This window comes from Bidens hawaiensis, unplaced genomic scaffold, assembly GCF_021521415.1.
Source record: "Bidens hawaiensis isolate Kalapana, Puna unplaced genomic scaffold, B.hawaiensis_p1.1 tig00012189_1, whole genome shotgun sequence".
In the NCBI taxonomy this organism is placed as follows: Eukaryota; Viridiplantae; Streptophyta; class Magnoliopsida; order Asterales; family Asteraceae; genus Bidens; species Bidens hawaiensis.
In genome coordinates, this window is record NW_027491984.1 from 6693 (window position 1) to 78781 (window position 72089).

Sequence of the window (72089 nt, forward strand, 5' to 3'; positions counted from 1 at the left end):
CGTATTTGGCGTACCGGAAAACTGTTAAATCGGTTAAAAATACCCAAATCATCCGGATTATTTTCGGATGATTCATTTTTACTTGTTTAACTCAATTATATGAAAATAGTTCATTTTTAGGGTTTTTATACACCAGTCAGCTCGCTTAAGCGAACTTCACCGGTTTACGCGTTTTAACTTTAAAAGTTTGATAATTAGCACAAATAATTATCCGTTTAATCTCGGATCTTGAAATTTTGGACAAAAGACTTTTTGACAGTGGGGAATTTTATAAAAATATTTCCAGAATTAATTTTTATATTTAAAATTTATTTATCTATTTTTAAACACCATTTAAACACTAAATATGTCGTAAATACCAAACGATCTTAGAAAAATCCCAAATTTCTCCTGGATGTCCCCTGCCATCCACATAGTCCCCTGTAATTTTTCCAGAACCAAAATCTTCTTTTACATGCCATTTTCACTAAAACCGAGCTAGAAAACCCTAGAACTCGTTTAACCGAAAAGCCTACTTAGACCTCTCCAACTGACCTCAAATTTTGTGTGTGACTTATAAATGATATAAAAAGCTTATCTGAAATTTTCCAGAATTTTTCATGATATTTAACTATTTTTCACCATTTTTGGCCAAAACCGAGCATTAAATTCACCAAATATTCATCCTTTGTCCAAAAATTACCAAAAATTCACAGAACTCTTATTTTCATGTGTAGAACATCCTTGTAAAATTTCATGACCTAACTCTAAACCATCAACAATCTGTCCCAAAACACATACACCGAACATAAACCGAATATACCTTTCGTTTTCCGCCACTACAAGCTACAAACTCGTCTTTCCGCCTTATCTACCACTAAACACAGAGCCTACAAACAACATACCACAATACCAAGCAAGTTACACTCACGATCAAGCCATTTCTTTCATGGTTTCGGTTATGATTCCAAAAACAAAGATTTAACCGTAAAAATTCGTTTTTGATTCGTTTAACTCCTTTCTTGGACCAAGATCCCTTGTATAACCCGTATACATCACTTGATCATGCAAGAATCGGTTTTCATCATTGAAACCTCATTTTCTTGCAAACAAACTCAAGAAACGAAGATGAACACGTGCATAACTCGATCATTACCTCGTTTTTCTTGCTAGAACTCTTGGTTTTTGAATCATACTTTGGAGAGGATTGATGAACTTGGGAGTGTTTGTGTAAAAAAAAGAAATGAAGTGTGGTTTGAGGGGTGGTGGTCCGATCGGACTATGTGGGGGGTGGGGTGGGACCCACCTCTCCATTTTAGGCCACATGTTTGGATATCCGCAATCCGGATAATGTTTTGGATAATCTGGTTCAGTTCGTTTTTCGGTTAAATGTTTAATTCGGCTTAAAACGAGGCTAAAACGGTCGTTTTTCGGCTTAAAAATGAAATTTATATAAAACCGATAAAAACTTCAAAAACTTAAGCCATGACATTTATTAACTTAAAACATCATATCATTAATTATCGCGCATCTTTTTCGGCTTGATCGATCATCTCTTGCTCGGTTTGGTATTAAAGGTTTCGTTTAATGTACCGACGTACCATTAAATCGAAATTCTTTTTCTGTGCCGTACTTTACTTATCCCGAAGCATTAATGCTTCGTAACATCACTAAATATTATAGATATCGTCTATAATTGAACCCTCGATTCGTTCGGGTTTCAATAATTATCGATCGATTAATCGCATATTCAATGCGGTGAATTATATATTCACGTACAATCAATACAATGAACCATGTATTCTCGTATAATTACCATTGTAACTCATGTACCCGACATTAAATATGACGTAACTATCGTCTACTGGTTAGGGTATCCCTGGTTTCGTCGGAATCGTTACAACAACCGCCCAGTCTTGTAGGCCGTGGTTTGGACATAACGCAAGTAGATTTTTGAACCTTTCCCACGCCTCGTAGAAGCTCTCGGTGTCCTCCATTTGGAAAGAATGAATCTTGTTACGCAAACGAGTGGCCTTAGCCAGAGGATCGTATTTCTCAAGAAATTGGGTCTGCATGGCAGCCCAAGTAGCAATGGACCCCTGTGGGAGGGACTCAAGCCACAGACTCGCATGATCAACGAGTGAGAACGGAAAGATTCGGAGTTTTATGGCGTCTTCGGATACGCCGGCAAGATGAAACGTGTCGCAGATACGTGTAATACGAGTGAGATGAGAATGCGGGTTCTCGTGGAGCAACCCGTGAAATTGAGCAGAATGAGCAATCGTGTTCAGAACATTAGATGGAATCTGCCAAGTCGTTTGAACTCCTATAGCTGGTGGAGCAATGCTGGATCTCGCGCCAGCATCGACCGGACGGGCCCGGTCTGCAATTGTCCTCCTAGGTAGTGGATTCGCGTCGCCCATAATCCTATCCCTAATGACGGGTTCAGAAAAAGTAGGAGAAGAAAACGTATTACCGACGGATGTAGATGAACTGGAAGATGGTTTTGTACGATGTCTCTCAAGAAGCTCTCTCTCTGGTTCGGGAAATCCTTCAACTTCTAGTGGTCCTAGAGATCGAGTACGTCGCATACAACTATTAAAATAAATAAAAGAAATATTAATTAGCTAAACTATTTTAAACTAACAAACAAAACAAATAAGAAAGACAAGTAGTAAACAAGGCAAGTCCTAACTCGAGTCGTTCTTAATACGCCTCAAACCGTGTCCCCGGCAACGGCGCCAAAAACTTTATGTGCGAAAATATATATATAAATATAAAACACAAATCACAACTAAGCTTTAAAAACCAAACAATCTATCCTAGTTCACACAAACGGCAAGTGTACCGGTCGCGTATAGCACAGATGAGGAAAGTCCGGATATCAAACTCGAAGACATGTGAAAACGTTTATAATTACTAAACTCTGACTAAGACTCACCAAAATAATATTTAAATGATTTTTAATATTTAGAATTAATTAAACTACTTAACTTAATTAAATGAAAACTTTTAACAAAACTTTGAAAACTTTGGTTTAAATTCAATATATAAAAACGTCTACCTAGGAATGAATCATGTTGATAAAAATAACAAGACAATGGTTTGAAAATATTCACGACACCGGTTATAAAAGATGACCCAACTAAAACTTGTTTAAGAAAGTCAAACTACCTCTCAGTTTCTCTAACAAACTCTAACTTATTTTAATTGATTTTAAAGAATAAACCGGAAAAACAATTATTAACGTGTTCAAATGACGACTCACCTCTCGGTCTCATCGACACACTATCCTAATGGAAACGAATACTACGCAACCAAGGATAGAGGAACAATTTAATTTAACCCAAATTAAACCAACTAATTGCACATAAACACTCAAACTTGACAAGACAAAAACCCGCTCTCGCGCGGTCTTAATTCTAACAAGTAAAAGCAATGAGAGAATATTACTTCTTATCACCTCTCGGTCTCAAAGAATGTGTATTTTAACTGATTTTAGATGATTTATATTACCCACTTATCCCTACGGTTGTACACCCCGCAAATAAACCCGAAACACCAAGTTAAGAGTCTAACAAGCAATCAATTAATCAAAACCAATTCAATTAACTAATGCAAGAGGATTATAAGTACTAACAAATAAAACACAGCCATCACACACAATCTAATTTATGGTTTAGTTAAACTTTACATCAATAATTTAAGTCTTGAACATTAACAATCCATTATACAAGTCAAAACTACTCAACAATCATCTATCCTAGGTAGAACAAACACGTTTAGCTACTCATTACTTTTGGACAGCCATGCATACTCAAGAAAAACATCACAAACATCAACTTAAACATGATTATATTCATTCAAGATCCAAACAATATCAATCACAAGACAAACAATCAATCAATTGCAAAACAATTCAAAACAAAAGACCAAATCAATAGAGTTAGGGTTCTTGAACAATAAGTAAAGTTTATGAGTGTTTTACTATCAAGTATGGCTGAGATTTATGATTGTTAATGACCCCTAGCTGCTGCCCCGATATTCCTCTTTCTTTTCCAGCTGCCAACAGCCTCAGCCGCCGGTTTTCTTCTCTTTTTTTCTTTTTTTCCTTTGCCGGCTGCCTTGCGATCGGACTGTTAGGGTTTTAGGGTTCTTTTGTGTGATTTCGGGATTCTTGGATGATAATCGCTGGAAACAAGTGTTATTAACTTAATATAATATTATAAAAGGCTTTTAAGATGTGGGCTTGGGTCGGGCCTTGACTTATAAGTTTGAAAGTTGCACAATTAAGCCCCTAAACTCTTCAATTTAACTCTTTTTTTCACCAAACTTCATCACCTGCAAGAAAACAATCATCTTTGTAATATCAAGCATAAACCAACCATAAAACTTAATAATTAAACTAAAAAGTAATTAAAACATGATAAAAATGATACGGAAAGTAAGTGTGTTTCACTACACATCACTAAGCCAAGATGGGCCGAGGCTTACGTGGTCTCGAGGGGTAATTAAGTAAAGAAAATATTTGTGCGTCAGCATATTCACCAGCATGCGTTGCTGATGTATTTTATTTAACATTGTGCAGGTAATCAAGATTAGAGCTTGAGAGAACGAAGAAGCTCAAGTATCCGATGGCTCGGATATTTTTATGTAAATATTAAAACTTGGTGGTTTTGTAAAACATATAAACAAGTAAAACCAAACGAGACTTTTGTCTCGTCTTTTATATCGTAAATATTTATAATATCGATCCTTATATTTTAAAGTCTTCCGCTAATAACCATAACTCTGATTTATTTACAAATATGGTACCAACTATGGTTCATACTCCTAGGCCTAGATTGGGGGTGTGACAGTTTTAGTTCGTTAGTTTTTGTTAGTTTCTTAATTATTAGTTTGTTATCAAGTTTCTTTACCCGCGCGCGACGCGCAGGGAGTCATAGGTGTTAGATAGTGCACCGGGTAATCTAGTCATACCAAGAGCTCTTTTACCCGTACCACAAGTTGTAGATAATGCAATGGAAGTATTAGAAAAAATATACTTATGTTGAAAAGCCTAGTCACATTAGGACCTATAGTTTGGTAGATGTTGACAATCATCATCAAGCCTTGAACCTGCAAGTGCTCTCTTCCCTTACTTTTACAATATCCATATAATGCATCATCATCAAAGTTCCAAGTAATATGTAAACATTCTGTTGAGATATTTTAAAAACATGCCAGATTTAAAAGTTATGTTGATGGAATAGACTAATTCACCAGCAAATGGAGCAATAATATTATTAATCAAATATATAAATTCATGGTGTATGAAATCATTTCAAATTATCCATGAATTTCAATTAAATTTAGCCCACTAAAAGTATAATGAGATGACAGAGATGAACTTTAATGATGATGTCCCTTTTATTATTTTATCGTATTTTTATTACGTAATGAACTTGCCCGATCCATCGAATCGACCCGAACCTCAAACCGACCCCGATTTTTTTATACCCGATTATATGAAATTGAGGAATTTAAAAGTAGTGCACCACCTGAAAAAAATTCCTGGATCCGTCACTGACGTGTGCAATAAACAAAAACTAGTGAGATAAAAAAAGAAAAAAAAAATGTAAAACATGATGTGTTTAATGGATGATGTAACGAAAGTACGAAACCCTTAAAAACATTTCAAACTTAGACTAAGGGGTGTGGGGGCTTTAGTGGTGGCAAGAACCAATAATATTATGACGTGTGGCAGAGAGAGAAACTGGATAAGGGGGTGTTGGAGCCCCTGGTGGAGCCCCTAGCCCCTGGTGTGGAGGGGCTCCAGCAGGGGCTCCAGCGAATTTTTTTTTATTTTTTTATAAATATATTCAAACAACGTATTATTAAAAAAACTCATAAATTATTAAAAAAAACACACATTAATAAAAAAACACATTAATATCTAAAAATAAAATAAAAATTAAAGTACTAAAAAGAAACATTCTTCTTATTCTTCGGCTTGGTCTTTTTCGATCAACCTCTTTCGGATACGTTCCTTTTGCTTTTCCATTAGCATTTGATCGACCGGATTTAGGTTACTGAAGTCTCTAGTAAGAAAGTCCAAATCTCTCATTCGAGTTTTTTCCTTTTTGTCATAAGAGACCACCTCCATGTTTTTGTTGAATTTATTGAGGGATTCAACAAGATTGGCGATGTTTACGGCTTCCCCCCCAGCCGGTTTTTTCCCCTTGGCGTCCCTTCCCAATGGCTGCCTCCTCGGTGGTGAAGACGTTTCCTCCTCCGCAATGTTTAGGTCGAATCTAACGCGGCAATCCGACCCGGTTGAAGTGCTATACGCTACAGACGAATTAGTTTTAGTCCGTTTCGGCCCTACTTCCGCATCAAAGTCCGGCGCCACCAGCTCAACCCACTTGGAACACCTTTTCAACCTGTCCCACAGCTTTAAATCGTCCCACGTCTTCACCATCCCATACCTCCGCAAACACTCCTGCTTCCACTCTTCGACCGTGAAATTGTAAACCGCCAAATCATTACTGCCACTTGGTCTCATACGACCGCTGTTCCTGTTGAAAAGATTAGTAAACAAGCCGACAAATTTTCTGATTTCGGACCACCGACCCGAAATCATATCAGCGTTCCGCTCTGTACTTCCAACGAGCATGTAGAACGTCTCCATAACCTTTGTCCAAAAAATCTTTCTCTGTTGGTAGTCGGCTGCAAAATGAATAAATAAATTAGATTTCCATTTAACTTTATTATTTAACTTTTTTATTAAAAATCTTTTTTAAAAACGTTAAAACAATTACCGCAACGCCGATCCTCAGAAATGACTATCCAAGCCCGAAACAAGGCTTCCTTCTCATCCGATGAGCACGGAGTGGCTTTCCGTTTCGTCCTCGGAGTCGAAACCGGTCCCGACCCGTCCGTTGCAACTGGTTTTTTCCGGTGGACGCGTCTTTTTGGTCCCGTAGCTTCACCTTGTGATTCTTGTGTCTCCGGAACAACAAAGTTAGGAGACGGTTGTGTGTTGGATGGTTGAAAGCCGGATGATTCTTGCGGCTCCGAATAAAACATCGGTTGGTGCGGTGACGACCATAAATCGTCGTCAAGATAATCTGAATCAAGGTTTGGGAACCAATTTCCAGCCATTTTTTTTAAAAAAAGTTGAGAAGATGAATTGATTTTGGGTGAAGGTTTGAAGTTTTTGTATAAAAATGGGTGAAATGGAGTATAATTATATAGAAAAAATATTTTTTTTTTGTTTTTTTCGGCTCCCCAACGGTCCAAAAAACATCAAAAGGTGTGCCTCCTCTCTCTCTTCTCCCGCTAACCAGCTCACGCCTGCCTTGTTTTTCCCGCTAGCGCCCCTGGTGATGTGGTGTTAGCGCCTGGGGACGCGAGCGGAGGGGCTCTAGCGCCCCCGTTGAAGCCCCTCAAGTCTTAGTATTCGAACACCACACCACGCCTCAAAGCAAAGCGAGTACAATAACACTAGGCGGCTACGGGCCAGGATATATAAATAATAATAGGAGGCTTTCAGTCAATCACATCGTACGCCGATAAACTCAAGTTGCAAGCCCTAACAGATCACATCCTTTCCTATCCTTTTCTTTCACACATAATAATAATAATCACAGAGATCTGAAATTTAAGCAGAAGAGGATGGCGGATTACGAAGAAGACAGGTACGAAGGCAACGGTCAAGATGTTCTTCAACCCTTTACCGGCTCACCGCCTCAGCCTGCAGCTAACAACCACGGCGAAGAAGACCTCATTGATTCTAAGTCACAGGTTTTTATTTCATCTTATTAGCAGATTGAGGACTAATTTAGGCCAATTTTCATAACTTGGTTTGTGATAGTTGTAAGATTGTAATTAGGGTTGTCAGTTAGTTTAATGTTGAAGCGTTAACCGTGAGTGGCTTTTCTTTTGTAGTCAGTGGTTGAAACAGTTAATCACTGAAAATACCATGTGACTATGTAAATTGAAACTTTACTTGAAATGGATAAATACACATCAATCCGATGTTCAATCCTTTTCTGGTCATTTAGATAGTAAGATTCATGTATTCTTACATGAAAGAGTTTCGTTAAACTAAAGTACCAACGTGAAAGGCTTGCAAATAGTTTTCGAAGTAACACGGATTAAAGTATTGTTGGCATATATATATATATTTTTTAATCTTATGTTGGAATTTTTGTGTGTGTATTGCTGTTTTCAGCGCAGTTCTCGTGACTATGAAAGAGAGTCCTCGAAAAGCAGGTCAAAGGACAGGGAGAGAGGGCGGGATAAGGACCGTGATAGGGACAGAGACAGAGACAGGGAAAAAAGCCGAGATAGGAACAGGGAAAGGGAAAAAAGCAGAGACCGGGACAGAGATCGTGATCGCCATAGGGACCGTTACAGGGAACGAAGTGAGAGACGGGAACGGGACAGAGGTAGAGACGATGATGACTACCATAGGAGTCGAGATTATGATAGGTAATATGGTTCAGTTCTTCCTATGGCTTGATTTACTAGATTTCTTCAGGATACCTTCTTCAGTACTTTATTCAACACTATACGTATATGGACTAAAATTTGTTCCAACACTGTGTTTGTCTACAGGCGTAGAGATTATGACAGAGATAGAGATGATAGGCGTAGTAGACGTCGGTCTCGATCTCGCTCAAGAGGCAAATCTGAACATAGATCAAGGTCACGGTCTCGTTCACGCTCCAAAAGGTAATTGTTAGGCGTTCCCTTAATCTTGTTGCTAGGAGTATCACTTTTTCTTATATATAGAAAATCCTTGTGGATTTGGGGTTCGCTTTTCATCTGTTAGGTTTTCAAAACAAACAAACAAACAAATTTTATCCAGTAAATTACTAGTCATAGTAGAAGCTATTGATATGAACTGGGGAGGTTGCGATGAAGGCAAAGCTTTCATCTTTAGCTGTTCATATTACTTGATATGTGAATGTCATGTTACTTCATTGTCCAGAAATATTACTTCATAAATAGTAGTGTGGAAGATTAAGAATTTCACATGAATTTTTATTGTTAACATCTATTTTGGAACTCTTTTATTTTTAGTTTTAAGAATTGCACTGTGTAAGTGTGTATATTTTGAAGTGCTTGTAAATAGTAACTGTTGGCTTAATATTTCATGAGAAGCCATTTTACAATCCGTGTTTTTTTTGTGGCTTACATGTACCTTTGAAAAAGCCTCCATCAACTTAATGTGATTTTTGAGTTTTATCTTCATAAACAAGATTTATAAAATAGATGTTACTTATCATTCGGGTCATTGAGGAACAAGCTAAATGGTTATTGTTCAATATTTTGCTAGTTGCTGGATATGGAACTTGTGGACCACGTTTTCTAATTGCTAAAATTAGCTGGACATATTCACCTATAGTCATAGTAGCATACACATATTTATGATTAAGAAGTTTATACTTACTCTTTGCGTTCACAGCAGCAAAAGAGTTAGTGGTTTTGACATGGCCCCTCCAGCCTCTGCACTCTTGGCTGGCGCTGCTGCTGTTACTCCAGGTACATATCCCACCATTTGTAACCGATTTAACTATCATGATAACTTTTATTTCTCTTTGATATAGAGTGGAAAAGTCTTTTACTAAAATGCATGGTATTATGTTGGTAAGCAAGTTAGTGTCATAATATTCATCACTAAAATGGGTGTTTTAGAATTCTTTATGTTTTACTTAGTGACATAATTCTGATCTGAGAGGGTTTTTGTTTTTGTCTTGTGTTTGGTGTTTTTGTTTGTTTTATGTTTTTGTTGGGCTACTAGCCCCACTGTGCTGAGAATGGGTGTGAGCCGACTTCTGTAGCTTATTTGTACAACGAGGAATCAGGGCAATGGTATGATAGGTTTACAGATTTTTTATCTGCTGCATGAATGTGGATTTAAAATAAAATTCCATTTATTGATACAAGGTTCTAGAAATTTCCTTAAACTTCTGGATTTTCAAACTGTGGTGGTTCTTAGTTGTTACTCATTATTACATAGTTAAGCGTTTTCAAAACTTTTATACTTCTTTAGAGATGTGATTTTTTAAGCTTTACAGGTCAGGTCCCTGGGGCCACACCAGCTGTTCCTGGAATGTTCTCGAACATGTTTCCTTTAGCATCTGGCCAGGTAATACATGAAGTTATTGACCTATGTAATATGATCGATATATGTATCTTAGTTTTGATTACATTTTCCATCCTTGTGTTATTTGCAGTTTGGAGCTCTTCCTGTTATGCCAGTTCAAGCAATGACTCAGCAGGTTGTATAATATAGTCGTTTTCACATTTTTGTTTCTTTATTTGTTTCAAGTATGGAATTCTAACAAAATGCTGCAATACAGGCTACTAGACACGCAAGGAGGGTTTATGTTGGTGGTCTTTCTCCAAGTGCCAATGAACAGGTCTCTTTTAATCCTGATGTAAATTTCAAAAGTAAATTTGACATATGTTTCTGATTATTTTATTGTTTACAGACTGTCTCTTTTAATCCTGATGTAAATTTCAAAAGTAAATTTGACATATGTTTCTGATTATTTTATTGTTTACAGACTGTGGCAACCTTTTTTAGTCATGTAATGGCTGCCATTGGTGGTAATACTGCTGGTCCAGGTTAGTACATTACATCTTCGTTTTAGGTTTTGAACAAATCTTTAACTCTCTTAACTTAACATTTGCATATGATCTCAGGTGATGCTGTTGTAAATGTTTACATCAATCATGAAAAGAAGTTTGCTTTTGTTGAGATGAGATCTGTTGAGGAAGCCAGTAATGCAATGTCTTTGGATGGCATTATATTTGAGGTAATTATAACTATGGTTTTCTAGATATTTATAATCTTTTTTATTTTGATTAAAGGTATTTTATAAAAATGTAAAATTTCAGGGAGCACCTGTGAAGGTCAGAAGACCTAGTGATTACAATCCATCATTAGCCGCTGCCCTTGGTCCAAGTCAACCTAACCCCAACCTGAACCTAGCTGCTGTTGGGCTGACACCTGGTTCAGCCGGTGGGCTTGAGGGTCCTGACCGCATATTTGTGGGTGGGCTTCCTTACTATTTCACAGAGGCTCAGGTTAGGGAGCTACTTGAGTCTTTTGGGGCTCTTAAGGGTTTTGATCTCGTGAAAGACAGAGAAACTGGCAACTCAAAAGGATATGCATTCTGTGTGTATCAAGATTTATCTGTCACAGATATTGCGTGTGCGGCTCTTAATGGTATTAAAATGGGTGACAAAACCCTTACGGTTAGACGGGCTAACCAAGGTCAAATTCAACCAAATCCGGGACAGGAAAGCGTACTCTTACACGCACAACAACAAATCGCAATGCAGGTAAGAAGTACTTTGTTTTGAGTCGCACAGATTCACATATTTCATTTTAATTTTCTAAGTATAATTAATATTATTGCATTTGCAGAGAATGATGTTGCAACCCGGGGCGATTGGTATTGGCACACCTCCCACGAAAGTTTTATCGTTGACACAAGTGGTGACTGAAGAGGAGCTCATAAACGATGAGGATTATGAAGACATATTGGAAGACATGAAAGTTGAATGTGGAAAATTTGGTAAGATGGTATTTGTATATTGACTTTTTGGCAAGTAAGTTTTCAGTCTATTGATTGTAGTTGTTTTTGTATCTTTCTGTTTTACAGCCTTGTGCTATAAAGAATCATCTCTAACATTCAGACAGAAGCCCCTCTTATCACCTCTTTATATCTGATATGCATCACTAAGTTATTATCTCTAATTTAAAACTAATTTTGCAGGTAGTTTAGTCAATGTGGTCATCCCACGTCCAAATCCTAACGGTCAACCAGTCGCAGGGGTTGGAAAGGTTAGTTCACACTCGTCTAAGATTTGAGTTTGGCTTGCTTTGAGCCCAATGTCTAAAGAGCTCGTTTGTTATTTATTTGTTTTACCTATGTACATGTATAAATATAAATAATTTTATATACATGCACACAAGCCTAGTCAAACCTAGCATTTGAAACTTGGGCTCGTTAACAACTTTATCGAAAACAAACTCAAACTCACAAGTAGTGGTTTACATGATTGGTTATTTTTCTCTTTCTATTTGTGCAGGTTTTCTTGGAGTATGCAGATACAGAAAGTTCCACAAAAGCTCGGGCGGGGTTAAACGGGAGGAAGTTTGGGGGGAATCAAGTCGTGGCGATCTTTTACCCAGAGAATAAGTTTAATGAAGGCGAATACGATGGATAGTTCTATAACCACTATTTATCGTAGCTTCTGCCTGGAAACTGTTTTAAGATTACTAGTTTGTCCTTGGCTTTTCTAATATTTTGTTTGTTTTTCTTTATCATAAGATTTTGATAAATGCAAATGTAGGGTACTTAATCGAATCAGTGTTTATTTTCTTTTGTCATGAGCTGTATGAAACGAACAAAACATTGCCATTTTCATTATTTTACTAAAACTCATGTTTCGACGTTAAGGTCCATCCTTTTCATTAAGAAAAAGAGAAGCCACAAAATGCAAGCTATTATTTTTATTTTCAAGCTGCAACATATTGGTCTTCAGTTATTAGACACCGGGAAGTGTTAAATGCTAACCCGATAACCTGACTAACGAAAGTGCTCATCAACCGATACAATAGAACATGTTACAATTTGATATCAAGTGTTAGGGGTTGTTTGGTTTATTCAAATCTGAATGAGCCTCTGTTCCATTAGCAATAACAATAAGTCTGAATGATTCATACCTAATTTTAACCATTTAGATGTTTTTCTATTTGGAACCAAACAGTCTGAAGTCTGAATGAATCAGAACCATTCAGATGTAAACAAACAACCCCTAAGTTTGGGACCAATTAGGTGTTTTTGAAGATGAAATGATTAGAAACCGATTGTTTTTAATAATGTTAACGTTAGTAATGATATTTTGGCTGTTTTCTAACGGCTGTACTACCGTTGAAAACAGATTTGTGATCATTTTAACCATGTAGGTTAGTATAAGTATAAACAGGTATTCAATGTCAGTCTTTGATCATACCACTTCTCTAGCTTTCAAAAACGTGGAACTGCTCAAAAACAAAATCTCAATCTTCAAAGGCTAATGGCAAATGAAACAAACATGGCGCTGATACTAGAAACAAAGAGAAACTCTAAACGCAGTGAAAACACAACCTAGTATCGTTTCCTACCTCCGGTGTAAGGATGAAAGATATGGTTAAGGGATTGGATATATTTTCTTTTTAAGATGGAAATATCTATAAGAATTAACATTCAAAGTTTCACATGGAAAATAAAGTTTTTATTTCTTCACCCTATTACATGAAAAGAAAAATTACACAGGTTAAATAAAAAACAACACACACTTTTATCTGTTAGTACAATTCTTTTTTTTTTTCAAGACTCTCCAAAGTTGATGCTTTCTTCCTGTGCCTTATTAACTTATTTTATATCTTCATTGAAGCATATCACTAGATTGTATTTTTCCATGTCAAGTTTTTTCTTCTGTTCCTTTTCTTTGTTAGATTTCTGGTGTTGAAGTTCTTTATCTTTATCTTTTGTAGATATGTAGACATCTTTTGTTCTATATAATAGGTCTTTTACCATGTCTTATATTGTCTTTTTTTTATCAATTCCCATGTCAGTAAACATTATTTTTTATAAAAATTTATAGGAATATGTCTTAATCTATATCTATGCCTTTAAAAATTTAATTAGTTTTTCAATCACTATATTTATTAGTATCTTCTTGTGAGTCAATACTTATCTTTTTTACGAGAACACGCAAGACATAATTCTCCTTCATGACCTATGGCTTTACAAATTTTATATTGCGTCTGAGGGCTTGATTCTAATTCTCCCACATCTATCATATCTATCTTGTTTTTTAGAAATTTAATTTAATGAAGCATAGTCATCAATCGAAGCCTTTGGTGCCTGCAGTTAAAAACTAATCGAAGATGAAGACGATAACAACAATGATTATGGGGGTGTTTGGGTAAGCTTTTAAATTTGTTTATTTGTTTATTTGCTTTTAAATTTGTTTATTTGCTTTTTGAAAAACAAAATCCACTTTTAAAAAGTCCCAATTTGAAGCTTTTTTTGAGGTAGCTCTACCAAACACATTTCGCTTTTCAACAAGCAAATAAACAAGCTTTATAAGGTCACTCTAACACCCCCTATATATCATCCAATAATATGTTTTGACGCTTTTTACTTGATCAGTGCATGTCGTTTTATTCTCTTTATATTCTAAAAAGTAAGGTTTTTAAATTTTATTAGTCAATTTAATTTAATAAAAAAACCTGGGTCTGAGTCTGAGTCCGAGCTCGAACGTTTGAAAAAGAGCTCGAAACAAACCGAGCTCTTATACTTGGACTTGACTCGTCTGTCCTGGGTTCCGGGTTAGCGGTTTGTTAATTCCATCGTTGGTCACATTTAAAAAAACGAAACCCGCGAAACTCTGATTGTCTGTTACAACAATCTTCTTGCGGTTTCCATAATCGATTTATCTAACAAACTCACACTTTCTTCTTCATTACGAACATCACAACTACAACTGCTCTACAATCTCATTCAGTATCAACATCGTTAATCATCACGTTCAATTCATCATCTAACATCAGGTTCAATTCCTTCATCCTCAACTTACAGTTATTGTATTGTATTGTATTGTATTGTATTGTATTGTATTGTGTCTCATTAGTTATTAGCTTTTTGGTTTATCTAATGCTACTTCTGTTTCTTAGGGTTTGTTTTGGATTGAATAAAATAATTATTGTTAATAATATAAATTTATCATTCAATAGATAGTTAGTTATTTAATTGATTAAAAACAATTAAACTGTGAATCAACATCTAATCTTGCTGTTTGAATATATGTTACGAGTTAATCATAATTGTGGCTCACATGTGAAGTGCTCGGTACTGACCGTGAATTTGAGTATTAAGAGTTACTTAGAATTTTATTTGGTTCACTTCTTTGTAATCGTTTTGGAAGATAATATATAAATACGAAAGTATTCAACTGATAGTTTTTTTTATTGATTTAAAACAATAAAACTGTGTATCAACATCTAATTCATTGCTGCGACTTCCGTTTGTTACGTTTATTCCTAGTTGTTAGGAGTTAGGAATGTTTAGTTATGTCTAGTATAAAAAAGGTTAATATATATTGTTGCTAACATAATATTATTGTATTTGCAGAGACTGATGTTGCTACCTGGGGCGGTTGAGGGTCCTGCCCTCATATATGTGAATGGGCTTCCTTTTTATTTCACGGAGGCTCAGGTTAGGGGGCTACTGGAGTCTTTTGGGGCTGTTAGGGATTTTGCTCTTGTGGAAGATGGAGAAACTGGCAACTCAAATGGATATGGGCTTTGTGTATATCAAGATTCATCTGTCACAGATATTGCGTGTGCAGCTCTCAATGGTTTGAAAATGGGTGACAAGACCCTTATTGTTAGACGGGCTAACCAAGGTCAAACTCATCCGAACCCTCAACAACAATTTACATTTCCTCAGTTTGGAGCTTTTCCTTTAATGCCAGTTCAAGCAATGGCTCATCAGCAGGTTGTATAATGTAGTTATTTTCACTCTCTCTTTATTCATTATTATTTTTTATTTGTTTCATGTATGGAATTCTTACAAATGCTGCAATTCAGGCTACTAGACAGGCAAGGCGGGTTTATGTTGGTGGTCTTCCTCCAAGTGCCAATGAACAGGTCTCCTTTAATCCTTCATGTTCTATGATATTATATGTAAATTTGACTTATAACATATGTTTCTGATTATATAAAGTTGTTTGCAGACTCTGGCAACCTTTTTTAGTCATGCAATGGCGGTCATTGGTGACAATACTGCCGGTCCAGGTTAGTACATTACATTACATTTTGGTTTGTAAGTTTTAACAAATTATGAACTCTTTTAACTTAACATGTGCATTTGATCTCAGGGGATGCTGTTTTGAATGTTTACATTAATCATGAAAAGAAGTTTGCTTTTGTTGAGATGAGATCTGTCGAGGAGGCCAGTAATGCAATTTCATTAGACGGAATTGTGTTTGAGGTATTCATCAATATCAATTTCTAAAAATTAATGGTCTTTTCATTATGATCAAACATATGTTAAAAGTTAAAACATTTATTTTCAGGGAGTACGTGTGAAGGTTAGGAGACCTAGTGATTATAACCCGTCATTAGCTGCTGCTCTTGGTCCAAGTCAACCTAACCCCAACTTAAACCGAGCTGCCGTTGGGCTAACACCCGGTTCAGCTGGTGGGCTTGAGGGTCCTGACCGCATATTTGTGTGTGGGCTTCCCTACTATTTCACAGAGGCTCAGGTTAGGGAGCTACTTGAGTCTTTTGGGGCTCTTAAGGTTTTTGATCTTGTGAAAGACAGAGAAACTGGCAACGCAAAAGGATATGCGTTCTGTGCGTATCAAGATTTATCTGTCACAGATATCGCGTGTGCGGCTCTCAATGGTATTAAAATGGGTGACAAAACCCTTACGGTTAGACGGGCTAACCAAGGTCAGATTCAACCAAATCCGGGACAGGAAAGCGTACTCTTACACGCACAACAACAAATCGCAATGCAGGTGTCAAAACGGGTCGAGTTGGCCCACATACTTTTTCTTTCCATTTAATTTGCTTAAGTAGCAATACAGTTAATAATATATTATTGCATTTGCAGAGACTGACGTTGGAACCCGTGGCGACTGGCACACCTCTCACCTAGATTTTATCTTTGACGCAAATGGTAACTGAAGAGGAGCTCATAGACGATGTAGAATATGAAGACATATTGGAAGACATAAAAATAGAATGTGGAAAATTTGGTAAGATGGTTTTTGCATTTGGACTTGCTTTTTATATAATAATAAACTTGCTAGTAATTTTTCAGTCTATGCATTTTGTAATATATTGTCTCTAATTTTAAACTACTTTTGCAGGTAGTTTAGTCAGCGTGGTCATCCCACGCCCAAATCCTAACGGTGGGCTAGTAACAGGGGTTGGCAAGGTTAGTTCACTCTCGTTTTTTAAATTATGTATATATCAATCAATCAATCATACCCAGTAAAATCCCACCGACAGCAGAGCTATAGGTAGGGTCTGGGGAGGGTGGGATGTAGGCACACCGTACCTCTATCCAAAGAAATAAAGAGGTGGCTTCCAGAGAGACCCTCGGCTCTAAGAACATGTGTATGAAGCAAAAAAAGGAAATTAAAGTTTAACAGTTATATAAAAAACTACTACTAACAGTTTTTTAAATTATGTAATTACCATAAATACTAGGGGGTGTAAACATGCTGAGCTCGATCTCCTCTTAAGACTAGGGGGTGGAAACGAACAGAGCCAAGTCTGAGCTTGCCTCGGAAATGCATGAGAGCTTAAGTTTGCTCATATTAGCTCTGTTTCTATAACACAATTTGTGTACGTGTGTGTGTGTGTGTGTGCATGTTTTTGTATATTTCTAAATGTAGTTTATGTATAACATAACATATTTTTGGGCAAATACCATTAGAAAACAACACAGTTTCTGTTTTCTCGCATCAAAGCCACTCAACAGTTATTTACAAATTAACGTCTCTCTGCTTGTTAAATCTGGACATAGTTGTGAATTTTAGAAAACAATTTGGTACATCCATTTTTTTAGAAAACTAGGACCAAATAAAGATAAGCTGAATAAGAAAAAAAAAATTGACACATTCGCAAAAACAACCGGATGTATCGGTTCCAAGTTGGTTTAGAAAACTTCGCACAATTTTTGTTCAAATGTAACAAAAATGTTGAAAGGGACTTTTCTAAGAAAAAAAATAATAAATATGTTGATTTTAATGCCCTATATTTTATTTCTTATTTATATCATATTATGTACACGTATATGATGCTCAGGCTCGGTTCAGTTTAACTTGTTTACACCCCTATCATAATAACGTAAAAAAGCTCCCAGCTAACATATTACTCTATCTATGCAGGTTTTCTTGGAGTATGCAGATACAGTAAGTTCAAGAAAAGCGTGGGCGGGGTTAAACGGGAGGAGGTTTGGTGGGAACCAAGTGGTGGTAAGCTTCTACCCGGAGAATAAGTTCAGCGAGGGCGAGTATGATGGATAGTTCTATAACCGTCTTTTCTTGTAACTTCTACTTGCAGACTGTTTAAGATTTTACTAGTTGCTTTTTCAAATATTATGTTTTGTTTATGTTTTTTCTTTCCAGGTTTTTGATAAATGCAACTGTATGGAACTTAAACTAGGTAGTGTTTATCTTTTTTGCCATGAGCTTTGTGAAACAAATTAACAAATTGTAACAATTAGTAATTGATGAAAATGATAATGTTCGCTTGCTCACAAATCATTTTCATCAGTTACTAATCTTTGAAGTCACATTTATTTTTTCAAAAAAGGAAGGAAAAAAAGTGATATAAATGCAAGCTTTTATATATATATTTAAATTTAAATTGTAACTAAATTCCTTGAAAATATCTTTAGAAAGTGGGATCACTTTATCTTTATAGCGTTCTATTGTAGTGTTCAAAAAGACTTGAAAGAAAACAAAAAACTAAAAGCAAAAAAAAAAAATGACAAAAAGTTTTATCAACCACTATTTCACAAAATGTAATCATATATATATATTGCTAGGGTGTAAAATGTCCAAACAATACGAATCTAAAATGAAAGCTTGGGTTAGTTATGGGTTAAATCATCAACACCTAAGCGGATTGTATATGAGTAAATTAGGTCATTAATTAAATTTATAACATTATAGTAACATAAAGAATAACAAATCATGTTAGAACAAAAATTGGTTCATGTTTCTAACCAACCTACAATCACCACTATATAAGACCTCTACTCCCAAACCACAAGTCCACAACTCCCCAGTTATATATCATTCTTAGGGGTGTTTACGGTTTGGTTTGAAACCGTGAAACCGCCCAAACCGGTCATCGGTTTGGTTTCACGGTTGGTTTTTTTTGTTAACTTTTGGTCGGTCGGTTTCAAAAGTTTTAAGCCGTAGTGAACGGTTTGGTTTGTGGTTTATATCGCAAACCGGCAAAAAAAACCGGACCGGATCGTAATAGATAACTATCTATGTTTATGTTCATACAGTGAACTAGGATGATCATATATTCATATTTGATTAACTAAATGCAAATGGGTTTAATTGAAGTGCTAAGGAGGCTGCTCATTTAAACCGATGAGTAAATATTACGTGCCTATGAGTCATTCGAAGTCCCTGTTAAATATTTTTTGATACAAAAAAGCCTTTTTAGCATAATTAGTTATAACTTATAATGTTTTTCATGTTTCGAAAGAACATATTCAAATCAGATAATGTCTTTTGGTTATAATTACTACTAGTTTTGACGAAACACATCAACCTTTTTAAGTCTTATTCACAAGCAAATGAGAGATTAGAAAAACCGTGAAACCAAACTTAACGGTTCGGTTTTGGTTTTTGATAACCAAAAACCGTTACTAACAGTTTGGTTATAGTTTGACCTAAAAACCGTAAAAACCGGACCGTGAACACCCCTAATCATTCTGGCGCCAAACATGCTTTTCTTCTCTAGCGCTTTTGGTGGGTAGGGTCCACTTCAAACTCACTAATCACACATTTACTTAATTATTTTTTATTTTTCTTCTTTTTATTTAATATTAGTTAAACTAAGTTAACCACAACGCGCTAGTTAAGAATGAGCTAGTTAAAACTCCACTACCCATTTAATAGTGACGTGACACTTTAACTAGCATTTGTTAATTAAACCACAACATACAACATTATGTGATCCAATATTTTCTTAAAATAATGAATATGGTTCTAGGCTTCCAGCTTATTAATTTAATATGTAAATTGAGGCGATCTATATATTTCTTAAATATGATTTGAAAGTTTATTAATATAATAATAATTTTTTGTCAATGATAAATTTATATAATATAAGCACTTGTGTTTCTCGAAAGTGTGATGCAGAATATTTGTAATGTTCAATCATGGTGCGTAAGTGATCATGCCTTTGAATAACTATTTGAGATCGTACACGCAAGTGTATTGGTAAAGTTTAGATTTGGAGGCTCTAAAATGAATGTATCATAGATAACCTTTAAAATAAATGTTACACATAGTATGGTATCAAAATTTAATTACTAATTGCAATAAATATCTAACACACATCCCAAATTATATTTTGAATATAAAAAAATTTAACTTTTAGAATTATCTAACACACATCCTAAATTATTTTTCTGAATATACAACGATTTAACTTATATTTGAGTTATTTTATAATCATCAACATCAACGTACTCAGTAAATCCCACCAATAGTAAAATTATGGTAGGGTCTGAGAAGGGTAAGTGTAGATAGCCTTACCTCTACCCCATAGGAAAAGAGATGTTGCTTCCGGTGATAACCCTGGCTTGATAGTAGTTTTGCATCAAGTCGTGGACATAAGGCACATAACACTCAACCATCGGCACACCAGTCGATTGGTGCATGTGCCCTTGTCTTTCGGCTATCAACGCCACCACATGATGCCTGATTAACCTTCCAACATTTTTAACGTTATTTTCACGAGATTAGTCTAATAACGTTAAAATTAGTGCAATTTCAATTTTGCCCACCCGAGGTTCACACATTTGAGTTATTTGACATCATTATAAAAAGGAAAATTGATTTTTATTGATCCAATCTATTTTATTTTTGCCGACGCTAGTCCCAGCTATCATTTTGGCTGGCAACGGTCCCAACTTTCACATACGTTGATTCCACCAGTCAGCGACGTTAGGTAAAAGCTGACGTGTCGTCATAGTTGTCAAAATCAGATGACATGGGCATCCTACATGGACCGGCTGTGTATTATACATACTCCCCAAATCCCCAAAGTTCGAATACATCAAAATCCCCAAATTACACTAAAGCCCTAATTGAATCAATTTCACTCTCAAGTCTTAATCACTAAAGCCCTAACTGAACCGAAGAGGGAGTATTGTGCGAGAATATTGCTGATTTGGAGAAGAAGTATGCTGCAAGTTTGCATAATGAAGCGAAGATGAAGAGTAGAATTGATGATTTGGTTGAAGAGAAGAAGGAAACATAGAGGCAAATTGAGTGCTTAGTTAATGAAAAGAGTTTGGTTTCGAAAGATTTACAGGATGCAATGAACGAGTTGCAGCAGCAGAAGCTTGCGTTTGAGCAGATTGTTGAACAGAAAACCGAATTAGAGAATGTTAAGACACATGCGGATAGTGAAATTGTCAAGAAAGACGAACAATTGAGTGCGTGTAAAGACACGATTTTGTCACTGGAACAGTCAAATTCCAAACAAATTGAGAAAGTTAAGGAGTTAGAGATCGAATCAGGAAGCTACAAATGTTCACTTGATCAAGCTGCAGTTGAGAAAGATGAAGTTATCAAACAACTTGATGATCAAAAAGCCGTAACAGATGATTTAAACCAGACGATTTCATCAATGAAAATGGAAATTCAAGATTTGAACCTAAAGTTATCAGCAATTTGAGGATTTTGATGTATTCGAACGTTGGGGATTTTGATGTATTCGAACGTTGGGGATTTGGGGAGTATGTATAATACACAGCCGGTCCACGTAGGATGCCCATGTCGTCTGATTTTGACAACTATGACGACACATCAGCTTTTACCTAATGGAGTTAGTACTCTGTTAGTCGCGGACTGGTGGAATCAACGTATGTGAAAGTTGAGACCGTTGCCAGCCAAAATGATAGTTGAGACCAGCGCTGGCAAAAATAAAATAGTTAAGACCAATAAAAACCAATTTTTCTTATAAAAAAGGTCCTTTCAAGTTTATTGTAATTTTAATGATTATCTAGTAAAAAAGATATTTGAAATGTTTTTGTTGTTTTTTTTAAATCTTGTAAGAAGTAAAGTTACATAGAGCTTGTGGCTAAAACTTTTGTTAAGGGACAAATCAACAACATATTTGCGGAGACGTCTATAGCGTAAATGAGCCGAGTCTTGAATGAGCTATTGGAAATAGTTTATTAATAAATTGAAATAGAATTTGAGTCTGAAAATCTATTAACATTCCGAGAGTTCGATCCTTGGACTATGTATCTTATAAATCCGCTAGTAAATTGTAATAGTAATAGTTTTACTAGATTTTAATTGGTAAAAAATAAAGTTAGCTTTATAAAAAAGTTAAAAAAACATTTCTTTATTTAGATTTGTATATTATAACACAATAAACTTTATTTACTTGGCGGTGACGGAAGAATATATTCGTCCTTCCAACTTTTATAAACTTGTGGACTACTTTTGTTTTCTCTTTTTTCTTCTTTTCTTTAGGCACACAAAGGCGACTTATGGGTCCCCATGTTGGTTAACTGTCGATATTTCATTTTGTTGGCCACACTAAATTAAAGCTGGTATTAACAATGATTATTAGTTAGTCTTGGTATGTTAGGAATTTGATCATACACTAATATCGAATAATAACCAATTAATTTTGATTTCATATCAAATTGGAAAACCCGAATTCTATTTTGGTTCTAAAATCAAAATATGTATTTGAGTATTGACATATTTAATTCGATTACTTCATTAATGGACATAAGATCTTTTTTCACTATTCAAAAAACTTGATTAAACGATGTCATATGATTAGTGTCGTATTGTAATTACATGTAAAAAAACAAGCATCATATTCTAACATCGTATGTTACGGGCGTTAAACTAACCGGCACCGATGCCAGATCATCACCCTTAGGCGCCATATCTGCAAAACAAGCATGTTAAAGGTAGGCGTCAAAATGGGTAACACCTACCCATTAACGCTTGTAAGAAAGTAGAAACTAGTGGGATGAGGTCCACCCTAAATCAACCAATCACACTATTTTTTTAATATAAGTGTTACAATTCACAAAATTTTTTAGTTTAATTCTTTACTATGTCATGTTACATCAATACCGTCAATGTGCGCAGACCTTCTAGAGATTAACATACGTCTACAAATGTTATAACATACGTCTCTTTATTGCCTTTTCTACTCAATAGCTTACAATATCAACAAATTCTCAAGTATATATTATTATAGCTTAATATTTATCCCTCTGTAAATTTTGATCACACGGTTTAGACTTTTAAATATACATTAGAAATTATTCATATCACTGCTTTTTCAAAACTTTTATCCAGATTGTTTTAACATATTACGGAGTATAATTTAATATAATTAACACTGTATTAACTATCTTAGTAATAACTACAAAGAAAACTTAGATCCAAATATAGCTTATATTAAAACAAAGAGGGATTAACATAAATAAATTGAAGTATATAAAATTGTAAACATCGTATACACATATGCATACTGTTTTAAACATATTAAGTCAGTTTTACCACCTTCATGTACGATTTTCCTAAAAGTAAACGTCAAATGCCTTACTTTTCCCGTCGCAACACACGCTAGCTTTCAAACACGTAATGCATTTGATTCAACCCGCAACATCACGACGCATGAGTAAAAATACTTTGTCAAAAATAGTAAGTAAAAATCTTAGAATTTTATTAATTTCTTCAAGCAGAAGCTCTTCATGCAAGTCATTGCATGAATTACTAGTGTAACTCCTTTCATCAGCTGTCTTGTCCACTCAATGTGTTTCATGCATATCTCAATCCATGGCCATTGGAGCCATAACGTACATAACTTCACTTTAAAATCATTCAAAACTCTGCATTCATCTCCATACCCAGTCACCCTAATAACATAACAATATTATTATTATTATCAACCTTCAATACTAATGAAATTGCCCCAAAACAGCCTCTCTTCAACCGGTGGTGAACCCAAATCAGTTCTTGATATTCGCCGCAGTCCTGTAAACAGTACTGGTAATTTATTATCATCAAAACTGCCTGTGGAGAATTTAAAGTTTGAACATGGAGTGATGATGAATCAGGTTGAAGAATGGGATTCTGATTCTCTAATGAGAGAATTAGGGCTTTACGATGATTCCAACAAATCTTCTCTTGATTTACCCCAACTTCCTTTTCTTTATTCCGATTTCAATCCCAACCAAAATATATTTGACTTGATCAACATGAATCAAGACTACACTCCAAACGACTTTGATTTTAGGGACGACCTGACTCGCCTAGCCGAGTGCTTCGAAACGCAGTCGTTTCAGCTCGCGCAAGCAATACTTGCGCGGCTCAATCAACGACTGCGTTCACCCAACGGAAAACCGCTCCAGCGAGCCGCGTTTTATTTCAAAGAAGCGCTTCAGGAGCGGTTCAACGGCTCGACTCGAAGCTATAAGACTTGCACGTCGTATGAAATTATACAGACGATTAAAGCGTACCGGACGTTCTCCACCGTCTCTCCGATTCCGTTGTTTTCTAGCTTTACTGCTAATCAAGCGATCCTTGATGCGGTGGACGGTGCGATGATCGTCCACGTCATCGATTTCGACGTCGGTCTAGGCGGTCAATGGGCGTCGTTCATGAAAGCGGTTGCGGAGAAGGCGGAAGCTCAGAAGATTACCTCGCCCGCGGTGAGAATCACCGCGGTGGTACCGGAAGCGTATGAGCTGGAATCCAGATTGATCCGAGACAATCTGTACCAATTCGCTAGCGAATTGAAGTTACGCTTCACTATCGAGTTCGTGTCAGTTCGTGAATTCGAATTCGCTTCGTTTAACACTATCAAGTTAATGAGCGGAGAGAAAACTGCTGTACTTCTTTCGCCTTCGGTTTTCAGACGAATAGGTTCAGGTTTTGTTAACGATATCTATCGAGTGTCGCCTAACATTGTAGTATATATCGATGGCGAATTGAACGGATGCGGAGCTTCGTTTTTTAGTAAAGAGGTGATCGACGGTTTGGAATTGTACACGACGATACTGGAATCGTTAGAGGTGGCGAACATTGGTGGTGGAGGTGACTGGATCAGGAGTATTGAGATGTTCGTGTTGCTGCCGAAGATAATGGCGATGGTGGAGGACGGCGGGCTGCGTGTGAGTCCGTGGCGGGAGGCGTTCGGTAGGGCGGGGCTGCGGCCGGTGGGGATGAGCCAGTTTGCTGACTTCCAGGCGGAGTGTTTGGTCCGGCGAGTACAGGTCAGGGGGTTTCATGTTGTGAAGCAACATGCAGAGATGATGCTTTGTTGGCATGATAGGCCACTTGTTGCCACGTCAGTGTGGAGGTTTTAACTAATTGGTAATTATCAGTAATTTAGTATAGGTGTATGTCGACGTAGGTAATAATATTGGTACGTATTCGGTATTCATGTCATTTTGGTATAGAGAGGTTTGAGGGGGTTGGAATAATACTTGCCACTTTTGGATAATTGATCATGTTTATCGATTTAGAACCCTGTTTAAGTAAACGTTTATGCGTGTTTGATTCATAAAATTTGTTACAGACAGTGATATATCAAGATTACATTTTTTCCTCGTGTTACCGTCATTACCACTGAAGATAACATTTCTAAACAATAAACATAAATGTCAATCTTTGGAACACTACATAAGATAGTTGAAAGCTTGAAACCTATGAATACGTCAAGCTTGAAATCAGCTAATGCGCGCCTTTGTGTCTTGTGCTAGATATGAATTTGTTCAGGACCTTTACAATTAACTTATGGCACTTGTAAGCATCCCTTAATTCTTCTAACGACTATAATTTTACAGTTGGTTTATCTGTTTTTTTATTCCAGAGTTTGAATCAGTTTAGCAAAATTTGGAAGTAGATGAATAACTCTAAGGAAGTCGTTGAATCTATTTTTGATTCTGATCATCAAACCTACGAAGATGCTTCTAGTTTAGTTTGGGTAAAAATCAATAGATCCTCACCATAGTGGGGCAAAAGTGAACAGAAAGAAACGTCATCGTAAGATTAACATAAAGGGTTGTTGAATTTCGATTTCAATTGTCCAACGAGCGAAAATCAAAATACAGATGATTAGTTTTGGAAAAAAAGGTATTTGATTTAGAGGTATGATCAACTGTAAGTTCCTATAGAGAAAATAGAGTGTTAGAATCTTTGAATTACCTGTAACGTACAAAAAATGATGCCCTGAGTTTACCACCATTTTGATGTTTTAAACAAGTTCATTTGATCTCAAAAGGCAAAATTCAAACACGTATACAATGAAAATTTAATCAATTGACAACCAAATTTCAAGTTGCATTTGCGCCAGATATGCTCTTTCGTTACACAAAGTATTTCTATCGAAAACGGAACTTTACGCTAGATCAATAGACCAGCATAGCATGAAAAGATTCACAGGATTGCATTAGCTCCCTCATGGCATAAAATTTTAATTATATCGAATGGACAGAAGCGGCAAGTCTTTGCACAAAAATTATCAGCTTTTGAATCGATTAATACAGGTTAACCCAAAACAAGATTCGTTTAATAAATGGGAACACATTCTGTTTATATAAACCCAAGTTTATTAACTGAGAATTATAGACTACAAAATGCAATTAAAAGAACAAAATAGATCTAGGTTAGTGTAATTATTTTTTAACTATTACTAAATCCCGTATTCATATCCGCAAATGAACATTAACACAAATGGAACAGGATTGAGTTTGAAAAATGCTTATTGGCTTATGTGCTTTATCAAAAAGCCATTTTGAAAAGCCAGGATTTGGGACTTTTAGAAGATTGCTTTTTAACCATTTCGAAAAGTTAAAATAAGAAAGTTTTTTGTGATTGCCAAATACATTTAAATTTTTTGGTTGTTTGAAAACACCAATTAATCAATAAGCATTTTCCAAACTCAATCCCCAACATGCTCTAATTGTGTCCAACTTTTTTTTTTGAACGGCCAATTTATTAGATAACAAGGACTAACAAGTAGCTAGCCCTCAAAAAAGTGAACACCAAAATTACATCACCACAAAATTTAGACCTAGATACAACATTAATCAAAACTAAACTTACACCAATCTTCCCATTCGAGCCCCACCATTTCCCCCCTATTCTTCACCCATAAGAAACGAATTACGCTTGATGTCTTCTTTTAGCCTTCTTATTGATACTTGCGTCTTGTTGAACAATGTTTCGTTTCTCGTCTTCCACAAGCACCAACATGCCGTTAAGATGATCGATTGAATTGCTTTCCTCCTTCTATCACGGGCTCGTACATTTGCGTGCTCCTTTAGGAGGTCTCTAACTGAAAAAGCATAAACTGGTGGTATCCCACACCAACTACTTATGAATTGCCAAACAACCGAGGCTACATAGCATGATATGAGTACATGTTCCACCGATTCCAATACGTCCTCGCATAAAGGGCAAATATTTGTACTTTCTAGAAACGCTCTTTTATGTAGCTCGTCTGATGTAGGTAGTCTCTCCATTTCTGCTTTCCACCCAAAAAGATTTACCTTTAGAGGTACCCATGTATTCCATTCCATGACAAATACATTGGTTATGTTGCTGCCATTTTTGACCATTGACCTGCAAGACTCGGTAGAAAAAATACCATCATCATCATGGCACCAGTTCCATTCATCTTCTCCCTGCCCAAGGACCATACCCGGAAGTATGTCTAGGCAGCCCCAAAGTTCTTGTACCTCTTCATATGTTGACGGTTCTCTAGCATCCATCTCCAACCTTCTAAGGATGAACCACCATGCGTTTTTTCCCATAAAGAACACCGTTTGAACTTTTCTAACTTAAATAAAGCTGGGAATTTTAAACACAGAGGCATGTCTCCATTCCATCTATCCAACCAAAAAATCGTGTTCTTTCCATTTCCCGGTTTTACTTTAATACTTGCATTTAATGATTCATTTCGGTTGATGAACACTCCATTAATCTTGACTATATTACTCCACACACTTGATGAAATGGACAAGCTCGGAATAGGATTGGTACTACGTGAGTTAAAATGTATACCGTTTATTACACGCCGCCATAACCTCTCCGGTTGTGTTTTAAACTTCCTCCACCATTTAGCAAAGAGGCTCAAGTTTATATCTCGTAACAATCCAATCCCGAATTTTTAACAAAAATAAATATATAGGTCGTATGTATGCTCTCTTATTCAACCTGCCAACCAAACATGATTGACACCCCTAAAACTGAACAGAGCACAAATTTTTCAATAAAAATATGAAACAATGCAAAGCAAGGCAACGCAAGTCATGGCATGGAGAAGAAATCTGGCCTACCAAGAAATGATTAGACAAATACTCATGATATGGCTATAATATTAATTGAACAAATAATATGAGCACATAATTCTGACCTAATTCCTAGTATAACTTTAATTTGTATAACATCATCAGAACCAGAGATTCTACATATTAAAGATTTAGAGCTGTTACAGTTAACTTTGTAAACGACTTCCTCGATCAATCCTAAAAACAAAATCCCTTTGAAAATCATTGTTGACCTAATTGTATAACTAACTTTCTCGTCAACTCTCACCTTCATTAATTTGAGATTCAAGATGTGCATCCAGTTTTGACACAGCTTCAAATCCAATAAACCTGGTTAACTCATCCTGTCCAGCAAACATAAACCATGAAAAAAATCACGTGACACGATGCGAAATGCTAAATAAATTTAACTCGCGAAAGTGACAGAAACCTTTACTGAATCATTTTCAGTTGTAAGTTTCCCACATTCCTCAGAAAGCCTCCGCAACTCATCCCTAAGTGAGTGATTCTCATTATTCAATGTCTCTACTCTTGCTTGTAGCTCTTCACACTCAGCCTGAATAAAGAAAAAACATATTATTAAAACACGGTCAGATCATATATGTTTATATATGTTCACTTTACATCATTTCCTATGTTATTATAGAATACGCATTTATTTTTGTAGCAGTAAGTATATATTTACATTACCTGCTTGCGCAGCCTAGATCTTCTAGCTGACTCCCGGTTGGATTGCTTCCTTTTTTGCCTTTTCAATTCACGTTCGTCCTGTTATAAAGTGGTAACCATTGATTTTGAGGTTTATAGGTAATAAATCAGCAAACAATTGAGTTTTTGTATACCTGCATCCACTGATCAGCCATTATTGGTGGTGGGCCCACTGGTTGTGACACACCAGAATGATTTGGCTGCATTTTCATAGACCCCGATCCGGTAGGTGGGCTCCACAGGTCCATCCCCATATTAAGATTGGTAGCAGGCATTGATGTCGGAACATTGGGTCCAGAGTTGTTTCGCGCATTCGCTGCATAAATGAAATTTTAAAATACGGTAAATTATTAAGTATGCACATAAATAATAAAACTAAGGTAAAAGTCTGTTGAATTACCATCTGCAAGCATCTGATGGAAGCTTCCCTTTTTGCCTCCAGAATAATCCTGTTGGTTATCCTGATCGCTTGCATCAGATGAACCGTTATTTCCACTTTCAGCACTGTTTATGTGATGAGTTAAACAACCAGCATGATAAAATCTACGATAACTAATTAAATGAATATGAATTTTAAGGTTTAAAACCTTTGTGTGCCGCCGTCATTCCCTGAACTTGAAGCTGTCTTCGCACTCTCTCCAGTCCTGGCACCAACCGAATTGCCATTCCCTCGAGTTCCCTTTGACTTTTTGTTGACCGTGTCCTTCCCATTGGAGGCCTTTGTTTCCATTTCTGTGTTTGGCTGCACAGTGCCAGGTGGCATACTAGGATGACCATAAACTCCTGCTGGTGGGTATACAGAAGGGTACGGAACGTGGGCCCCGTAAGGTGGCATCATAGGATGCTGAAATAATATTACATAAAATAAACTATTTAGTAATATGCCAGTTGTTGCACACCATACGCATGATGCATATTAATATTTTGCATGTTTAACGATAAAAAAAACCTGGCCTCCCCATATATACGGATGAGGAGCTGAAGATGTAACGGTTGAAGCATAGAAAGGCGGAGCAGCTCCAGAGCCATAATAAGCCTGAACAAAAAAATGTAACTAATTGTTATAATAATCTATTTCAGCAAAAATTTATTAAGTCATGGTTATAACTTATAACATGCACCTGCATAGCGGCTGACCAATCTGGATATGCGGGTGGTGGGGGTGTATCCTGTAGTTAAAGAGAGTGAGATAACTTTGTATGATACACACAGAAGGGTTATTATGATTTTACGCAAGGAATAAGCAAACCTGAGTTGAAGTTGATTTGGTATGTTTGGCAGGTGAGCTTTCTTCTCCAGTCCCCATGAAGCTTCAGGATGAGATATTAATATGCAGCCGATATTTATTAAAAATCTAAAGGCTTTTTATGTCTTTGTAATATAACCAAGAAGCACCTGCATAAATCAAGTATAATGAAGATTTCATTGTCATCACATAAGTGACGCAATAGGTAAAAGAAAGTGGATAAAGTACGAACAGCTAAATAATGAAGGTAAAGTATTAGCCAGTGTAGTAATGAGAACTTGTAGTACTGTTACATGTACCAAAATTAAGATTCTTAGCTTAGTATGAATAATAAAATGAAGAATATGCTATAACAATATCAAAACTATATAAAATACAGTTTGATTAGAGATAAATTCACTTGAACAGCATCTGGAGCACCAATAATGCACAGAAATCACTTATATTTCCACGTGGCTGCAAGTTTTTATTTTGGGCCACAAAAACACAGAACCTGTCGTACAAACACGATACAGATCTAGAGACACGTCAACCATTTGATTTTCTTTAGTTAGTTGATCTTGGTTAAAAAAACCAACTCTATAGATAACACTTTTTTCAAATATCTGTTTTAACTGTCAATACTTTGATTAGTAATCATTTATGTTTAACAGTATTAAATTGCATTCCAAAAGTCGTTCTTAATGTTCTTGTTTGGAAAACAATGTTTCTCTAAAATTGAAAATTTTGTTATTTTTAAACCAGGATGAGTGAACCGACTAATGGATTTCTAATAAGTGACTTATTAACAAATAAATTTGTCCAAGATGATGTCAAAAACTGATTTTGAAAATGCACCAGGGGAAAAGATAATAAACGGGCATGACACTGTTTAAAATTTAAAAGTGTCCAACCATCCATGTATGCTTTTCACCACTAAATGGTACATAGCAGCGAAAAAAAAACTACAGTACAGATTAGAGAGCTATATTAGGCTATTAGCATTCTTTTTTTCTTTGTCCATATTTCAGGTAATTAAGTTCATTGGATAGAACATAAAAAAGTTTAAGCTGTAGTTTGTCTAAATCGAGATCAGACTTATTTAGATTTCACAGTTTACCAATACTTGCAGATATGAAACCATCAATTTTTCTTTAACTTCTTCTCTCTATGTTCATTTATATATATATATATATATATATATATGTTAAACTAAAGATGTATGTTCAACAACAAGAAGCATCCTATATATTAATTAAATAAATAAACATTCATATTAAAAAGATCCCCTGAAGAGAGGTTTTTTTGGCTCTTGTGTGTTAAACTTGGTGAGCATTTGGGCTTTAGTCAACAATGACTATTACCTGTTATTTGTGTTTTCAGTAAACATATCAATATCAACCAAATCTAGTTTCTTTGAAATACGTGAATTGCCGGTCTGCAAGGCTAAAACCCTAAGCTATACTACCAGTAATATACAGAATCAACGTTTATTGGTGAAAAGAATCATAATTCAAACTCCCTAAGTAAGCTGATTTAAAAATATATGATAGCAATCGGATTTAGAAGAACAATTGATGAAAACAGAAAGAATTAGATAGAGAGAGTGTGACCTGTTGTAGCGGCGATTTAAACGGATAATAAATAAATTACGAGAGAGATCCGGCGGTGAGGTGATCGGGGATGGGATGAGTAGGGTTACACGTCAGGTGTTATAATTATAGTTATATTGTAACACGCTATGACTAACTTATGTCTTAATTAAGAAGATCAACCAAGTAAGAAAACGTCAATCATAAACAAGATAAGCATATCGTTAATAATGATTAAAATATATAATTATAATGATAAACAAAACAAATATAAAAGATTACTAATTATGAGACTACTAACTCTCTAACTTTTATTTATGCATCTAACCTTTATTTACCGACTCTCTAACTTTTATTTATGTAAACTAACATTTATTATGCACACTAACTTTTATTCATGTACTAACGTTTACGCTAACAAGTTCGTTATTATTATTATTGGGCACACTAATTTTACATCTTATTTAATAGATTATCATTTATATCTCATTTATTCTTTATTACTTACAAATTTTTTTTATATCTATACAAATAATTTATATAAATAACCGTTGATGAAACAATCATATAACCGTTATAAAATTTTCAATTCTTTCACAAATACAAAAATTTTCATCTTAGGAATACTCAAGATAATATTTTGAAAGATCCTCCATCCATTATTGATGTTAAGCACCATAATGTTGATAGTCTTATTGTTTTTAATTTGTAATCTCCTGTAAGACCCCGGTGTCCTACAGTGGTGTTGGATTTACTCATAAAAATAGTTCTAAATATCAATGTGAATTAAACTTTTCGCGGAATATAAAAACATCAAACATTCAGTACAAAATATTAAAATCATAACTTTAAACTTTCAAATTATCTTAACATAAAACGTCATAACTTTTCTTCACTAGATGCCAGTCAGCTCAGTCCATGCCATGTGCCCCCCTCAAGCCAGCTCATTCATCCTATTTGCCTGCGTGCATACTAAAAGTCAGCTACGCTGAATGAGTTCTAGTTAATCAGGCAACATATATTACATTCATATATATACACACACACACACACACACACACACTAGTAGGTACCCGCGCGATGCGGCGACAACTACAATATGTTTTCGGGTACTCTCGTGATATATTGGATAGTTCTAGTGGTGCACAAAATACCTGGTTCCGCCCCGACCGGAACTGGTTCCTACCTGTACCCGACCCGCATGTAGGACCAAGAATAGTATTTCTCCCCGAAGTTGTACCCGGAACCGATGGAACCGGAAATACCCAGTCAAACACGACCCTACCCGAAACCAAAAAAACGGTGAAACCGGTCAAATACCCGATTATGCACAGAACCGGTTCATACCCGGTTCCTAAAAATACCCAGTTTATGCAACTCTATATAATTCATTGACCACATCCGACTTGTGTAATGTAATGAAAACTATACATTAAACATACACACATATAAACCAATTATTATGCAGCAAAAAAGAAAATTCATGGATTCAAAATATATATACATACATCATATTATCTATACTACTTTACACACATTATGTATACATACAGTTAACCGGGTTATTTAGGCTATATTTGATAGATCGTGTTCATGTGTTATCCTTTCATTCGTCTTTATCCGTAAGATCAGTTGACTGCATGCAAACAAATACATAAGAAATGGTGTTCATGTGTTATCCTTCCATTCGTCTTTATCCGTAGGATCAGTTGACTGCATACAAACAAATACATAAGAAATGGTGTGATGGAGCATAGTAAATCTGTTTTTCAACACAAAAATTAAACTCAGCACACCCAAGCCTAAGCTGAGCTCGAGTTTGAAAAACTAACGAGCCAAGCTCAAGCCCTCATAAGTCAAAATGAGCCCTAGTGTGTTAGACTTAAAACTTTTAGAACGATACATCTAAAATTGACCATTCACCAGCATATTGTAAAAGCAACACGTTAACGGGCCTAAATAATTAATTTCTAAAACTTACATGGACTGAAGTAGAGGTGTACAAAGAAAACAGTTCAGAACCGATTAACCAGAAACCGAACCAAACCATGGGTTCGTATAGCGGTTTGGGTATTTTACAATCAAACCGGTTTAAAAAAAGTCTCAACTACGCATGCAGCTGACACAATTTCAGCACTTCCTTTCTCGTGTATATGAACTTCATGATCTGATTGCAAAAAAGGTAAACATTTAACAATAACCCAAAAACACATATTTCAAAAATTATAATAAAAAACAAATAAATTTACCAATTTCACAGTAACACCGCCTCATTTCTTTTCTCTGAATTGAATGGGAATGCATGAACTATTGTTGACTCCGACCTCACGACATCGAAATTCATTCCAAGCTGCATAATATTTACATATTACAACGCCCTATTAAAAATTTATAGGATGTGCAAGACATGATGGAGACATTGATATATAACAAATAAAAATTAAAAAAAAGCACTCACGTGATGGAGATCTAGAAACATCAACATTCTCAACACCCTATCAAAAATTTAGAAAACAACATTATAAAATATATCGTTAATAAAAAAAAAGTTTTTGAACAGTTTAAAAAAACGTTTATTATTTATCAAGTTCTCATTTGGTATTGTTTCAGTTCAAATTTTTGGTTGTTTATTATGTTTAAATTTTTTGGTTTTTAAATTTGGATTTTTAGTTCCGATTTGGTTTCAGTTTATTCGGTTTTTTGGTTCAGTTTCAGATTTTGGATTCGATTCTATTATTTTTTTCTAGTTATTGACTCGCTACGGTTTTAGTCTTTTTAGTTTTTGATATTGTTTTTTTTTCTTTTTGTTTGGGTTAGATTTTTTAATTTCAGTACTTCAGTTTCCGTTTATTCGGTTTTCAGTTTCATCTTTTAAGCTTCATTTTAGTTCGCTTTCAGTTTATTCAATATATGGTTTTGGTTCGGTTTTAATTTTTTGTTACGTTTCGGTTTCCCTTTTTTCTAGATTTTTATTTCGGTTTATTTGGTTTTGATTCGGTTCAATTCTTTTGGTAGCTGGTTTAGTAGCAGTTTGGTTTCAGATTTTTTGGAATTCAGATTCAGATTTTAGTTTCTTTTCGGTTTCATTTTTTTCGTGTTTTTTAACTTTGGTTTTGTTTCATTTCAGTTTCGCTTTTTTATATTTGCTTCAGTTCGGTTTCGGTTTTGTAAAACAAAGGGTTAGAGTTCTTACCAGTCTTTAATTGTTACGGAATGATGAATGGGCAATGTAGTTCTTGGAATTCGGATTCAGACTTTAGTTTCTTTTCGGTTTCATTATTTTTCGTTTTTTAAAATTTGGTTTTGTTTCATTTCAGTTTTGCTTTTTTATATTTGCTTCAGTTCGGTTTCAGTTTTTGTAAAACAAAGGGTTAGAGTTCTTACCAGTCCCTTTGTTGCAGCTCTAATGCTTCAAGATTGACTTTTGCTTCAATATAGTTAGCCTCGTCTGTTCATTTAAATATCTCGAGAGTTCGTCCTCCTTTAGTTTCTAAAAATGGAATGCAAAACTGCACGTAAACTAACGAAACAATCACAGGCAGTATATGATCAGTCTCGCATGAGAATGATCATTTACCCTTTGTGTAAAAAACCTTCATAAGCCATTTGTAATTGCTATAATCAGTCTCGCAATTCAAATTATGGCTATAAATAGTTAAATCATCACTGAAACAGTTTCAACCCGATAAAAATCATGCATGAGAATGGGTTTTATAATTTTTATCCTACGGTTTAATATTATTCTTTCAACAATTTCCCTTAATATGTTTAGGACAAAATATTACTTGTGGTATGGTACCTAAACTAAACATGTCTCCTCTTCAGTAAGTTAACAACTGATATAGTCAAATTGGTGGTTGTATTTTGGTCCTCCTGTTAAAACAGATAAATCAAAGTGCAATCAATTAATCCTTATTAGCCCACATAATATTAAAAAAAAATCATTTAGTTAATACTTCAGTACTATCAACAAACTCTGCAAAATCCAAATGATTTTCTAATTCAAGCCTAATAAACATCATTCAAAAACATCTTCAGCCTGCATAAACAATCATTATCACATCAAACATCAATTCAAAAATGAAGTTTCAACCACATCAAACATGAAAATTCAATCAAATTAAACATTAATTCAAATTTTTACCAACTAAACTAATCTACATCACTACTTTCTTTGAAGATTTACAAGTGCCATATAAGATTTTGTAATGTTCATACCATGGTGGTAGAAGTCATCCTTTTAGAACCGCATCGCCGTGCAGCTAAAAGTGACACTTGAAAAGGATGCATCACTTGTTCTCCTCGCAGTGCAGCTAATTAACAATTCAGGTCTAAACATGCCCCCAACGCATTAGATAAACATGTTACATTTACTGTATATATATTACAGTTAATTAAAATTATGAAATTGTACCCGAATACTTCAATACTCAGCGCAGTGTATGGATTGTAAGGATGCTAAAGCAATCCAATACAAATGATAAGTTTAATAAAATGTGCAGTGGCTTAACAATCCAATACAAATGATGCTAAAACAAATTCCACACAAAGTACATACCTCTATATTACTGTCTCATTATAAATTTGGCAGGTCTGCAACATGCAAGACATTTCCACATCTTCTGATTAAAGAGGAATCATATCCTTTTCTTCTCCATATCGTACCATGAACTAAAAGACAAATTCTTAGTGCTTTTTTGCAAAATCCAGCTTATAGATAATACCATGCTTCCCCGATTAAAGCGCAACAACTGATGACCCAGAACACGAATTATGGTCACCCCTTTTCTGAATCAAAGTACCACCATCTGTGACCAAAAGAGCTATGTTGCCCATTATTTAAACCCAATGCATAGGCCCTGTCATAAATAGAACCCGACCTGCCATCGTTTTTATAGATAAGACCAGTCAATTTAGGACTGCAAGTTTTGTTTTGTTTTTCAAAAAGTAATTAAAGTGATTGCAAGTTTTGCATCACCGCTTGTTTAAGATTTAATACATTGGAATTTGATACAAACATAAAAAACAAAATTTGTAATTTTGTCTTTTATATACAATATTAATTACTATGAAACATATATTTAATAAGGCTCATTTAGATTCATGAGCCAACTCGAACTCCATAAGTAAATTCAGGCTCAGACTCGTTTATTAAACAAATTTATTTTTTGGCTCGAGCTCGTTTGTTTTAATGTTTTCATCAAACATCAATAACACAAAATTAAACAAAACAAAAACATAAGCTACCCATGAGTGTAAATTAAAATCTGAACATGTCCCTTGCTTCTCGAGTAATCACGATCAAAACCTGTGATCATATAAATTAAATCAACATGAAGAACAAATGATAACTAAACACAATTGAGAAACATGAGTTAGTTTATTTACCTGTTTGAAAAAGAATTACAATGAATCAATGATGAGAATCGAATGAATCCGATAATAGCCTACCGGGCTGGCCCATGAGTTCAACTGCTGAATTTGTAATAAACACGCCATCCTCTTTAGATAAACTATTTAATTTGAAACTATATTAAAAACTTTTTTTTTTCATTTTTGTTTCAGCAAACCTAAATTCCACTCATTACAACCACAACTAACCATTAATGATCAATCAAATATTGTGTTTCTTGATTGAAAATTCGATTATCTGTGTTTGTTTAATTTAATTTAAAATTGAATATCAGTCTTATAGATAAGTGAAAACATTCATTTTAAAATGTATGGGTATCAAATAAAATTGCACATAAAGAAAAAAGAACGAAATGATGATATACAAACCACCGAGTTTCTTTGGCATGAATTTGTGAAATGACAAAACACCACTAAATCTACTCAAGTATGTATTGATAATCCATATATGGCTAAACTTTGAGCAGATTGATGGTCATTTATTTTTCATTTTATGACTTCTGATGTTACAAATCTATAATCAGGAAATGAATATAATATTTATATGATTTACAAAAAGGGTGAATTTAATTTTCAATTAATAATTTAATGTTCGAGTTGAGTAGAAACTTGAGACCGGATGATCGGGTAATTTGTGAGATGCACTCTAATTGAACCACATACATGTGAAAATCATTGACAACATCAATTAATAAATCGTTTCAAGATTGGCGTAGTGCACTAATGATAATAAACCTAAAATTACTAAATTACCTGAAGAACATATACAGCAGTCCTGCAACATGAGAATTGCGTTCAAAAATCAAAGATTAACTATACATAGACCCTTAAATTGAGCAAACCAAAACAATATCAAAGCATCCAAACGTATATTACCTCAAGAAATCAATGTGTATCCTAATGGTCTCCCAGTGCCTGAGATGCACCATCAAAACAGACCGCATACCGGAGCGTGACCTAAACCTAGCTTGGTCAGAAAAATAACACAAAGATCGGGTCTTAATAGGTATTGATTGACTCAGAAACCCTACTCCAGGTATATGTTTTACCTTATTCGTCAAACCAGAACGATTGTCGTCGATTTCACAGCTGGAACCCTACCGCTGCTGTCACCGTCGATTTTCAAAGGTTCCACCACCGTGGTTGGTTGCTCACTTCGCCGGCAGCACTAAAGAACAAAACAATCGAACAACAGAGCCACTGAACAGCCCGGCATATGTGGCGGTCGATGACGACAGTCAAGTCAACATATTAGATGGTGGCGCACCCATGGTTTTGGGTCATCCGAGAATGCGAACCCCTACGGTGATAAACGCAAATGAAGAGAGAGAGGATTCAAAGCTCTAGGGTGGCTGTAGTCATTTGATGGAGAAGTGAGACGATTAGGGTTTGGGAATTGTGAAGAAGGAGACAGACAATACCTTGGTTTTGGTTATGATGTTTTGAAATTTGATTCTCTTTAAATTCCCCCATTCATGTCCACTCCTTTATACCAATCTAGTCTTTATGCTTTGACGGATTGTACAATATGCATGAAGAGTTGCACAACTCTTAAAATTAAGAGTTTTTGGTAAAATTACCATATCGTCCTTCCTATATGTATTTTAATATTGTATATATGTATATGTGTCCGTAGATACATATTATATACTTAACTTGCTTCTTCGATTCATACATACATACATACACACATATATAATTCTATACTTTCATACTTGCACTCTTTCTTACTTTCATTCTTTCATACCTTCTTGTTTTAGCTTACATATAACATTCGCAGATATTATTAGGGTCTGCAACCCTTTGTCCTTCGCATAATTTAGAAGAGTCTGCAACTCTTTAACCTTTGCAGAATTTAGAAGAGTCTGCAACCCCTTAACCTTTGCAGAATTTAGAAGAGTCTGCAACCCTTTAACCTTCGCAGAATTTAGAAGAGTCTACAACCCTTTAAGCATACAACCATACAAACCATACAACCATACACATCTTGCCATACAACCATACATTCTTTACTATACATGCATTATATATATATATATATATTCATAAACATCTACATATATACTCCTAACCTTTAATTATACATTCGTTTAATATCATTCATATATCTTTCATAAGACATTCATATAGCATAAACTTACCACTTAAGGTAAGTGTATTAACTAACACATAGGAGTATGAACATAGCCCCAAAAAACATAACAGAGAAAAGGGGCTAGAAACTCACCTGAGTCCTGTTACGTTCACCGTTAATATTTATTCCTTTATTTTGCTGTGCACGACTAACTGTTTAATAAACATGATATCAAATAGCTCTCTAGCCATTCTTAACTGTCTTCTTAATTAGTCTTAAGCGTCTAAGTCGGTTTTAATTCATTGATCTTTAACCGGTTAGTTAATTGTTATTCATTGACCCCTTTAAGGTATCTTTCATTAATTAATAAAGTTAGAGGGCTACATTGTAATCAATCCATTTTCTTCTAAGTCTAGGGAAGTTTCTGACATTTGTTCAAACTTCATTCGTTATCCAGTTCCTTAACGAATGCGGCTCATTCGTTGCTTCTTAACGAGTGTGTTCTTTCATAACGAATGGACTCATTCGTTACTTCTTAACGAATGACCACTTATGACGAATGGACCTTTACAACTAATAAACTTTCATAGCGAATGGACCTGAATGAACTCAGTCACCTGACTAACGAATGGACCTTCCAACGAATGAGGGTTCATTCGTTAGTTCTCCACAACGAATGACATAACGAATGACAATCATTCGTTGTTCTTTCCTTGACGAATGGGCATAGCGAATGGTTTAACGAATGTAACTCGTTCGTTATTCTTCCTTAACGAATGGGCATAGCGAATGGTAGTTCATTCGTTACACGCGCCTAGGGTTAGGTCAGAGAATGTCAAAACATTCCCTGACATTCCCTAAACATTCCATATCGTCCGGACTGTCATCACCGGAAAGCTGGGATCTCACCGGAAAAGCGATATCTCACTTGTTTTTCCACCGTTTTCCCCGTTTTTCATCCCGTTCGATCCAAATCTGAGCTAGGGTGACCCCTAAGCTGTAACATCTGGTTTTCTTATTTCGGTTAATAAAATAAAAGATGAGTTAGTATGAGTCGGGCTTGTGTTGGGTTAAGTAATATGAGTAATGGACTTGGGTTAATAAGGAAAGAAGGAAAAGACCATGGGCTTAAGCCCATAACCCATGATATAAATACCATAATTACCATTAATTAATTCATTCTCATCCATACCATACACCATCCAAAACACACACTTAAGCTCTTTCTCTATTCCTCTATTTCTCTAGACCGAAACCAAGAAGAAGAATCGATCTCGACCCGAGGTAATGATAATATGATATTGTATGGACCCAAACCCGCTAGATTTAGTCGCAAAACAACGAGCTGACACTCTTAAACCGTTAAAGTCACGAGATCCAGGTTGAATCGGGTATAAACCGATCAAAAGATGAGCTTAGGGGTCACCCTAGCTCAGATCTGGATCGAACGGTACGAAAAACAGTAAAACAGTGGAAAATAACTGAGATCCCGGTTTTCCGGCGAGATCCCGGTTTTCCGGCGATGACGGCGCCGGAAAGGCGGTGCCGGAAAAGCGTGTACGAGGATGTTAGGGAATATTCTTACATTCTGACCTAACCCTAATTCGTTAACGGGGAAATAACGAACTACTAAGTAATTCGTTAAGGAAGAATAACAATTTAGCTTTATTCGTTAAGCAGTTCGTTATGGGGGAATGATGAATGAACTCTCATTCATTAGAAGGTCCATTCGTAATAAATGGGTCATTCATTATAAGGACCAATTCGTTATAAGGGTCAGTTCGTCTTAAAGGCCAATTCGTTTTGAAGGCCAATTCGCTCTGAAGGTCAATTCGTTATGAAGTAACGAATTAGTCAATTCGTTATGAAAGACATAAGTAAGGAATGAACCCCAATTCGCTATGAAATTGGATAACGAATTAGAGTTTGAAAGAATGACAGAAAGGTCCCTGAACTTATAATAAAATGGATTAATTACAAAGAATCCCTCAAACTTTTGAGATAGCAAATAAATAATAAATTAGAATTTCTAATGAAAAATGTGTTAAGACAGTTAATGGAAATAAAATTTTTCCAAACTAACTTGGCAGCTCGACCCCAGCCAGGGGCTCTGCCCCTTGAACCCTACTAGGGGCAGCCTCCCCTAGAACCCCGCTGCCAGGGGTGCTGCCCCCGGACCCACGTTCGTTGAGATTTATAATTAAACTAGAAATACGATATAGGTAGTGATAGTTGATTGATACGTGTAATTGTTATACAGTTAGTCGCGCATAACTAATGAAATGAATAACCATTAACGGTAAACGTAACCGAGTTCAGGTGAGTTTCTAGCCCCATTCCTTGTTATGTTTTCGGGGTTGTGTGCATACTCGATGTGGTTAGTTAATACACTTACCTTAAGTTCTAAGCGTATGCCTTATACGATTTATGTATGAATGAATGCTTGTCGTTACGTGAATGATCTTTGGATATTGCATGTACTGCCAGGTAATGGGTTGATGATATGATTGTTGTATATGATGAATGAATGGTGTATGTGCGTATGAAATCTATAATTATATATATAGGAGGGTACAACATAATAGTAGGTAAGAAGGGAGACCGAACCCTAATAATATCCAAGGATGGATCTACTGGACCCTAATAATATCCGAAGAAGAAGGGAGACCGGACCCTAATAATATCCGAGGTTGTAGGGCACCGAACCCTAATAATATCCGAGGTATGTAGGGGTAAAACTCTTTATAATGTATATGGAAGAATGATGAACATGTTAAGTATGTAATGCTTACCTTCGGGCACGTATATGTGTATGAAAAGTAAGTTAATTGATTAACTAGAACTCACTCAGCGTAGCTGACTTTTAGTATGCACGCGGGTGAGTAGGATGAGGCAGCTCGCTTGATGAGGACACATGGCATGGAATTGAAGATATACGGCATCTCAAGGAAATGTTATGATGTTTTAATGACTATGTTTTGTTTTTAAATGACTATGAATGTTTGCTAAGACAAGATTTGAAAGTTATGTAATATGTTACGATTGAAGTTTTATATTCCGCGTAAAGTTTTAATTAACTCTGATATTAGAACTGTGTTTATGAGTAAATCCGACTTCCAAAGTGAGGCGCCGGTAACGGGGCCTTACAAGTTGGTTTCAGAGCAAAGTTCGAGAGAATTAAGCATCCTACGTGCTTAGACTCGAACAGAGAATGGGATTTAAGTAAGAAAAGAAAGAAGATGCCAGTTCAAGATAGCCATGTGTCACTCAAGCAAGCTTAGCAAAGGTAAAGTGTATGGTTAAATAATATAATATATTGATGTTAGCTTGATTGCTAAAGAAAGGGTATATGAATGTTAGGGATATGATATATTGATTGTTTGATTGATTAACTGTTTAGAAGTAGATATTAGCACAAATAGACTCATAAAGGAAGTGTATAGGACACGGAAAGTAACGTGATCAGCTAATCACAGCCGGCCACTGTTATTACCTGTTAGACTTACTATCCTTGTACTAAATATTTCCTTGAGTGATGACGTTTGTGTTTTCCCTTTTAGAATACGACGGCTGGAGCTAGAGAAGTTGTGAGAGCAGGAGGTCGCACTGGACGTCGTGGCAGGCCTCGTCTTGTCCGACAACCTTCGGTAGAAACAACTTCCAACACGGGAGACGAAGGAAGCGCAGCTAGACGAAACCCGAGCAACAACGAAGGGTATCAGCTTGACCCTGCAGTTCAAGAAGCCATTGTTCAAGCTATAGTCGTTGTTGTGAAGAACTTGACTCCTGAAGGGTCCGCTAGAAGCCATGGAAGAGCTGAGAAGTCTGGGGAGAAGAGTAAGAAGGATGATGAGAGGGAGAATGAGGAATCAAGTGTGGTTAAGTCAGTGAAGGTTGATGATAGGAAAAGAGGCCGAGGTGGGTGCAACTATAAGTCCTTCAAAGGTTGTGACCCGCCGAAGCTAACCGGTTTGGGAGACGCAATCGCTACTCTCCAATGGATAACCACTATGGACAAGGTTATCCGCATTAGTGAGTTCCGTCCCGACCAAGCCGTGGGTTATGCTACCCAATCTTTCGGGGATGAAGCAATGTACTGGTGGGAGTCAATTGAGCAGAGGAATAGTCAAGAAGAGATCAAAGCTATGAGGTGGGATGATCTGAAGGAATTGGTGATGAAGAGGTTTTGTGCAGATGCGGAGGTTGAAATGGTTGAAATGAAGTTCTCGAGTCTGAAGGCGGGTAAGATGACACACCGCGAATACACCACTGAATTCAACCGCATGTCAAGGTTGGTGCCAGACATGGTGAACACTGAGGCCAAGCGGATCAAGTGTTACATTAGGGGACTGCCGCAGAATGTTCGCGTCTTGGTCAAGGCTAGTAGACATGTACCTTTGATTCTACTGTAGGGCTCGCAGAAATGGTTTACGACGAATTGTCGGCAGATGATGTGGTGGCGGAAGAGAAGAAGGATAAGAAATGGGTCGCTCATGTCAAGTGATCAGGTACTCAGTTATGGAACCCTAAGATCAAGAAGCAGAATGTGTGGGAGAGAAAGACATGCAAGACATGTGGAAAGGTGCATGGTGGCGAGTGCAAGTGGGGTACTGGTTCGGATGTGTGTCACAAATGTGGAAATCTCATGGTGGAGAGTGCAGGCTTGGGACAAATGCCTGCTATAAGTGTGGGAAGATGGGACACTATGCTAACGAATGCAACGCGAAACCCACATGCTACAAATGTGGTAAGACGGGTCATATGGCAAGGGAGTGCACCGAGGGTGAAGCTGAGGGAAGTGGGAAGAAGGATACTAAACAAGCTAGGCCAAGGACTAGGGCCTACATGCTGACTCAGGAACAAGCCAGACAGATTCCTGATGTTGTGACAGGTACGTTTCTAGTAAATGGTATTTCTGCTTCGGTATTGTTCGATTCGGGTGCGAATAGAAGCTTTGTAGCTACGACATTTAGTAAGTTAGCAGAAATAAAATGTTGTCGTGTGCTTGAAACTTTTAAGTAGAAACCGCGAGTGAGACCTCAGTTAAATTATTGAGAATGGTTAAGGATTGTAAGATAGAATTAGAGGGACATGAGTTCCTTGTTACCTTGTATGTTATGAACTTAGGAGGGTTCAATGTGGTTTTGGGAATGGATTGGCTATCTGAGTTTGGGGCTTATATAGTGTGTAAGAGTAGATAATAAGGTTAAAATCCTTAGATGGTAGTGTGGTGACGGTTTATGGTGATAAGGAAAGTTCTGGGCTTAATGTCATTTCGATGATAAAAGCCGAGGGTTTGTTAAGACGAGGGTGCGGTGCCTACCTGGCATACGTTGTCAATGCTATAGCCAAGACGAAAGAAATGAAAGATGTTCCTATCATGCACGACTACCCAAAAATATTCCTTGAGGATCTTCCGTGGTTGCCACCAGAACGGGAGATATAATTCCAGATAGATTTAATACCAGGAGCCCAGCTCGTTGCGAAAGCGCCTTACCGTCTAGAGCTGTCCGAGATGAAAGAATTGATATCCCAACTGCAAGAACTCCTCAAAAAAGGTTTTATAAGACCGAGTGTTTCCCTGTGGGGCGCACCAGTGTTGTTCGTGAAGAAGAAGGATGGAAGTATGAGAATGTGCATAGACTATCGCGAGTTGAACAAACTTACGGTAAAGAATAGATATCCTTTACCAAGGATTGATGATCTGTTTGACCAACTGCAAGGTTCAAGTTGTTTCTCACGAATAGATCTCAGATTAGGCTATCATCAATTGAAAGTGAAAGAGACAGACACCCCTAAGACAGCGTTTCGGACGCGTTATGGATACTTCGAGTTTCTCGTGATGTCATTCGGTCTAACAAATGCTCCTGCATCATTTATGGACATGATGAATAGGGTGTGTCGGCCGATGTTGGACAAGTCAGTTATCATTTTCATCGACGATACGTTGATTTATTCAAAGAGCGAGTCTGATCATGCCGAGCATCTGAGGGAAGTGTTGGAAGTTCTGATTGAAGAGAAGTTGTACGCTAAGTTTTCGAAGGCGCATTCTGGTTACGAGAAGTGCAATTCCTAGGTCAAGGTATAAATCCTGAAGGGATTACCGTGGACCCAGCTAAAATTGAAGCGATAACGAATTGTAAGACTCCGCAGTACCCGACTGATATACGGAGCTTCTTAGGGTTAGATGGCTATTATAGGAGATTCATCGAAGGTTTCTCCAAGATAGCTGCACCGTTGACCGGTATGACCCGAAGCTCGGTAGTATTTAGTTGGGGTAAGTTTCAAGATGAAGCTTTTGAAGAATTAAAGAGAAGACTCACACAAGCTCCAATCCTTTCTCTACCCGATGGTGACGAGGATTTGGTTGTTTGTACTGATGCTTCGTATCGTGGATTAGGTTGCGTGTTGATGCAACGAGGAAAGGTTATAGCCTACGCGTCTAGACAGTTGAAAGTCCATGAGAGTACTTATCCGACGCATGATTTAGAGCAAGCAGCAGTAGTGCACACTTTTAAGTTATGGAGACACTATCTATATGGTACAACGTGTACTATTTACACGGATCATAAAAGTTTAAAGTACTTCTTCGAGCAATAAGAGCTAAACATGAGGCAGAGAATATGGCTAGAGTTGGTAAAGGATTACGACTGCGATATTAAGTACTATCCTGGTAAAGCTAATGTGGTCGCCGACGCGCTAAGCCGTAAGAATGATGAAGTCCTTGCAACAGTGAAGTCATACCAGTTGATTATGAATTCAAGTCTTTTTGAAGAAATCATCAAAGTGCAGTCAGAGGTGCTAGTAGACTAAGGGCTAGTAAATAAAGAAAGGATTTTTGGTCAACATGCGAGTTGATGGAAAACACTAATGGTGTTAAGACTAGGTTTGACCGCATGTGGATTCCACGCCATGGGAGTCTTAGGGGTCGAATATAAGATGAAGCTCATAAGTCAAGATATTCCATCCATCTGGGATCCACTAAGATGTATCAAGACTTGAAGAGAGACTATTGGTGGTCGGGTATGAAGAATGATGTGGTAGATTATGTTAGTAAGTGCTTAACTTGTTTGCAAGTCAAAGCTAAACACTAGAAGCCCTATGGGAAGATGCATCCCTTGGAGATACCTGAATGGAAGTGGGAACACATCACCATGGATTTCATAACTAAGCTACCCCGTACAGCTAAGCATCATGATACGATTTGGGTGATTGTGGACCGTTTGACTAAGAGTGCTCACTTTCTGCCTATACGAGAGGCCATCTCGTCAGAAACATTAGCAAGTTTTTTCATTATGAAGATTGTATCTAAGCATGGAGTACCATTATCGATCGTGTCTGATAGAGATATTCAGTTTACTTCGAGATTCCGGACGAAGTTCCATGAAGCTACGGGAACAAGATTGAACATCAGTACGACGTATCATCCTCAAACAGATGGACAGTCTGAAAAGATGATCCAAACCCATGAGGATATGCTACGTGCTTGTGTTTTAGACTTTGGAGGAAGTTGGGATGATCATCTTCTTCTGGCAGAGTTCTCCTATAACAACTACCATTCAAGTATTGGTATGCTACCGTTTGAAATGTTGTACGGAAGACGTTGTAGGACTCCTGTATGTTGGGGAGAGATTGGTCAGAAGGAGATTGGAAGCTTGGAAGTTGTGTAGGAAACCTCTTCAAGGTTTGACCAGATCAAGGCAAGAATAAAAGCTGCTCAAGATCGTCAGAATTCGTATGCTGATAAACGGCGACGACCAATCGAGTTTAACGTTGGTGACAATGTGATGCTCAAGGTCTCGCCTTGGAATGGAATTATTCATTTCAGGAAAAGATGAAAGCTGAGTCCAAGGTACATTGGACCGTTTAAGATTGTTGAACGTGTGGGCGAGGTAGCTTACAAGCTAGAGTTACCAGAAGACTTGGAGGGAATTTATTCTACTTTTCATGTCATTCATATGAGAAAATGTCTAGCTGACGACACGTCTCACGTGCCGTTATTAGACATCGAGGTTGATGAACAGTTAAACTATATCGAGTAGCCTGTAACGATCATTGACCGCAAGGAAAAGCAGCTTCGTCATAAAGTTATTCCTCTGGTAAAAGTGATATGGAAACACCGCAAGGGATCGGATGCTACCTGGGAAGTTGAAAAAGAGTTGCACAAGTTTTATCCAATTTTGTTTAAGTAATAGTTAGGTTTCGGGGACGAAACCTCTTTAAGGAGGGAAGACTTTTCACATCCCATTTTCTCGTTTTGGTTAATAAAATAAAAGATGAGTTAGTATGAGTCGCGCTTGTGTTGGGTTAAGTAATATGAGTAATGGACTTGGGTTAATAAGGAAAGGAGGAAAAAACCATGGGCTTAAGCCCATGACCCATGATATAAATACCATAATTACCATTAATTAATTCATTCTCATCCATACCATACACCACCCAAAACACACACTTAAGCTCTTTTATCTCTTCCTCTCTTTCTCTAGACTGAAACCAAGAAGAAGAATCGATCCCGACCTGAGGTAATGATAGTATGATATTGTATGGACCCAAACTAGCTAGATTTAGTCGCGAAACGACGAGCCGACACCCTTAAACTTTTAAAGTCATGAAGTCCGGGTGGAATTGGGTATAAACCGATCAAAAGATGAGCTTAGGGGTCACCCTAGCTCAGACCTGGATCGAACGGGACAAAAAACGGTGAAAATGGAGGAAAATAACTGAGATCCCGGTTTTCCGGCGATGACGACGCCTGAAAGGCGGTGCCGGAAAAGCGTGTACGAGGATATCAGAGAATATTCTGACATTTTGACCTAACCCTAATTCGTTAACGGGGAAATGACGAACTAGCAAGTAATTCGTTAAGGAAGAATAACGAATTAGCTTCATTCGTTAAGCAGTTCGTTATGGGGGAATCATGAATGAACCCTCATTCTTTAGAAGGTCCATTCGCTATAAAAGGTCATTCGTCATAAGGACCAATTCGTTATAAGGGTCAGTTCGTCTTAAAGGCCAATTCGTTATGAAGGCCAATTCGCTCTGAAGGTCAATTCGTTATGAAGTGACGAATTAGTCAATTCGTTATGAAAGACAGAAGTAACGAATGAACCCCAATTCGCTAAGAAATTGGATAACGAATTAGAGTTTGAAAGAATGACAGAAATGTCCCTGAACTTATAATAAAATGGATTAATTACAAAGAAGCCCTCGAACTTTTGAGTTAGAAAATATATAATAAATTAGAATTTCTAATGATAAATGTGTTAAGACAGTTAATGGAAATAAAATATTTCTAAACTGACCTGGCGCTCGACCCCAGCCAGGGGCTCTGCCCCTTGGACCCTACTAGGGGCTGCTTCTCCTAGAACCCCGCTGCCAGGGAAGCTGCCCCCGGACCCTTGTTCGTTGAGGGTTATGATTAAACTAGAAATACGATATAGGTAGTGGTAGTTGATTGATACGTGTAATTGTTAAACAGTTAGTCGCGCACAGCCAAAGAAAGAAATAACCATTAACGGTGAACGTAACGGAGTTCAGGTGAGTTTTTAGCCCCATTCCTTGTTATGTTTTTGGGGTTGTGTACATACTCGATGTGATTAGTTAATACACTTACCATAAGTGGTAAGCGTATGCCTTATATGATTTATGTATGAATGAATGCTTGTCGCTGCGTGAATGATCTTCAGATATTGCATGTACTGCCAGGTAATGGGTTGATGATATAATTGTTGTATATGATGAATGAATGATGTATGTGCGTATGAAATCTATAATTATATATATAGGAGGGTACGACATGATAGTAGGAAAGAAGGGAGACCGAACCCTAATAATATCCAAGGATAGAGGGTACCGGACCCTAATAACATCCGAGGATGGAGGGTACCGAACCCTAATAATATCCGAGGAAGAAGGGAGACCGGACTCTAACAATATCCGAGGATGTAGGGCACCGGACCCTAATAATATCCGAGGTATGTAGGGCGTAAAACTCTTTATAATGTAAGGTTAGTTACGAATGTATATGGAAGAATGATGAACATGTTAAGTATGTAATGCGTACCTTCGGGCACGTATATGTGTATGAAAAGTAAGTTAATTGATTAACTAGAACTCACTCAGCGTAGCTGACTTTTAGTTTGTACGCATGTGAGTAGGATGAGGCAGCTCGCTTGATGAGGACACATGACATGGAATTGAAGATACTGGCATCTCAAGTAAATGTTATGATGTTTTAAAGACTATGTTTTGTTTTTAAATGACTATGAATGTTTGCTAAGACAAGATTTGAAAGTTATGTAATATGTTACGATTGAAGTTTTATATTCCGCATAAAGTTTTAATTAACTCTCATATTAGAACTGTGTTTATGAGTAAATCCAACGTCCAAAGTGAGGCGCCAGTAACGGGGCCCTACATAAGCTCGTCTTTTTATCGGTTTATATCCCATTCCATCCGGATCTCGTGACTTTTACGGTTGAGGGTGTCGGTTCATCGTTTCTCGACTAGATCTAGCGGGTTTGAATCTATGCGAGATCATAACATCATTACCTCGAATCGGGATCGGTTCTTGTTTTTGGTTCCGCATAGAGAGAGAAAGAGAGAGAGAGAGATATCTTAAGTGTGTGTTTTGGGTGGTGTATGGAATGAGTGGAAATAAATGGATTAATGGATAATTATGGTTTATATATTATGGGTCATGGTCTTAAGCCCATGGTCTTTCTTCCTTCCTTATTAATCCAAGTCCATTAACCATGTTTAGTTAACCCAACACAAGCCCAACCCATAATAACTAATATTATTATTTTATTAACCGAAACAGGAATCGGGATGTTACATCTCCCACCCAAGAGTTTGATTTTTTCTTTTTCATTTATATATTTATTACTCTACCTTTTTATTTTCTTTCAATTTGAATAAGTATGTAATCATAATATTTATCTAATTTGTGTTTAGTAATAAAATGACGAATATTGCAAAGCTTGAATTTTGTGGATAAATTATGTCTGAGGAAGATAAGTTAGAGAAAACTTACTATACTTTTCATGCATCAAATATAAATTTGCAACAAGAATATCGGTTGTAAAAACATACTCTGATATGAGTAAAAACCTCATCGTGGTAGAGAAAAATAATAAGTAATTAATGAAAAACCATCAAGCTCGTCCCACAAGATCATTAGCCATGCCATAAGCAAATATTGCTTATAATAATGATCATAAGAATTCTGGACGTAAATGGGAACAAGGTCGTAGACGAGGCCGAAACAATTTCAATACAACCCATTTTAGTGGTCGCAACCACTCATTTAAATGGAATAATAATCGTGGACGTGGACACGGTTGTCACACCCCGAAAATCTTAACTTAACACAGCGGAAGACTTAACTTAAGTCGTTCGGATTATGACAGATGCCGATAGCCAATAACAATAGATCAATTAATAAAAGTTTCATCTTTTATTAAAGAAAATGTATATTACATTATCAGAGTTTCATACATGTGCCATTGCACGGTTTACATTATTCCAACTTTATTCAAACACGACACGCCCTCGTTTCCATGCCTCCTCGAACCTTTACTTACCTTAAAATCATATTAAAATATCGATCAACACAATGTGTTGGTGAGTTTCCTTTTATAAGAAAATAGTCCATATACACACACACACACACACACACACACACATGAATCGAACACAACATCCATATAATGATCTTCTATCATTATATCCGATATCAATTCATGTGTAATCGTCACAACACCCCGAATTTTATCCAAAATATCCATGTACAATGGCTTACCACCATTATAACACCAAACCGTGTGTAATGATCTTCCGTCATTACTTCACCAAAAACAATAGGCATTTTATTTCTTAAACAAATTGTGCTGTTGTAGACTAGCTAAGAATACAACATTACGTATGAATATCATAGTTGATAACTCGATACATACCATACTTAAAATATACTCACTTTTAACCCAACGCGATTGGAAGTGGGGGACATCACCCCGATATATCTACCAATATTTCTGTGCCCTTACGAATTCGGTTAACACTTATTTAGCCAACTAGACTCATCCTGCATTAGATACAGTTTGTAAAATAAAATGCCTTTATATATCAAATGAATTCCATATGAAATGAAGAATATGCTTTCCCTCCAAAACACAATTAAATATCGATTTAAAACAATTCCAGTTAAAAACGAAGGGGGTTCGATAGAGAAACTCACGGTTTGTAGCTTTTCGTTCCAAAATCCCGTGTCCTATATTTGTACAAGTTTTGTTAATAAAAACTTGGTTTTAGTTTTTATAAGAACCCTTTTTAGTTTATTAGTCTTAGTCAAGTGCCCACATAAGCACATAAGCAAGTACACATAGTTCGGTTTTCCATTAACTATTATTTAATTAACTAAATTAATTAATAAACAATTAAAATATGTAAAGATCATAAAATATTTTAAGTTTCAATTGTTGGAAAGTTTTAAGAAATATTAATCTTTTATTTTTCATAAGTCTTGTCGGTGTCGTCGGTTTTGTCGGTTTTATGTTTAAAATGAATCGTTTCGTTTTTTCTTTAAAATGTAACTTAGAAATCATGTAAATTACTTGTTACATATATATTAATCAAGTTTTACAAGTTAACTTGTGAAAATATATTATTTTCATTTTTTTTAAATATTTTCTTAAAATATCAAATTTTTAACGTTTTTGTGTCGGTTTACGTGACTCGCGATGTGCTAAAAATTGTCAAATAATTATTAACTATAAATAAGCTAATCTAGACAATAAGTAATAATTATAGACTTTTAACTTAACTAAAACTACTAACCGGAAAGTGTACCGGTCGACTCTAATACAGCTAAGTAAGTCAGGATATCGAACCCACGAGACTCTATAAATTACGTAAACTAGCTAATTAGACTCAACTACAAGACATGAATATTTAATAATAATGTTTGAAGGGGGTTTTTATACTAATTATTAATTAACTAAACCTAACCCTAATTAATTAAAATATAATAAAACATAATCATTACTTAAACCTAATTAATTAAATATTATAAACTTAACCCTAATTAAATAAAATATAATAAACTATTAAAACACTTAGGTTAACTCAGATGATGAAAATAACTACCTAGGCTAGAATCCCCAATGTTACGGCAATCAATCAAATGGGAAACTTAAGTATGGAACTGGGATCGTAAAATAGACCATTGACAAAAAACCCGAACATGAACCTTGACCTTCAAGAAGACACATATGGATTTCTAACAAGTTTTAAGACTCACCAGTTTTATGAATTAAACTTCCTTACGGTTATTTAATAATTTATGTCTAAGTATCTTTATGACGAAATCCTACCTTACAGCGCGGAAATCAAAGATAGTTAAGAAGACTCAATTGACTTAATAGACTAAGCTGGCAATCAAACCTAGACGGACTCCTTACAAAGAACTAAATCTAGCAATCCTGACCAACAAAGATCTATCAATAACCTATCACCTTACAGCTTTCTAGGCTAACAGCTCACTTTTATCTATTTAATTAGTTTTATTGTTTCTATGATCTTAATGCATATGAATCATAAACTAGTCAAGAACACAGAGTAAGTGACCTAACAAAACCCTATCCTATGAAAAAATCACCAAATCACCAAGGGTAATGTTAAACAATAAATCCAAGTAAATAAAACCAAGCAATCGTACGCATCAATGAATTCAAACTCAACACTTTACTTAGAACATAAAATCCATAACGAAAAGAAATCCCAATCAAAATCAAACCGAACAAAGATTCATCACGACCTAGGTAGTTTATGATGTCTAGCCTAGAATCATATAATATAAATCAAACAAAGCAAATAAAACTGAAAACATGGTGAAATAATGAGAAACGAAAAATTAAAGGCGATAAAACCCGTAGTCTTCGATCTTGAACGTAAAGCTCTTCACCGGCTGTTCTCGTGCCTTCAAAATCACCACAAGACTCAAAAGTATGCTCTAAGAAACTCTAAATTCGTCTGGTGGCAGCAGGGTATGTTCAAGTTTAAGTTAAAGATGTTTAAATACCCAAAACAAGGCCCAACATGCAGCAAAAACGAAATAAAAAATCCTCCAGCATCCCTTAGGCGCCGCGCGACGGGCTTTGGCCTCCACGGTCGCGCGGCGCGGCGTGCTCCACTAAGGATGGCGGTCAGACCGGCCCGGTCTTACCTGTCCCCTGTTCTGACCCTTCCTGACGCATTCCGGATCTCTTTTTTGGCTCTTTTTAGCTCATTTTTCGTCATTTTTAAACACGATCAAATCCCGGAACCTATGAAACATAAAAATTTTAGTAGTATACAAATCTCAACTAAAAACGAACAAAAACTATTAAAATATTAATTAAAATGTACAAGGGAAACATAAACATTTAGCATTATATCAAATATCCCAACACTTATTCTTTTTTCGTCCCTGAAAAAGTTTGATGCAGTTGGATCAGAATCGGAAAATTATAGTCTTACAAACATATAGATTAATTTTTAAAGCTCAGAAAAACGCAAAAACCGCGATAACCGATATTGTTTTCCACTTAAACCCATACCTTAATCTTTACCGGGACAAATATGATCTGGCAATAATAGTACTCAGTGGTTTACACAATTAAGACCCGCTTATTTTTCAGGTTTTACCTGTCCAGACCACCCTAAATTGACTTAAACATCAGAATTAGCAGAATTAAAACTTTTGTTGCTCTATTTTTTCATGAATAGTTACGACGATCAAGGGTATTGTTTATCCACATAAGCTTAAGCATCAAAGTCTACCAAGCAGCCATTAGATACGATTAAGGTTCAATTAATTACTAGCTAGTGTTCCCCACAACATGACATACCCCCGTTATCAAGCAATACCCCAAACCCATCACCATAGGTGAGCATGCAAAATTTCATATGTAGGGCTTTCATGTAGCGTGTCCCTTGTGGTCCGTTTCTTAATGGTAATGAGACGCGAGCAAGGGGGCCCCACATGGCTAACAGCGTGGATGATCAAGTCTGTAGTGTATTTGTACTTTTGTACTTTTGTGATCATGGTTTATAGACTTATAAGAGTTTGCTCGTTTTAGCTTTATTTAAATATCCACAACCCCACTTAGGAATTGTGAATACCCAGATGAATAGATTGCATACAGACCCATGGTCTCCGGACCAGAAGTATCCTATCAATACAAGATTTGAGGTTATAAAACCATTCGCCAATGAGGTGTAAAACACTAAACTGGCAGTTTAGGATTTATATCACATGCTACACTGCATACTTTAACGTTAAACCTACCCAAGCATCATATGATAACGTATTCGGATTTTTAAATTTTACAATATTTCCACATTTCATACCAATAATTGAGGCTTGAGTATGGCCCGACCTTTCATTACTTATCTTCCACGGACAAAACGCTTTACCCACAAAAGATTTCCGTTTTAACCATTTTATCAAATTGCCCTTTCATTTTCAAGGCTGAGCCTACCGACACATCCCAAGTTAAGTGTGTTTTCTTTTATTTATCTCATATTATTAGTAGTTTGAAAAACCAATTTCCAATAAGCACCATCATCTCCCACTTTAACGCAAAAAACTAGATTCAAGGGACATTTTTAAAGCATTTTTTAATTTTATATATATATATATATTTTATTTTTTTTATTTTAAAAGTTAAATTTAAACTATGACTCAAATATCCTATCCACACACTTAAATTTTGCATTGACCTCAATGCAAGGATAAGGACGACTTAAATAAAAATAAAATTAAAAATAAAGTCGGACTACAAGAAACTAAAAGCCTAAAAATAAAAATAAAAACAAAATAAAAAGTAAATAAACTAGAAAAAGAAAAATAAAAGCAAAATAAACAGTTAATAAGCTAGATAATGGAAAAGACTTAGCTGGTAATATGTGAATGAAACATGATGTTAAGGTCTTCTTTCCATGAATGCCTTCCAACTACGAACTTGCTCAGCAAACGGTAACTCTTTCTCTCATCCATGAACGTAAGCGGAAAAACAAAACAAACATATCTAAAAGTGTATCTTATCAAACTGATAGATATTATGCAGTTAAAATATTTCACCAACTCACAAAATATATAAAACTTGAATAATTAGGAGCAAATAAATAAATATATAGTATACGATTCAGCTGCTCCATCCCCACACTTGTCTTTTTCATTATATTCTTCCTTGGGGATTGTCTCTCTAGCTCATACAATCTTCAAACCAGCAAAACTTAAAAAAAAACGAAAAAAACAAAGACGAACTACAAAAAAACTATGTTAGCGACTCGATTATATATACAGACTCCGCGAAACCTCCCCACACTTGAACTTAATCAGGAGGTTTCTCCTTGATCTGGACCCTATCTAACTCGTTTAGTTCCACCCGGAATTTATCAAACATTAATATATCAATGATGGAACCGCAAAATATTAAATTAGAATTAAAAATCAGTAACGGGTCAGACCACCTTTATTTAAACTTACATGGCAAGAGCCTAATGCGTTGTAAGTATTGAGAAGACTGGTCGTGTTTGACATTTAATGACCTTTTCACTCCCGTAGACCATCTCCTAAAATATACGCAAGTTCGGTTTTCAGGTAATTTCTCATCCTCGACCTTATCCTGTGGTTTTGATTCCTGATCAGCATTCAAAACACAGTCCACGGGCCGACAATAGTGTTCTTCCTCTAACACCACATCCTCACCTACACCGTCCTCTACAAGTAGGGTCTCGAAAAACGCAACATCCTCATTAACATCCAATGTGTCTCCCCCGTCATAATCCGACAATCCATCCAACTTCAAATTCAGGAATTCATCTTCCTCGTTAAGCTCATTATCAACCTTAACCATATCCTCAACACCAAACATTAGCTCGAGTGACTCTCCCAATTCTATCTCTTCCTCAAACACAGGTTTCACCATAATTGATCTCAGATATGCAGCCCACTCCTCCTCGTCACAATCATAATCGGAGTCACTACAAAACTCAGTACAATTAGCAACACATACCTGTGAAACCTGAGGTGGGACTTCATCAGCCAGTCATGTCTCCGTATCCGGGATGAGCTCCTCTTCTTCATCTACATATTTCATGATTGGCTCTTTCCATTCTTCTGGAAACATCGGGAACAACTCGCCCAACCGATTCATGTATCCCAAATAGTTGCCTTCCGCATCATACTTATAACCAGGTGTCGGTTGCTCCTCCAGCTGCACCCTCTCCTCTTCGGTTTATCGAATAAATTCGCTATCTGACTCGTACACGCATTGGGAGATCTGCTTTGGCCCTTCTTCCATCTTTGTCAGTTTTCTGGAGATTTCTTTAACTGCATCTTGGAGACCTGCAAAAATAGATATTTGATTTCTTAGTATAGCATCATGTTCAGCTAGTGTTTGTTGGTATTGGGCATCTTTCTCCAATGGTCGGGCCAACAACTCCTCGATCTTATTCAAATACGCCTCGTGACCCCTGTTGGGGTTGCTCTCGGAATGTTTACCATAATATTTCCCATGTTTGTATTGATATCCCTGATCCGTTTCGTTTTAAAAATATGACGCAGACCCCTATGAAAGATAAGACTGTTGCTGCACACAAGGGTTAGTACGATTATATGGTCATACGCGAGTCATATGACAACCATCGCATCTATAACAAATAAAGCGAGAACCCTTGAATGGACAATCATAGTGTAAATGAGGATCACCACACGTAGCACAATTAAGATTACTGTAGTATGGACATTTAATGGTAAAGTGAGGTCCATTACAAATTTCACACATAATTACAAGAATCTAAACAAGCAAAAAACACGGACAATTAGACACCTACGACTCAAAGAAAAAAATAAACACGTAAAAATCTAATTAACTGAAACCCTAAAAACTCAAAAGCAAAAACACAATAGCACGCATATAGCAAGTAAGTCCAATCAGAGCTAAAAACGCACGCCAAGAGTCCCCGGCAATGGCGCCAAAAACTTGATGTGCTAAAAGTAGTCAAATAATTATTAACTAAATTAACTGAAACCCTAAAAACTCAAAAGAAAAAACATAATAGCACGTATATAGCAAGTAAGTCCAATCAGAGCTAAAAACGCAATCGCCAAGAGTCCCTGGCAATGGCGCCAAAAACTTGATGTGCTAAAAGTAGTCAAATAATTATTAACTAAAAATAAGCTAATCTAGACAATAAGTAATAATTCTAGACTTTTAACTTAATTAAAACAACTAACCGGCAAGTGTACCGGTCGACTCTAATACAGCTAAGTAAGTCCGGATATCGAACCCACGAGACTCTATAAATTACGTAAACTAGCTAATTAGACTCAACTACAAGACATGACTATTTAATAATAATGTTGGAAGGGGGTTTTTAAACTAATTATTAACTAACTAAACATAACCCTAATTGATTAAAATATAATCAAACATAATAATTACTTAAACCTAATTAATTAAATATTATAAACTTAACCCTAATTAAATAAAATATAATAAACTATTAAAACACTTAGATTAACTCAGATGATGAAAATAACTACCTAAGCTAGAATCCCCAATGTTACGGCAATCAATCAAATGAGAAACTTAAGTATGGAACTGGGATCGTAAAATAGACCCTTGACAGAAAATCCGAATAGGAACCTTGACCTTCAAGAAGACACCTATGGATTTCTAACAAGTTTTAAGACTCACCAGTTTTATGAATTAAACTTCCTTACGGTTATTTAATAATTTATGTCTAAGTATCTTCATGACGAAATCCTACCTTACAGCGCGGAAATCAAAGATAGTTAAGAAGACTCCGTTGACTTAATAGATTAAGCTGACAATCAAACCTAGACAGACTCCTTACGAAGAACTAAATCTAGCAATCCTGACCAACAAAGATCTATCAATAACCTATCACCTTACAGCTTTCTAGGCTAACAGCTCACTTTTATCTATTTAATTAGTTTTATTGTTTCTATGATCTTAATGCATATCAATCATAAACTAGTCAAGAACACACAGTAAGTGACCTAACAAAACCCTATCCTATGAAAAAATCACCAAGTCACCAAGGGTAATATGAAACAATAAATCCAAGTAAATAAAACCAAGCAATCGTACGCATCAATTAATTCAAACTCAACACTTTACTTAGAACATAAAATCCATAACGAAAAGAAATCCCAATCAAAATCAAATCGAATAAAGATTCATCACGACCTAGGTAGTTTATGAGGTTTAGCCTAGAATCATATAATATTAATCAAACAAAGCAAATAAAACTGAAAACATGGTGAAATAATGAGAAACGAAAGATTAAAGGCGATAAAACCCGGAGTCTTCGATCTTGAACGTAAAGCTCTTCACCGGCTGTTCTCGTGCCTTCAAAATCACCACAAGACTCAAAATTATGCTATAAGAAACTCTAAATTCGTCTGGTGGCAGCAAGGTATGTTCAGGTTTAAGTTAAAGATGTTAAAATACCCAAAACAAGGCCCATCATGTAGCAAAAATGAAATAAAAAATCCTCCAGCATCCCCTAGGCGCCGCGCGACGGGCTTTTTCCTCGCCGGTCACACGGCGCGGCGTGCTCCACCAAGGGGGGAGGTCAGACCGGCCCAGTCTGACCGGTTCTCTATTCTGACCCTTCCTGACGCGTTCCGGATCTCCGTTTCGGCTCTTTTTAGCTCATTTTCGTCCCTTTTTAGCACGATCAAATCCCAGAACCTACGAAACATAAAAATGTTAGTAGTATACAAATCTCGACTAGAAAGGAACAAAAAGTATTAAAATATTAATAAAAAGTACAAGGGAAACATAAACATTTAGCATTATATCAACACGCACTAAGCTTTATTATCTTGTCCTTTTATCATATAATAACTTATGTTATACATGAGTGTTTTGGATAGAAATCTGCTAAGGATAATGTATCCAAATTCGTTTAGTGAGGATTAGTGCTAAGGTGATAAAAACAAGTATGTATCGATTACAAACGCAAACAAAAGGATTTGTTATGAGGAAAAGCCCTTGATCTGGTTCGGATCGCCGGCACAAAAACCCCGGGTGATGACAAATCGTCTATCACCACTTTATTCATCAAAAAAGGTGGTACAAAGGTTGGAGTTGTTGATCAACAGATACAATGAATGTTATGTGTGTGTGATTACAGATAACTTAGCAGCTAGGATATGTGTGAACGTGTGTCTAATGTTGATCACAACTCGATATATAAAGAAAAAGAACCAGTAACTAACTAACAACTAATTCCTATGAACTCGCTAGTCTTCCACTCTTCATCATCGTGCTCTTTGACCACGTGCTAATAGACGTTTAGTAACGAATTAAGTGGTGGACTAGGTCTAGGAGCCGTTGTTGATATTTAAACATCGGTCTTCATACAAAATTCATCCATTAATAGTTATTTTGACTAAGGATCCTGGATCCAGACTTCAGCTAGAGAATTCTCCACGAGGATAATTGGTCTGAGAACCTCTTCAAGGATAATATATCTTGTCTTTAGTATTCAGTAATCAATCTTATCATCTTGCTGCTTCTTGCTTCAACTTATTCTTCAATCTCGATCATGTGCTACAGATGCCTTGTAGTGGAACATACGGTAGACTGGATCATAAAGTTGTTTATACCTGGCTAACACATCACCATACTAAACACAATCATTAGTAAACAAATAATACCGAGGATCATTGATCCTTCATAGCCTAATACATATCTTAAGGATAATCTATCCATAAGATAGTTAAGGATTAAGGATCCTCAATATAAAATTCATGCCCTAACAATTGCCCCAAAAATGACGGGTGATTGTGTAAAACAGCTGTCATTTTAAATTTCAAAACCTCTACCAAAAAGAAATGATAAGACGTGTTATAATCCTCTTATAACCACACATCCGGCCGTCTTTCAGGTATCCTTCTTTCTTTTTGTTTATTTTCTTTCAACATGTTGACTATTTCTGTATCCTCTTCCTCTTCTTCTTTCAATCATACCGACCTGATGATCTCTGCTCGCAAGGTATCCTTCAAGCCCCTTCCTTCGAGATCTGTAAGTTCACAGATCCGGAGATTGACGAAATCCGATCACACTTTCCGGCCAACACAGTTTTCCAACCCTTCGATTCTTCAGCCCGTAGTGACAGTATATCGAAAAACTGGGTTTGCTTTTCGGCCCAACCGTTTCTTATAGGCTACAAGTACCCTTTTCCCGATTTAACCCAAAGATTCTTCACCTTGACGGGGATTATTTATATCCAAACCATGCCGATGTTGTGGAGAGTTTTTCATACCATTGAGAGGATAATAGAAGAAGAGGGTGTCAAGTTCGGCTTTGCAGAGTTATCATACCTGTACAATCTGGTTACCCATGGTTCCAAACGCTTTGTCTTCAAATCGAAACCCCACCAAGTGATCCCCATTTCCAAAGTTACTCTAAATGGTACCCTTTGGAGGAACCAATTTTTCTTTGTAAAAAGGGATTCTATACTGGGTGGAACTGACCTTCCCAAAACGTGGATACCAAAGGGTAGGATCTAGGATCCTTAGGTAACCAAGGTAGAATACTTTATTCTTTTTCTAATATGTTTCATTGCTCGTGTAGTTGAGAATTTCGAGTTGCTGTCTGATCTACCTGGAGTTGAAGATAGAGTTGAGAAGTTTCTATCACTGGATCCTGCAATTAGAACCTTTCAAGCCAAGTTCATTGAAGCTTTTCAAGAGTCAAATTCAGAGTCAATCATGTCAAGTAAGAGTAATAATTTTTAGTATCAAAAAGAGAAATGACTGAAAACTTATCTGCGAATTACTATCTACAGGTGCTCAAAAGTCAGGAAAGTCTGCTTCCAAGTTCTCCCTTGAGGATATCGATTGCATGTTTACCAAGAAAGAAACCCCGAAACCAACTCCTATATCTGAGCCTCGTCCAATCACAACTCGAGCCAGTCAGGAGCAAAGAGGAAGAAGAGTTCAGATCCAGAGAACCCCTTTGATGCCGAGAAACAGCTTCTGGAAATGCTTTCTACTGTAAGGATCATTTCAATCTTCACTGTCTAAGTATCCTTCTTAACTTATCCTGTTTTCTTGTTATAGGCTATCAACTCCGCTCGAAGCCATTATGAGAAGACTGTTGGAGAGTATGAGGAGACCTTCGCTGCAATGAGATCCATGGCTGCCGCCAAAGACAAAGCCCTCTCCAAGATGACCAAGGAGAAGAAGCAGGCAGAAAGACCATGCCTCCACACTTGCAGTCAAAATGCAGGACGAGATCAACCGAGCCACTGAAGAGGCAAAGGTCTGGGAAGCTAAGTCGGTCCTCCAAGCTAGAATCAAACTGGTGACTGAGGCCAATGATCCATCCTTTGATAAATCTTCATGGGAAATCAAGAAGTGGAAGCAAGCCTTGATCGACTTGGGTGGAGGCGAGGATGAAGCTGAAGGTGAGATGGTTGATGCAGGTGAAGCAGGGATGAGCGGTGTGAAGGATCATGATGAAGCTGAATGAGGCAATGAGGCAACGGTGGAGGAGGAAGCAACCGCATGAACGGGCGATGATGTCACACCCTCAAAATCCACTAACGGAGTTTTACCGTTAGAGGGTGTGAACTAACAGGATCGGAATCGTTAGTTATAATCAAACACCATAAATAAAGTTTTCAAACAACTAAGACGTCAAGTCTTAAGCAAAAATGTGGAAGCGTAAATCGTAAACCAAAACAGTTGCGCCACACAGGACGACTTAAAAACACAAGTTGTCAAGACAAAAATTAGAAGCAGTTTTTAAAACATTGGTGTTTAGCGAATGCATGTCCCAAACCGCGTGCCCGCCTCGGCTACCTGAGAATAACATACTAAAAGTGTCAACACAGGGTTGGTGAGTTCACAAGTTTATATAAATAAAGCGTTTGCGTTTACGTTTTGCGTTACCAGATAGTGTTAAGTCAATTTATATATCAATAGGTAGCTAACCTATCAACAAGTATTACTAAGTGTTCGACACCGAAGCTGACTGTTTATCAATTGCCTTGCCACCATGTCAACCACGACCATGGTTATGTGTTAGCCAAGATTACACCCACTCGACCTACAGTCGAGTTTAGAGTTGGGTGGGGTTTGTCAAACCTAGTAGTACTACTCAACAGTGACTCGCTATTATCCAAATATTAACCGGTTCGATGTTATGAAGGACTTTAGTTGGTTTATTTGCTACTTAGCCGTACAAGTGATATATAAAAACTAAACAAAATCTACAGCGTTGGAGTATGTTATCTCCCCCAAATAAAAACGTTTAAAAAGAGTAACAAGGGGATGTGAAACTCACTGTTTGCAAAGAAAATCAAAAGAATTCCGAGAGAGATGTGCGTCACAGAAAATCCTCACTAGTGCTCTAACAACAAAAATGAGATTTTCTAAGTATTTAAACTACAAGTGAGTCCCTAGACTCGAGACATACAACTTATGCATGAGATGCGTTTCGTGTTACATTCGTGAAATAAGTGCGACTCGACAAACACGTTGGTGATACGTTACATGTGTGAACAACTACTTAAGTGTCAAGTATTAACATTGTACATTACTAGCAATTATTCCCCACAAGGGAAATTTGGTCAAAACATAGCAAACATCGATCAGTTATGCACTTTTCATGACAATTCAAGTAATACAGCAGCTAAATTGTCCAGACAGATTATCACTCGACAAGATTATTCTTATTACTAAATCCTAACATGTCAAATAAATCACCAAAAATCATCACAGAAGTACACATGGGTTAGGTTTATAAAAAATATTTTTATTATACTTTTATCATATATGGTTTTATCACAATAATCAAAACATCACAGCAAACACACAGAAATCATTATCATGCGCAACAGAATGTTATTTGTTATTCCCGTTAAATGACAAATCCAATTAATGCAAGACCAATTGGGTTAGATTCCTAACTCAAATTATTAACTTCCAAAAGTAGAGCCAACCCATTTGGTCTTGTAGTTATGAGATATCTTAGTCGCAAAACAGCTTAACAGCAGGTCTCCTGAGTCAGCCTTGCACAACAGTTTTGTAAAATCATAAAAACTAACTTTTATTCGTCCAAAAATTACAAACTCGGACTTTCCAGAAACTAGACTCGACCTAGTATATTTTAGAATCAACAATCACATCAAAACATAACATTAACATCGAGTTATAGCCATTTAAAAACGAATTCAAGAATCTGTCCAGAAACAGTTTTCATTAAAAGTCAACAAACTAATAACCTTTGCATTATAACTCATACATACAACCCCTTAGATGCATAATCCACCAACCATGCATCTCAATATCACTTTACATACACAATTAGGGTTTTACTTCAAAGTTCAATTTCAAGAAACATGCAATTAACATTCAATAACAACACAACTAGTTATCAATTCACTAGTAATCATCAACAAACACATAATTAAACCCTAACTCATGTTGAATCATCACTTTCAAGATTTAGGGTTTTGATTAACTCATTCAATAGCATATTAAACACATAGAATGACTATAGAAGATGTTAATTACCTATCTGTTAGTGCACGGTTTTGCGTCTAGAGTCTTTGTATTTAAAGTTAACGTTTTGTTAATGTTTATTGTAATAAATAGTTTTATTTATTAACCAGTTTGCTAAGTTAAAGGCTAGTTCGCTAGGGGATGTTAGTGAGCTAGCCATGTAATGTATACCTTCCTGGTCCGTTAGAAATGTTAACGAATCAGGGGGTGCTTCGTTATGGTTATTTATGTAACGAAGGGGAAGCTGGTTCGCTAGGGGATATTAGCGAACTAGATCACCTTCTATATATAGTGAACTCCTATTCACAGATTAATTTAAGTTTTGAGTTTAATTAACGAACTGCTGTCCAATCTCTCTTTCAAGCTTCACTTTAATATTATACAAACATTACTAATTACATATTGATAATAGATATGTATATATAACACCGAATTGATGTTAATTATGAGCTAGATCCTTAATCGTATTAATCGTATATACACAGATCTGAGATCTGTTCGTTGTTACTGTTATTGATACGAATCACGGGTTCCAACAAGTGGTATCAGAGATGTTGGTGCTCATACACTTGATTTGGTGTTGATTTTGTTATCGTTTTTATTGAATTTTCTGTTTAAGAAGTTTTGAATCGATTTTGGATTGAATTAATTGAATTATGGTTGATTTGGACTGGTTTTGAGGTGTGTAAGGTATTGGAGAGGTTTGGTTAAGTGGAATTGAGGTTTGATTTGGATTTGTGTTTTTTGGTTATGGTTTCGGTTTAAGTCCGAAACAGAGTTTTGTTTTGATCAAAATTGGTTAAGTATTTAGCGTTAATCGGTTACGAGATGATGTGTATTTTCGGAATTTGATTACGAGAAGATTGATAGGTTACTTGTGCGATTTGGTTGAGAAACAAAGTAGTATTACAAATTTAGTAAATCTGGGTTTCTGGGTTTAATCTTCAAACTTTCTGGAAAACTTGTTTGAAGATTTGAAGGTTTGAAGATGAACTTGATTCGTTATCTTCTTCATGGTGATTCGCTATATGTTTCATGGTGATTCGTTATCAACTGTGTTACTTCGTTACCCAGTTCGTTAACCAATTCGAGTGATTTATTGATTCGTGTAATCTAGTTCGCTATCTAGATTAACCGATTCGTGTGACACATGTTCTTCTTGGAATTTGTGTCCTAACAACCTTTGCCACGTGGCATAAGGTGTCAGAGTTTGTTACAAACGGTTGTAACAACCTGATTCGCTATAGTGTGATTCGCTAATCCACTGTAGCTGATTCGCTAAGCATTCCTTAGTGATTCACTAAGTTTATTTTGGCGATTCGTTACTGATTACTGTCTAATTCGCTAAACAAATCCTTTGTGATTCGTTAAGTTGACTCGTTAAGTTGACTTTTGATTCGTTAAAACACTCACCTCATTCGTTAAGGTACTTCGTTGCTGATCAGTTTTAACTTCGTTAAGAGTTGATTCGTTAAACACTGTTAACAGTTTGCTATAACTGTTCTCAGTTCGCTATAATAGTTCACAATTCGCTACACAGTTCGTTAAACCTAGTTCTTTAAACTTGTTTAATTTTCAAATATGGCCGGTATGTATGCATTGGCGTCTCAAACATGTTGATGCAACAAATGTTACAACTTGATACTGAGATAGGTTCACATTCCAAATGTTCGAGATTGATGAAATTCATTGATTTTGCAAAGTGGGAACCTCGGTTTCGTGCTCATTTATGATCAGTTCATCCTGATTGTTCTTACTGCTTAGATGAAGTCTACACTGTTCCTATGATTGGAGATGAGACTACGGGTTTTACACCAAAGGCTATCTCACAATACTCTGTTGAAGAAAAGAAAGCATTAGAGATAGAAATAAAAGCTTATTCTACTCTAACCATGGCCTTGCCTGAGACTATCTTTCACCAAGTGGGTAGCATAAAAAGATGTGCTGCTTTATTTCAACATCTTCGCATGAGAAGTATGGGTAACACAGCAGAGAGTAAATAAGTAATGCTTAAGTTTTAGTTTCGAAACTTTAATCTATTGAAAGGTGAGACGGTTGAAGAAATGACACCAAGATTCAGTCACTTGATTGCTGAGATGGACAAGTTGCCAATTGAAGTTCCTGAAAGTGATAAAATTGATACTATCAAGAATATACTTCCAAGTTCTTATTCCACATTCTTAATGGTTTTGAAGGAAAACAATTATTTCGCAAATGAATTTGACTGCTAATGAATTTATGCAAAAGATTGAAGCCAGAGAATATGATCTGAAATGTCAGAAATCTTCAAAGGAAAGTCATGATCCTTCGTTCTATGGTGGAAGTATGCCTCTTAGTTCAACCATATCTCCACTAACCGCTTTTCTTACTCAAGCTGTTGCAAGTGAAAATGCAAATGCTTCATTTAATGATCCACAAGCTTGTTTCTATACTGCTGGAAATACATCTGGTAATTCTGGTTCATCTGGGGCATCGGGAAATTCATCTTCTACTAAACAATTCTCATTTCAACCAAATGTAAACATAAAGGAGGCTGAACAGAATTTTGCATTCTTGTCTGCTTTTATGTCTTCCTATGAGAATTTGGTGAGTAGTAAGATTGCCACAAGTGATTTAACCGATGAAGATTATGATCAAATTGATCCCGATGATTTAGAACTCATGGATCTAAAGTGGAACATGGCGATGATTGTTAGAAAAGTGAAGAAGTTTATACAAAGAACAGGCAAAGATCTTCCTTCATTGAGCAAGAAGCTTGGGTTTGATAAACTAATGGTTAAATGCTACAATTGTCAAGAATTTGAGCATTTCGCAAAGGAATGTGATAAACCTAAGAAAGAATACACAGGTTCGAGAAATCAAGATCAAAATGATGCTGGAAAGTCTTCAAGTTCAAAACCATCATCTTCTGGAAATCAGGCAATGCTGTCTAATCTGGATGGTAATGATTGGTCCCAAAAATTGCTTTGCAACAACAATCAAGCAAACCTAGCAATGTTTGGAATTGGTGAAAATTCTCAAGATGCTAGTGGAAGTGATTTGTCATCTGATAATGATTCTGGATCTGAGTCGGATGATTCAAGCGAAAAACTTCCAATAAATTTTGCTTGTATGGCGAAGATCAACGAATCTTCCACGTCTGCTTGCACAGCCAACCAGAATGAGGTTAGTAAATCTACTTTTTCTAAGATATCATGTGTTGATTGTGATTATAACAAGTCTAAAATTGATTCATTAAAACTTCAAAATGACAATTTACTGAAAGAGATTGTATCATTGAAAGATACTTATAGACAATCCTTGAATTCTCAAATTAACTCAAGAGAAAAGATTGAGGCTTTGACTATAAGTAATCATGATTTGAAAGCCGAGTTATCTGTGAAAATGACAATTAATGACCAAAAGTTCAGGAAATCTTGAAACATCGTTCTAAGATAACTGAGCTTGAGAACGAGGTTCTTGAGTTGAAGAACAAGTTGGGTAAATTTCGAAATTCTTCATTTTTGTTGAATGAAATTATTGAAGTTTCTGGAAAACAAAAGGACTCTAAAAAGGGTATAGGTTTTGTAGAAATTCCTCCACCATTTCACAACGACTATAAAATGAATCCTTTTGCTAAAAAGGAAGAAGAGGTAATTTTGAAAGAACCTGTGATTTCAGAAAATGTTACATCTGTTAAATCTAAAAATGTCAAAACCCAAGTTGCTCCTCAAAAATCTCATGTTCAAAGCAAAAAGGTGTTTGTTGAACACGATGACAAGGTCATTATCGAGGATGTGTTTGAACCCAAGATTATACACAAGAATAAGAACATTCCTAGTTCTAATCATATTCTATGCGAGCCTCACTAATTTGAGGAAGCAGTGTATGGTTCACACAAACCTCAAGAGAAAAAGGAAAATTCAATGAAAGTGAACTCTATGAAGGCAAAGAAGTCGGAAAAACCGAAAATTTATGATGAGGATTTAATGCGTTTCATTAATCCTTCTAGTTCTAAGCCATCTGCTGCTAGAGTTTTTAAGTTAAAGGGAATGGACACAATGTTCACTGAAAAAGACATTCCAATTAGTATCATTAAACCTGAACTAATTGAAAGTGTGTTTTACAATGAAACTTCCAAAGTTCGTGAACTTGAACGTCAATATGCTCAAGCGAAAACATCAGTTTCATCAGATCCAATGACAAGAGCAAAACAAGTTTTAAAACAAGCTAAGCAAGTTAAATTTGTTAAGTCAACAGGAACCGACACCTTGAAAAGTTTTTCAAACTGTTCTAATTTAGATTTTTACTTAAAGAAGAAATCTGAATTATCTGATGAGTTTGCTAAGAGCATGACTAAAAATGTGAGTCATCAACAAACTTCTGAGTCATTCATTCCAAATACCTCGCATCATCATCGTGTAGACATGCGAACTTGTTTCTTGTGCGGTCAACTTGGTCATGTTGTGAGGGATTGTAGTCAGAAGTATCAGCAGAATCTTCATCCTTTTATCAAGGACCATTCCAAACCGATTCCTGCGGTAAAGGAGATTTTGAAACGACCTGTGTCGTATGATGATGATACTCATATTATGTTCTCTAATGTGAATCCTCGTAAGGTGGTTCATGTTAATGAGACTCATGGTCAAGTTAAATCCAAGTTTGTTCCAACTGCTCCTTTGTGTAAGAATGAAAATTCAAATGTGGTTCAGGCAGCGTATCTAAGACGAAAGTCAAAGAAACCTGCAACTTATTCACAAGTTACTGAACAACAAATGAATGCAAGTAAAGTTAATTTTTCCCAAGAAAACCAAGAGGTGCCCAAGACCGAGGCCTGGGCTGCCTTTTTGAACTAATCACTTTTGTTTGTGTGTAGGGTTCATCCAAGACCATTTCTGGTGAAAACTGGATTATGGACAACGGATGTTCTCGCCATTCCCTTATCAAATGTGAGAAATATTCAAGGGGGTTATGTGGCGATTGCTGGGAATTCTGGGGGTATGATCACACAAGAAGGTGAAGTGTCGAATGGGAAGATTACATTTGAGAAAGTAAATTATTGTGATAAAGTTGATCATAACTTATTGAGTGTGTCACAGATTTGTGATAAGAAATACACTACCGTTTTTACTGATAGAGAGTGTCTTATTCTGAAACCGGAATACATGATTCCCGAGGACATGGTTGTCATGAGATCACCACGATCAAATGATATTTATGTATTGAATATGAACTCTAGAGCATCTACATCGATCGAAACGTATTTTGTCTCGAAAGCAACCGATAAAGACTCCATACTTTGGCATCGAAGAATGGGTCACATACACGTTAGAAAGATGAATTATTTAATGGCGAACGATTTGGTTGAGGGGGTGTCGTTGAAAAATTTTAAGTTATCAGATCATTGTGTTGCTTGTAAGAAGGGCAAACAAAAGAAGAAATCGCACCCATCTAAGGTATTCAATTCCATTGATACTCCGCTAGAATGACTTCATATGGATTTGTTTGGTCCAGTGAATCGTGCGAGTATTTCTGGAGCTGGTATTGTCTTGTCATGACTGATGATTATTCGAGATATTTGTGGGTTTTATTCATGAGCTCGAAAGATCAAAAGCCTGTTTTGGTACAAAACCTTATCACGAAAATCGAATCACTTTACAAACAAAAGGTGAGGAGAATTCGGAGTGATAATGGAACAGAATTCAAGAACACTATGTTGGATTTCTTTTGTATCCAAAAGGGAATTCACCGAGAATATAGTGCACCCTATGTACCTCAACAAAATGGCGTTGCTGAAAGAAAGAACAGAACCTTGATTGAAGCTGCAAGAACCATGCTCGCTGATTCTAAGCTTCCTGTGCAATTCTGGAATAAGGCTATCAATACGGCTTTCTATACTCTTAATCGAGTTCTGACGGTTAAACGACTAAAGGAGACCAGTTATGAATTATTAAACAATCGTAAGCCTAACTTAAAGTATCTGGAACCTTTTGGGTGTACTTGTACTATGCTGAAGAGGGATGCGGGTAAATTTGAAGAGAAGGCAATTGAGGGTTATTTCTTAGGGTATGCATCACCTAAGAAACGAGTTTTCAATTTTACGTCTGGTTGTGTCGAAGAGTGGTACCATGTTGATTGTCAGAAGTACACTACTCCTTCACAAGGGAAAGGTCCCGAATGGATGTTTGATTATAATGGCCTATTTAATTCTTTCACCCCATCAACTGATCATCCAGATGAAGATGTAGTTCGGGAGTATTTTGAAGAACATTTGGAAATTCCACGATTTGCAAGTTCAAATGATGTTGAAGCTCCAATTGCTGCTCCAACTGAAGAACCTGAAAACGAAGCTCCTGTTCATTTTGATACTGCTTCTACCTCATCTGATGATAATGCTTCCGTAGTTGAGAATAATGTTTCATATCCTGAGTTGGGTGAACATTATACTAACTTATTTGAAAATGTTGTTGTGTCTGAAAATCCGACTATCAGGATTCATAATTATCATCCACAAGAAAACATTATTGGAGACCTTGATGTAGAGGTTCAGACACGACATCAAATCGCCTCTTCAAGTGACAATAATGCTCTCTGTGTTCATGCTGACTTACACGCATCTGAAATTGCAGCTGTTGCTAAGTTTTCCTGTTTTCTATCTCAAGTCGAGCCAACAACTTCTCATGTGGCTTTACAAGATCCTTCTTGGGTAGAAGCTATGCAAGAAGAACTACAACAATTTGCTCGTTTAGGTGTTTGGGATCTTATTGATAAACCTGCTAGAGTTAAGAAGGCAATTCCGACTAAGTGGGTATATAAGTGTAAGAAGGATGATCGTGGGGTAATTGTGAGAAACAAGGCACGTTTAGTAGTGCAAGGATTTCATCAGCAAGAGGGTATTGATTACACTGAGGTTTATGCGCCAGTGGCAAGATTAGAGTCGATTCGAATCTTCCTGGCTTATGCTGTTTACAAGAACATCAAAGTGTATCAAATGGACGTTAAGAGTGCCTTTCTAAATGGGGAACTTCATGAAGAAGTGTTTGTCCTACAACCTCCAGGTTTTGAGGATCCTGATTATCTTGACCGTGTTTACCGTTTAAACAAGGCATTATATGGTCTTCATCAAGCCGCGAGAGCTTGGTATGGCACGCTTGCCGACCATTTGACGGATAACGGCTTCAAACGTGGAACAGTTGACTGCACTTTATTTTACAAGAATATTGGTGATGATCTTCTGCTTGTTCAGATTTATGTTGATGACATAATCTTTGGGTCTACGAACGACAAATTATGTAAGGAGTTCGAGAAGTCTATGCAGACCAAGTTCCAGATGAGCTCGATGGGAGAGATGAATTTCTTTTTAGGGCTGCAGGTTCACCAGTCTGATAAGGGAATCTTCATTCATCAGATAAAATATGTGAACGATGTCTTGGAACGGCTCAAGATTACTCCGGAAAAATCCCTTCTACTCCTCTTCCAGTGGGTCACAATTTATCACCGGATGAATTGGAGAATACCGTTGATCCGACCCTTTATCGTGCTATGATTAGTTCTCTAATGTATTTAACTGCTTCTCGACCCTACATAATGTTTGCTGTTTGTTTGTGTGCTAGGTACCAAGCTAGTCCCCGAGTGACTCACCAGGCAGCGGTCAAGCGTATTTTGAAATATCTAAGGGGAAATCCTGACATCGGGTTATGGTACCCCAAAGATAATACTTTCGATTTTACCGCCTATTCAGACTCAGATTATAGAGGATGCAAGATCAATTTCAAATCTACTACAGCGGGATGTCAATTCTTAGGAAACCGGCTTGTTTCCTGGCAGTGTAAGAAGCAGACAACGGTCTCCACTTCAACCGCCGAAGCTGAGTATGTTGCAGCCTCGAGTTGCTGTTCCCAGGTTTTGTGGATACAACAACATCTTCGCGACTACGGTTTGAAGTTTCTTACTACTCCCATCTTGATTGATAATTCTGCTGATATTAGTATCACCAAGAATCCCGTACAACATTCTAAAACGAAACATATCGAAATTCGATATCATTTTATACGGGATTGCTATGAAAAGAAATTAATTGATCTTGAGAAAGTGCACACAGATTTTCAAAAAGCCGATCTATTTACCAAAGCGTTTGATAAAACACGTTTTAACTTTTTGCTTGGTTTAAATGGATTGAAGACCCTTGCTGAGATCCTAAAATTAGGATAATTATCTTTAAATTGCCTTATTTGTTTTTAGTTTAATTTTTTTTTATGTTTTTAGGTTTTAGGGGGAAGAATTTTAGAAAATTCAAAAAGATTGTGCTTTGAGTTTGTATAGATAAAACCCAAAAACATTAGAAAACATAGAAAAATCAAAAATATTTCTTTCTTGTTTTTAATCT

The 72089-nt window shown here is 36.4% G+C and overlaps 3 protein-coding genes and 2 pseudogenes across 7 annotated transcripts; 3 read left to right on the forward strand and 2 right to left on the reverse strand.

Moving 5' to 3' along the window:
• Positions 1-7529: 7529 nt before the first annotated feature.
• On the forward strand, positions 7530-12389 carry LOC143540318 (splicing factor U2af large subunit B-like). 4 transcript variants are annotated; one of them, XM_077033415.1, is made up of 13 exons: positions 7530-7764; positions 8195-8454; positions 8581-8697; positions 9434-9510; positions 10047-10117; positions 10206-10250; positions 10332-10391; positions 10539-10599; positions 10678-10790; positions 10873-11319; positions 11405-11555; positions 11757-11824; positions 12073-12389. In XM_077033415.1, the coding sequence occupies exons 1-13, from the start codon at positions 7636-7638 to the stop codon at positions 12208-12210; spliced, it is 1737 nt and encodes a 578-aa protein (XP_076889530.1). In that variant the 5' UTR covers positions 7530-7635; the 3' UTR covers positions 12211-12389. The 4 variants fall into 4 exon arrangements, with proteins under 4 accessions (XP_076889530.1, XP_076889532.1, XP_076889533.1 ...); XM_077033417.1 differs by having other exon boundaries at positions 9437-9510; XM_077033418.1 differs by lacking the exons at positions 11757-11824; positions 12073-12389 and adding an exon at positions 11643-11754 and having other exon boundaries at positions 7531-7764.
• A 3526-nt stretch (positions 12390-15915) lies between these two features.
• Positions 15916-18153, forward strand: LOC143540319 (splicing factor U2af large subunit B-like; annotated as a pseudogene). Its single transcript, XR_013136578.1, has 5 exons — positions 15916-16025; positions 16111-16557; positions 16653-16797; positions 16912-16979; positions 17938-18153. The product of XR_013136578.1 is annotated as a splicing factor U2af large subunit B-like (transcript).
• A 5571-nt stretch (positions 18154-23724) lies between these two features.
• On the forward strand, positions 23725-25185 carry LOC143540316 (scarecrow-like protein 15 pseudogene; annotated as a pseudogene).
• A 1742-nt stretch (positions 25186-26927) lies between these two features.
• LOC143540314 (uncharacterized) lies at positions 26928-27602 on the reverse strand. Its single transcript, XM_077033413.1, has one exon. It carries the CDS (start codon positions 27600-27602, stop codon positions 26928-26930), a length of 675 nt encoding a protein of 224 aa, XP_076889528.1.
• A 585-nt stretch (positions 27603-28187) lies between these two features.
• LOC143540317 (G-box-binding factor 1-like) lies at positions 28188-31696 on the reverse strand. The gene is made up of 10 exons (XM_077033414.1): positions 31665-31696; positions 30076-30221; positions 29948-29995; positions 29776-29862; positions 29414-29670; positions 29227-29330; positions 28961-29142; positions 28809-28886; positions 28549-28674; positions 28188-28462 (listed from the first exon to the last, which is right to left on the reverse strand). Exons 2-10 carry the CDS (start codon positions 30130-30132, stop codon positions 28376-28378), a joined length of 1026 nt encoding a protein of 341 aa, XP_076889529.1. The 5' UTR covers positions 30133-30221; positions 31665-31696; the 3' UTR covers positions 28188-28375.
• Between the last annotated feature and the right edge of the window lie 40393 nt (positions 31697-72089).

Excerpts from the sequence above, each read along its gene's own strand:
- LOC143540318 (XM_077033415.1), top strand. The coding sequence starts at position 7,636 with ATGGCGGATTACGAAGAAGACAGGTACGAAGGCAACGGTCAAGATGTT. Across the intron at positions 8,455-8,580 it reads AGGAGTCGAGATTATGATAG|GCGTAGAGATTATGACAGAG; the intron begins GTAATATGGTTC and ends GTTTGTCTACAG. Across the intron at positions 9,511-10,046 it reads CGCTGCTGCTGTTACTCCAG|GTCAGGTCCCTGGGGCCACA; the intron begins GTACATATCCCA and ends TAAGCTTTACAG.
- LOC143540314 (XM_077033413.1), bottom strand. The coding sequence starts at position 27,602 with ATGGGAAAAAACGCATGGTGGTTCATCCTTAGAAGGTTGGAGATGGAT.
- LOC143540317 (XM_077033414.1), bottom strand. The coding sequence starts at position 30,132 with ATGGGGACTGGAGAAGAAAGCTCACCTGCCAAACATACCAAATCAACT. Across the intron at positions 29,331-29,413 it reads AATGACGGCGGCACACAAAG|TGCTGAAAGTGGAAATAACG; the intron begins GTTTTAAACCTT and ends TCACATAAACAG. Across the intron at positions 28,675-28,808 it reads GATCTAGGCTGCGCAAGCAG|GCTGAGTGTGAAGAGCTACA; the intron begins GTAATGTAAATA and ends TTCTTTATTCAG.